This window comes from Tiliqua scincoides, chromosome 14 (assembly GCF_035046505.1).
Source record: "Tiliqua scincoides isolate rTilSci1 chromosome 14, rTilSci1.hap2, whole genome shotgun sequence".
Lineage (NCBI taxonomy): Eukaryota > Metazoa > Chordata > Lepidosauria > Squamata > Scincidae > Tiliqua > Tiliqua scincoides.
This window is the reverse complement of record NC_089834.1, coordinates 13,693,182-13,754,129: the sequence shown is the minus strand read 5'-3', so window position 1 is coordinate 13,754,129 and position 60,948 is coordinate 13,693,182. Positions and strand designations below refer to the sequence as shown.

The window sequence follows — 60,948 nt, the reverse complement described above, 5'->3', positions numbered from 1 at the left end:
TCACTATAGCCTGGATTTAAAAAAAGACTTCCGCTTTGACCCGGAAGTGCCCCATTGGAACTCCAGTGGGTGACTCTGGCGTTTTCTTACGTCTTGCGCGCTCAGAGCTCTGGCGCTCGCTTGGCCAGACTCCCGTCGTGCTCTGCGCCGTCTCCTTGGTGACGGGCCGCTGGCTTCTACGGTTGCCAGGGCCGCGCGGCCTAGTCGAGAGCCTGGATGCCGCCGCGGCGGCCCTACACGCACCTCCTGCTGCTCCTGCTCCTGCCGGCCTCTCCGTCCGAACCCGAGCCCCCCGCTCCGTCCGTGGCTGGGGATGGGACCGCCGGCCCGGGGCCCGCGGCGAGCCCCTCCGCCGAGCCCCCCCCGGGCCCCAGCAGCCCCCCGGGGCCCACCGCGGCCGGCCCCAGCAGCCCCCCGGGGCCCACCGCGGCCGGCCCCAGCAGCCCAGCGGCCACCCGCAGCCCCGCGGAGCCGGAGCTGCCCGAAGCCGCTCCCCGGGCCGGTCCCTGGCCTGAGCCCGTGAGGGACGGTGAGTCCCGCCCTTGAGGGCCCGGGGGAGCAGGCTGAGGGCCGAGCAGTGGTGGGGTGGAGCCTCCATGCGCAGGAGCAGCCTACCCCAGTGCTGATCAATCCTTTTAGCACCAGGACCTCTCTTTAGAATGACCATCTGTCTGGGACTCACCGGAAGTGATGTCATCAACTTAGAAGTGATGTCATCAACTTAGTGATGGAACTCACCGGAAGTGATGTCATCAACAAGTTAGAAGTGATGTCATCAACTTAGCCATGGTGTTCTAACTTAGAAGTGATGTCATCAACTTCGATGTGATGTCAGAAGTGATGTCATCAACTTAGACATGATGCTCTAACTTAGAAGTTGTGTCATCAACTTAGACGCGATGTCAAAACTTAGAAGTGATGTCATCAACTTAGACGTGATGCCAAAACTTAGAAGTGATGCCATCAACTGAGGCGTGATGTCAAAACTTAGAAGTGATGTCATCAACTGAGATGTGATGTCACAACTTAGAAGTGATGCTATCAACTTAGACGTGATGTTCTAACTTAGAAGTAATGCCATCAACATAGACATGGTGCCATCAACATAGAAGTGATGTCATCAACTTAAAAGTGGTGTCATCAACTTAGACCAGCCATTTTCAACCACTGTGCCATGGCACACTGGTGTGCCACAGATGGTCTGCAGGTGTGCCGTGGGATTTTTTTGGGGGGGGAAGGTCACTTGCTAGTAGGGCCACAGGGGCCTACTGTCAGCGTGGTGTGCTTGTCAATCGTCAAAAAACTGATGGTGTGCCTTGACAATTTTAGAGACTTGTCAGTATGCCATGAGATGAAAAAGGTTGAAAATTGCTGACAGACATTGGCAGGGGCGGTGGGAAAAGCTGCCTTTGAACACAAGGGACGGAGGGGCAGATGAAGGTGAGGCTTTCATATCGTGCTTGGGACGCTGTCCAGGGCTCCTGGCTTTGGATGCTCATTGGATCCAAGAAAGCACATCTTTTTACAATCTTAACGTGTAGGGATTGCTAGTTCTGCATATGCAAGGGTTAATTTTTTTTTAATGGTGCACTATTTAAAATCAAGCCCTAAATTTGTTGTGTTTCTCTCTCTCTCTGTCTCCAGTTGCTAAACTGTGTGCCTGTGACCTGCTGGTGGACCAGTGCGATGCCAACTGTTGCTGTGACCCCACCTGCACTGCTGCTGATTTCAGCCTTTTCACAATGTGCTCGGTCCCAGTTGTCACGTAAGTGTTTGTGTGTGTGTGTATCATGGCTTTGAAGACTTAAATGTTTAATGGTCATAAGAAGTGAGGTGTTTTCTAGAGGATGTTAGCAGGTCTGTGCTAAAAAGGAAATCCAAGTTGTGTAGCCCAAATTTTGGTCTAAGTAGAGCCAAATTCTGTAACGTGAACACTCAAGACAGGTATAGAGGGGCCAGAGCTTGTTGACAGAGGTGTGCATGCAGAATGTCCCAAGTTCAGTCCCCGGCAGCATCTCTGGCTGAAAGGATCTCAGACAGCAGGTGGCAGGAAAGACCCTCTGCTTTGGGTCCTGAGCAGCCACCGCCCATCGAGTAGACGGTACTGGCTAAACGGACTAAGGGCTTGCTCAGTATAAGGGAGTTTCCTCTGCAAGCAGAGTTGCTCATACAGCATTGCCAAACTTTAGCTAGCCAGGAAGGAGAAGAGTGACGTAGAGACCATGTGACTTCTGCCAAATTCCCCGTTTGTCATCAGCTGTTGCAGCCACAAGCCTTGCAGCTGTTGAGAACTAGTGTTGCTTTTTAAGAAAAGACCAAATGTAAGCACTTTTCTTGGGACTGTGCTGTATTCTGCATTTGCGTGATGTGACAGGGGAAGCATACAGTTCCTAAATACACAATTCAACCTCACTAACTTAAAATCATTGGAAGAGCCTTCTTTCTATATCTCAGTATGAAAAGGGCAATCCTCTATCCACTGAGGTTTTCCGGGAGTGTGGTTTTGTATACAGCACACACCATTAACATCCCACACGTGTTCCAGTCCCCATCCTGTTTCTGAATGCACCACATGCCATGTGTGCAGAGCTTCCCTCTCTTTTTCCTTGGGATTAAGCAATCCAGCTGCTTTTCTTTTCAACAGCTGTTTATGCCTCTGGTGTGTTTGTGCCTTTTGAATCTGACAACCAAGTAAAGCACATTCTCGCTGCCAGTATTCCTTTTGAGCATAAATATCCCAGCATGTTTTCTTCAGGTCTTAAAACACGTAGCTTGCTTGCTTGCTTGCTTTTTTTTTTTTTTTTCCAAAAAGACTCTTAATGGCCCAGTATGAGTTCCTGGGACAAAAGGCTATGCAGCATCAGTCCAATCTGAGCGCGGAGGCTTATTCTTAGCTCCTTGGAAAGTGAATCACTTTGTCAAAGCCAAGTTTGATGCTCACCATTGATCTGGCCTACTTTGCTAGTTGCCACCCACATTCAGGTACTTTGGGAGCTATTAGAGATGTTGAAAGCAAAAGCTTCCTGAATTTGAGAGGAATGATCTCCCATTATGAGGAACGTGGCCTTGCAGGAAAGGGGTGTGTGTGTTTCGTGCTGTTTCTCCTGAAAGTGCAGCTGAAAAGTCAGGCATCGTAAGTGTGCGTGGCCTTGCTTTTGCAGTCTTAACAACAATCATGCATTTATTGATCTAGAATATTTACAGACTGTGCTTCTGCTTGGCAACAGGCCTGCACAGCAGCAGCCAATAAGAGAGAATCCAAAGCGTCATAAGATTTAAATAACCACAGTAGGCAGTAGTGACTGGTGAAGGCACTGGAGAGCAAAGATGTAACGGTCCTCTCCCCAGTTCTCTTGGACTCTTCAGCAACCTACCTGCCTTCTCCTTGGTTGTCACAATAACCCGGCATAGCAGGTTAAGGCCCCAACCCTAACCAATTTTCCAGTGCTGATGCAGTGGGGTGTGCGCTGCATCCTGTGGTGGAGGGGCAGTCCCCGGGGCCTTCTCAAGGTATGGAAACAAGTGTTTCCTTACCACCGGGCTGCATTGTGGCTACACCGGAGCTGGAAAGTTGGATAGGATTGGGCCCAGTGTGCTGCTATCTTGCACAGCTGCTTTGGTAGACCAGGCCTTTGCTAGTGCCATCCCCGTGTCATTCAGTGGTGCTCATTCAATTTCCGACAGGAGTTGCTAGACAGCCCCTTGCAAGGGGGAAAATCTCTTTCCAGTTTCAACTGTGGCTGGCAAGTAAACCTGGATTATAAGCAGCAGTGAGATCCCTTTTCTTGATTTCTTGCACCCTCTCTGTTTCCTGCCTTGTTTTTAAAGCCTCCCACTCTGGGTTCTCACTTCTGGCTGCTGCAGTTCCATGGCAGATTTCAGCAGTGTTCCTTCTGGACCCCTTGGGTCCCATGCCACGTTATCAGGTCCATTAGAAAGATTTTCTGTGTATAAATAGAATGACATTTTTTGTTATTTTTTTTTTCTCCTTTGCAGAGGTGATAGCCAGCTCTGCAGGCAGAAGGAAGCTCTCTATTCAATCGACCCGGCAGCACACCCTCCACAGATGAGATTTCAGTTAGCTGACAAGGTCAACCCCAATGTTTTCTGCATTCAGACTGCCAACTGTAAGTTGAGCCAAGTCAGGTGTAAAAATCTGGCCAGGATGATTCTTCAGAAGCCTTGTGAGTGGCTGGGCTAAGGAAGGGGCGTGCGTTTCTGTGGGTGAGAGAGACAGACATGCAGTGGACTGTTGCGCTATCCCTTGACCTGCAGCTGTCTAGCAGTTTGAGCCAAGGACAGGCCAGTCAAATACAGTTGCAGGATAGGAAGGCGGTCTTTAGCAGAATTTAACAGCCCAATCCTATGCATGTCTATTCAGAAGTAAGTCCCATTACAGTTATTGGGGCTTACTCCCAGGAAAGTGTGGACAGGATTGGGCTGTAAGCTGTCAAAACTTGCTTTTTGTAGCAGTCCCAGACCAGTATCATGGGATGAAGCCTGAGTCCTCAGTATGGTGTGTTTTAAACTGTTAACTTGGATTTTTGCTTGCCCCATTCTGGCTTAAAGCAGGGAACAAAAGCAAAAATCACTCCAATGGAATAAATCTTGAAAAATTTTGGTGTTGGTTTCTACCCTTGTATGTACCCTTTCTCAGCCGCTACTGCTCCTATTCTATGGGGAACATAAAACAGAATTTCTTTACCTAGGTGGGCATCGCTTATTCTCCAGGGCAAATGTTGTGGTTGTACACAATTGCTCTGAATACAAGCTATACCCTATTTCTGACTGCCTTGTGTGATCTCCAACCAAGGAAGAGCTTTTGTAACATCCCTGCACCTCTCCCAGCAGGCTGGTTCATATGTGAATGAGCTATTGGGAGTCACTGCAGATCCGTTCTGGCTCCAGAATGCCATTGTTCTAGCAAGTAAATGTGGCATATCAAACTGGTTTTGTTTGTTCTTTCCCAGACAAGTCTGCACTGTCCTTTCAGTCTCCTGAAATACCCACGTCACACAATTTTGATAGGTTAGTTCAAGAATTTGGCGGGACTGCCTTTGGTACTGAAACAGATCTCACATCGACTCTTGAAGCGGAGACCCAGCCTGCTCTTGATGCAAACGAAATCAGCAGATACCAGGTAAAGAAGAAAATACTTGCATGCTATCTTGTAGCTGTAACTGTCATAAAAATTTCGATATTCAGTTTCATAGGAATTTAGAAAGTTTGCCTAAAGCATGTCAATGAGGAGAGGTTGATATATCTCTTGTGTCTGCCATGCATAAAATTGAAACCGCGTGTTTTTCTTTCGGCAGTACAGAGACCCTATAGAGACGTTGGATGGGTTTCTAAAGCTCCCAGCTCCTCTCTTTGGCTCCCAGTGTGCCGACAATAATCCTTCAGGTCAGAGAGCAAAGGCTGTGCATTTTGCTTCCTTTTACAATAGTGCACTTGGGGGAGGGGGGAGTGTCTGAATTATGGTAAATGTTCCTTTTTGGGGGGGGAGATCCCATTGCAATTGACAAAGGGGCCTGTAGCCCACAGAAGACCATATTGCTATATCTGGTCATCTTGAAGGTACCACAGGGCTCCTGGTAGTTTTTATCGAAACAGACCAACAAGTTGGCTGCCCATGTGTAGCAATTTTGTGTTATTTATGTAATCGTGCAGAGAATGTGTTAGACCCTTTGCTTTGCGTATAGAAGGTCCCAGATTTCATTGTATTTACTACAAGACTTAATACCTTGATTTTTCCTTTGGGGGGAAATGCTCAAGGTGGCTTGCAGTTATGAAACTTTAAAACAAAGTCAAATAAATTTTAAAAAAACCATTAGCATGAGCAAAAATACAGACCCTGTCAGGCAAGCCCAGAGGCCAGTCCAAGCATTCAAGCCTTAGCCATGCACCAGAAAGCTAGTGGTGTGATGTGGAGAAACAGATTTATTTGGGAAGGTTCTCTGTTAACTGAGTCAAGAAGCACTTGATAGATGGAGCAGTGGTCTGACTTGGTATAAAGCAAATTCATGTATCATGATGGATGGATGCATTCTAGTAGGCCTCTGCAACTGAAATCAAATAGTATGCCTCCATGTTTTTTTGTTGGCTCCTGTTGCATTTTATGGGCACCTGCTTGCTAATTTAAGAGCGATTTAAAGCAAGTGGCTTGCGCTTTGTGGTTCCCTCAGGGTTTCTCATAAGCCAGGCTGTGAAGTGCAGCAGAATGATCACACCAGAAGAATGCACCACTGTCGAAGCTCTTGGCGTGCAGTTCTATATCGGTTCCAGCATTTTGGCTGTAAGTTTTTATTTTATTCATTTATGCCTGAAGTCTGAGATTTTGTATTTGGTAAATGGGGGTGGGGTGGAGCAGAAAGACATTTTCTCAGCACTTGCAGCTATAGGTAATTGTAGGATCTTGGTTCTCTGACTTGGAAGCTGCTTTATTAGTGGGGGTTTTGGGGATGGAGGCCTAGCCCCCTCATGTTTTTTTTTTTTTTATAGAAATGAGTAAAGCTGTGTTTGATGTGCCACTTCCTTTTCTTTTTAATTCCCATCAGGTACCAAAATCAAGTCAAACGGTAGGTGCCAGTCTCATTTATTTCCTAAATTTAGAGACTTGCTGTTTACATTTGTGAGGACAGTGACCTTGGATGATAAAGTTTCCTGCAATTCTGATTAAGTAGTAACTGGGTGCTTGCTTCTGATCTGGTTTTTCCAAGTGAAATCTCTCTCTACACGTTCAGCAAAACATATTAAAGCCTAAAACTGGTGGGAGCACCTCTTACTAAGCAAAAAGCAACCACGGGGGTCTTAATCAAGACTGCCGAGAGGGGTGGATTAATTCCTTCCCCTTCTGCTTTTTTCTGCTGAAATCACTCCCCTGAACTGACTGACAGCCTCTGAAGTAGCTATTTTCTGGGAAGAGCCAGTGGGCAGAGTGGTGGTGGTTGTGGAGGCAGTTCCCCAGTGCCTCCAGAGGAAGAGTGGTGGCAGTGGGGCCGGTTGTCCCTTCAGGGAAGCCTACCTGCCATCACTGATCTTTGTACCAAATAACTCTTGGTGAGTTTTATTTCCTGGAATTCAGTTTGCAAACTGCGGCTGTAGGCAGACAACCAGAGACCAAGCATATTTGGACAACGATCTCTTAAGAAGCATCTCTCTGTGCCTGAGGAAGCTGGGCTCTCTCTTTCAGGTCAACATCACCATCCAGTCCATAACTGTGCAGATGCCAGGGGGACTGCGCACACGTCTGCAAAGCACAGGTGCTCCACTCCCCCCTACGTTGCAGAATCAATCATGCAGCAATGCCGTTCTTGGGGCAAGTATTCCATTTTCTTGTCCTCTCTCCTGTCTTCTAAAACATGGGGGGGGGCGGGCTTGTACTTAACCAGGTGGCTTGTGGTTCCCAAGGTGAGGCAGGTGAAACTGCCTCCTCTAGTGATTGATCCTCTGAAGGAGAGAGATCTTTATTTAAAAAAAAAATTATTGAAAGAACTGCTTATCTTTTTCTGGGACTGCCCCCGCAGGCATGAAAACATTAGGAGCACTGCCAGCAGTTGCAGCTTCTGGTGCAGCACTTTCATCTTAAAGGAGCAGAACCAAACCGCTTTCCCTTGTGGCCAGAACTCCTCCCTCAAACACCTCCCTGAAGCCTGCAAGGCCCACTGCAGACCACACCTCTTCCACGAAGCCTTTGCCTTAGCCCCTCACCCACAGCTGAAACCACACCTAAGCATGAGCAGTTACTCGCTGTTTGTCAGTTGCAAACTCCTCAGGGCAAGGGTCTATGTTTTGCTTATGTTACCTGGTAAAGCAAAATGTGTGCGGAGGACACTGTATAAATAACATTGCCCACTGTAAAAAAAATTTTATTCTAGTGCTTTGGAAGTCTTGGGTATATTTGGGGCACTGATTCATAAAATGATATTGGTTTGGCCTTATCAGCTCCAGTACTACACTCATAAAACTCATTTCTGCACATCAGCATCTAAGGTGGGCATGCCATATCTCCAAAACTAGAGCCAACTGGGCAAAATGGATGCCATTTTTTGAATCAGCACCCCAAATATATCCATGACTAGGTCTAACTTTGAAGGCACCAAAATGTGTGTTGGATGGTGTAATGAACAGCTTTTTTTTTTTTTTTTTAAATTCTAGGTATTACAGATTTGATTACCTTTCTGCTAATTTAATCTGCAAAATGTTATTTGTTTTTCAGGCAAGTTATCTCATTACCTTCACAGAGGCAGGCAAAATCACCAACGCAGCTGTGTCTCTTGTCCTGGGGACAGTTAACACAAGAGTTTTCATGCAGCAAAGCTTTGCAGTCCGTTTTGTTCAGGTAATTTCACAAGTTGTGCCAAATGGCTCCCTGGAAAGCTGAATTTAAAAGAGACTGGATCTCTGGAAGAGAGACTCAGCCTTTTGAAAAGAGGAACAGTTTCACTCTCGTGTTTTAGACTATTCAGCAGCTCTGGTTTCCTCCCATTTGTGTCTTTTCTGCATGCAGTTAAAGCAACCATTTAATAATATGAAATCAGTGATTCAAATGGTTCTGTGCTTATTAAACGATGATTAGTACATATTCGGGCTGATAGGCTGAGGTCGAATAAAGCTGTTCACAGTATGGTCCGTACATTTATGTAATCCTATGGGATCATTTTTGTGTTACCTGCTTTGCATTCAGAATTAACAGCTAATGAAAAATAAGTCATATTGACCTTTTCTTAACAAGCAAGGTACTGCGTCCGTTCCTCTCAGTGGAAACCCTGGCTATGTCATCGGACTACCAATAAAAGCAGGATTTTGTTCAACTGGATATCTTTTTCACTTTGAGTGTCGCTTGTAACATCTTGACAAAATCCTACCTGCCCAAAAAAGCAAATCCTGATCATTTATAGGAACTGTTTCTTCTGCCTTCAATTCAAGGTGTAGGCTTTAACCTGTTAAACCTTGTGCAGCCTGGGAGCCTTCTATCTTAAGGACTGCTGCTCCCCAAATGAGCCCACTTGCCAGTTGAAGTCTAGTCAACGAGCGCTGTCTTCCTGTTCATCTGCAGTGCAGGTTAGGATGGGAGCCAAGAACCAGGCTGTGGCTTCTTGGCTGTGACTCAAAAACCAGGGAACCAGATACAGGGGAGTACAGGATGCAGACATCTTGTTGTCTTGAAGGCAGCTGGTGGGCCATTGTGAGATACAGGAAGCTGGACGAGAGGGCTTTGGCTTGATCCAGCAGGGCTCTTCTTATGGTCTTATGAACCTTCTCCCTAAATGGGAGAGAGGACCTTGCTGGAGAGGGGAGCAACTGCCTGCATCTTTTTAGTTAAGGCTTTGACTTAAGCATTTAGTTTTCCTTAACCCTTTACATTCACCTCTGGAGTAGTTCAGAGCATGAACGAAAACGGTCAGCTCACCATGATGAAAAGCTCACCTGCTCAGGACTGTTTGGCAGTGGATGGAGTCAGGACCCCAGTGCTGTTTGGGAACAACATGATGTCTGGATGCCAACTACGGTAAGAGCAAAGACCACCCATTCTGGACTAGGCTGAGGTTTCCAACCTTATTTTGCTGTTTGGGTTTTGCCACAAGGTCAGGATGTGAGGGAAATACTAGTGTCTTCCTGAGGCCAGAGGTTTATGCCTATTGGGGCCACTTTGAATTTTGGCCCAACAAATGTAGTCCAGGCTAGTGACCTCTCACCTTTGTGCCACTTCTTCCAGCTACCAAAAGCCTCGTGATTTTTGAAGAGAGAGAGACTAGCAATCAAGGGAGAGAAAGAGGGAGAATGTCCCATGCACATTTCTCTTGAACAGTTCTGGACAGTGACAGTGGGTGGAAATGGAAAGCCGGACTTGATGGCAGGCCACTGGGCAAGGCTTCTTGCTACCTTCCCAGAGTACCCTTCTGGGAAAACTAGTAGCCAACCAACATCTTATCTGCTGTTTGGCTAATTGCTTGTTTTCAGACCACAGACTCCTGGTGAGAGTTTCTGCTAACTTGTTTGAAATAAATATAATTTACCTGGTAATAACTCAGAGGAATGAGAACTGTATGTAACTTACTGAATTCCCCCACCCTACACAACCCAACCCAAAACAAAACTGATCCGAAGGTGGTTTGGGCTGGTTTGCCTTGTAGAGACTGTCCTCTAGGGAGGGGGAGGCAACAGATGAACACCTAGCATGTTGACGTGGCAATTTCTTTTGTGAAAGAATCACCCAGGATGCCAACTGTGAGCTCTTGGCCCCAGCCCTACTGAACGTACTGAAGGGACAAAACTTCCCAGACTGCGTGGCCCCTTTTGGAAATTCTCTGCCTCAGAATGACTCGAGCTGGGTGCAAATTTATAACAACGTCACTAAGCTGGTAAGAGTTGTGTTTTTTTTTGGAAGCAGCAGCAAACAAAGGCCTAACCTACAATTGGGCATTCTTCACTCCAAAAATTATCCTGTAAAAACATGCACTCGGGCACCCAACTCTGGGGCTAGCCTGAGATATTCTTATTATGGAATGTGCTAGGAACTGCCCTTTCTTGCACTGACAGAGGAGTTAAGCAGAGGGCATCTGAGCCTTTGTGTGGATGCCAAGTTGGGCACATCCCTTCTTTGTGGCTGTGTGGGACCTGAACTCTGTTCTCCCGCATCTCCAACAGTTTATCTATCACACTGCCTGGTTTAACCAGTACAAAGAGGGTCAAGCTAGATGTTGCACTCAACATAGGCACAAAGGGGCAGCTTTTGGAGGGGAATCTGGATTAAGAAATCTGGGTCATGATAGAGGCAGGGGTGTAGAGGGTTAATCTCCTCCTTGTGCCATTTAATGGACACATCAAACCAAACCCTGGCACATACACGTACAGCACCTGCTCTAAGGGGAACAGTTCATTTGGTCCTGCATTCCCTCCTAATGGAAAGAACTCAACCGCCATAATCCAGCAGCCTTAAGAGCGAGCATGGGTGGAGATGGATACGTGATATGCAGGTGGACCTGAATGGCGTCTTTGGGTAACCAACACAACCTCTGCCTCTTTCCTTTCCAGAGCACCTGTGAAATCCCGGTGTCATTCGAGATGGAGGTGAAATGGACTAAATATGGCTCACTGGTTAACCCTCAGGCTAAAATCGTGAGTCTCACAGCAACAGTGCTGACAGCCGCCTTGCCCCAGGTGGGTGGCAGTCTCTTGCAACAGCAGGAAACAGCAAAGCTTCTGCGATGGTTTTAACTTTGCTGGGTTGTTTCAAGCCAGTGAGGCGCAGGAGACAGATGTTTGGCTAATGGAAACCGGTTTTTCCCCACTCAGGGAAAATCTTGCTGCACTCTAGAGAGCGCATCAAGGACGTTTTTCACGCTTCATCGGAAAGGGTGGCATTGAACGGGCTGCCACAAGAAGGCTGTGAGCGAAGCCTTATGGGAACCTGCTAAGTAGCTTTCCTCCTAAGCTGGAGGCAGTCACTGTGAAACTCTGAAGGGGGGAGAGAGCACAGCCAAAGTCCCACACATGGCAGTGGCAGTTTTGCATTATGTTCCTCCTTCCCCATTTCTTAAGGTGTTGTAGCTGTCACCTTGTGTCACCTGGTGTCATTTTAGAAAGCTGCCCCATACAGTCAGCCTATTGGTTTGCTTAGTCCTCTACACCAGTATTCCCTCTGCTGCCTACCAGTGGCTCTGAAGCATGTTTTTTCCAACCCTGCCCAGAGATCTGGGGGAACTGAACCCAGAGCTTTCTGCATGCGTGGCCTGCCCCTGAGCTAGGCCCATTCCCATTATGTTGAGCGTTTCCTCTTTCCCGCACCAAAATGCAAACCTTTTTTCTCTAAACTATGTAGGCAAAGTAGCTTTGCATAGTTAATCCTGTTCCACTAGTCATGGGAACTCATAGAGTGGGAGGCAGGCCACCCTGAAACCATCTAAACGAAACTAATTTCCCTCCAGCTTTGTGGCTTTCAGCAGGCTTAAGTCTGAAAGGGTAGGGCAACTGCTGTAGTCATAGGGACTAGAATCGTCAACATTTTGAGAAAGTGGAAGGTGTTTGGTTCTGCACTTGCTGAGAACCCCACCCAGACCTGGCTTTATTTGCTCTCTGTCTTGTGTTCCACCACATAGCCTGTCTCATAGAGAGGATATCTTATTTTGGCTCTCACGTGTTGACCTGTTCTGCTTGGTTTGTTCTGTGAACTTAAAAACTCTTTGGTTTGGTGTGAGTATAACCAGGGTGCAGAACTCATTTGCATGTCTCTGGCAGGTCGATCCAGCAAGTGAGAGAACTCTCCAGATTCTCACTTCCGTTACTTTTGTGGACGTCTCTGCACCTGCTGAGCCAGGCTACAGAGCTCGACCAACCATCGAGGCCAAGCTGCCGTTTGACTTTTTCTTTCCATTTGTTTAAAGTAAGCATTGAGTCACTGCCTGACCTCTTATTATTTTGTTTAAAAGTTCAGGGGAGTAATTTTTCAGGCTAGTGTTGCAGTGGGGTTGATAATGAGATTGCAAAAGTGGGGTGGGCTGATCCCAGGATGATTGCCCCATGCACCGCTACTTCTGTTACCAGAGCCAGGCTAAAGGCGATGACAGGGCTGGATTAAGAGACAAGAGCTGTGTCCACCAGCCATCACTGAACAAATGCAGAAAGACAGAGCTGTGGAAAACCTGCATGTAACACTCCACTTTTCAAGCAGGCCAACACCCTTTGACCGAGAAGCAGGGTAGAAATATTTTAATAAATTCCCCAGTCCTGCTCCTCAGAGTGTTTGACCATTAAAGCTATGTAACAGGCACGACCACCAGACATAAGCATTGCCAAGAAAACAGGCTTTTCCCTGTTGCAGTGATGACTTTTTCCATTTCTCTCCTTGCATTTTTTCCTAACCGGTACAGCTTCCCCCAGAAGACTGAAGTGCCTTGAACACCTACAGCACAGGGGTCCAGTAGACCGAGCCTCAAAGGAAAAGGAGAAATCGTAGAGCATGGAACAGGCCTGCTTGCCACACGTTTTCTGGAGGTGGTTCTGAGGTGGAGGAGCTTTCGGACCAAGCAGAGGTGCCTCAAGCATGTCAGAGCAGGCGTACCTGAATTGGTTCTCATGCCGCTTCTGAAAACAGAGCCAGGTCTTGAGGGACCGACAGCCATGCCCTCTTCCTTCTGCTCCCGATTAACCAGGCTAGAATGGCCACCAGTGCCTGGTACTGAACTAAGCAGCCTCCAAGGCTTCCAGAAATCAAGTACTGGACAGAGTGGGGGGGCGGTTTGGAGGTGGTCACTGTCCTTCTGACACGATTGCAGCTACCTCTTTCATGCACTATGGACTTCTTGTTGGTATCCCAACCACCATCGCCTTGACACTAAGGAAGTCCATTCTGTTCTACAGATTTGACTTTATTGGTTTTGTCATTTCTCTTTGTAAACTGTACAGCTATACAATTAAAGATTTGGATGATTGTTTCTCCCGCTGAGAACCGGCTCACAGATCCCCAGAGGGAACTCACACTTTACATTACCGATTGAGTCACAGCAATTAACGGGGCCAAAAATGGCTATAGACAATGCAGAATATGTACAAGACGACAGTTTTCAGTTTCTCACAGTATGGAAACACCTTGGCTGCCCAGCACGGGGGATTTACTTCATGGAATGGCCCGGACCCCCCCCCCCCCCACGGTGGCTGTCAGGCATCTATCGGGACTGGCTGATAAGTCCATGTTGCTGCAATAGCTTGTTAAGCCTCTCGATTTCTAGCTCCTGTTGGAGAAGGAACAATCAAAAGTCAGTTTCTGGCACCACTTGGCTGGTAGGTGGGTGGCTGGCTCAGAAAGGCAAAGCTGAATGTCTGAATGGCATCAGGTTGACTTTAATGGCCTCTGCTGAAACCGACCTTTCCAATAAGTTTACACAAAATAGAGTCAGGATTTGCTAGTAAATCAAACACAAGTGAAAATGTTGGAGTACCTTATAAAATAAAATTCTATGCCAGGAGTGCACCCGAGGCAGTGTGCCAAATGTCTGCCCCCCCACCCCACCCCTTGCCCCACAGCTCTGCCACTCTTTTTGAATCTAAGTGATAGCGATGACTGGACAAAAATGGATGTTCACTGCCTCCACCAGTCTGATGCGCAAACCAGCCTAGTTCAGAGCGTGTTGGCTCCCCTGAGAACTTGCAGGTTGGCCCCAATTAGTTCATCATAACCTCACTCCACTGAGCCCAGGCTGCCAAAAGGGGTGGGGCCCTACCTTCTCTGCACAGCTGCTTTCCAGCTGTTGGACCTTTACGGTGAGTTGGAGGTTGGCTTGTTTCAGCTTGGACACCTGCTGCTCAGAGCGTGTCTTCACCGAGAGGATTATGCCTGTGGATGGATTCAGAGGGCAGAGTGTTAATGAGGCCTATGAGCCGAGCCCCAACAATCAGTCCTGTACTTCCTTCAAAAGAACTTGTCAGAGGTTAAGGTTACCCATTTTACAGACTGATTACAACTTGGCCAAGATGGAAGATTCCCAAAGTCTAAACCCACCACTGACCCTCCAACATTCAAGTACCCTTGTTAATGCCCGAAGTGGCAGTCAGGTGGTTGGCCAACGAGTTACCCTAAAAGAGCACTCGTGTCTGCAATGTGTCTTGATAGACACAGGAAGGATGAAGTTGGGGCTGAAGATAAGACAGCCAGAGAGCTAAGGGTCAGCAGCAGCCACATGCTCTGGTGGAGAGGCACAGATAATAGGTGCTTAGAAGGCAGAGCATGCTGGATGGAGTTCAGGAGACTGCAAAGAATCATAATTGGTTTCTGGCAGTGGGTCTTTTGGTCAAAGAAGTTTTAGGTCCGACTTGGACCTCAAATGTCTTTTCTGTGGAGCAACTCCTGGATACTTGGCTGCAGTTCAGCCCAGAGCTCTGCCCCCCCCCCGGAGAACTCCACTTCCAAGCTTACCATTTATAATCCTGGCCACTCTCCACAGTCGAAGGAGAATGAGCAGTCCGAGGGCCTCAAACTCGTGCTCCCGGAACAAGAGGACAATGTCAAGGACGAACGACACGACGACGACAATGGCATCCAGGACTTCAAACTTGTGATGGAAGAATTCCCGGCGGTAGACAAAGAGTTTAAAGGAAACTTCCACCAGAAAGAGGGTTAGAATGGAGAGGCTCAGGTAGTGAAAGACCTGGCAGGAAGACAAGACGAGCATTCATGTCGCTGTGCCTCAAACCACACACTGAGGCAGGGCCTTTCTCTAGCAAAACTTGGGACCTGTCATTCCTTGCACAGAAAGCAACAGGACTGGGCACGAGGAGTTCTGCAGCCAGCACTCAAGTTCAGCTGCAAGAGGGGCATGCTGTGGCCTGCAAAGGATGTGCAGATTTGCCTGCGTGGTCTTTGTTTGCGCAATTCTGACTTTGCTGGACCAGCCCAGCTGCTGAAAATCATATTCAGCCACCTCTATGAGATTTCAGCAGGCAGGGCCAAAATCTTTAGTGTTTTAGCATTATCAAGCATATGGATGTGCACATTAGGACTAAAAACTTCTTTGAAAAAAATGGAGATTCTTGGGAAGAGGGACCCTGCACCTACCATCATACTCCGCAGAACTCCAGTGTCTACACAGACAACAGTCCTGTCCACAAACACAGAGATCCCCCTCCTTCCACCGCTCCCCTTTACCTTTGGAGCAATCTCATCCTTGTCTGGGTGGATGATTTTCAAATCCAAAAGCAGTTCTCCAAGGACCAAAACAGCATCCAAGATGACCAGGCAGACAATCAAGATCTAGGACAAAATTGGGGGGAGGCAAGACCAAAAACGTTTGCTGAACAGCAGGATACAACGACTTGCCAATCCACTAGTCGGAGGTGGCACCTCCTCCGCTGAGGAAGAGCAGCCTGGCCCAGTCATTGGCCAGAGAAGGAGCAGCTGCCAGGAGATCGCTAGACGGACAAAAGTTCTGCCGTATAGAGTGACTTCACTGATCGACCTGTTTTAGCTTCAGCACGGCTCCTACATCACACGTCTCCAAGCCCCAAAATGCCACTGACCTGACACCACTAGGGGTCTTGGGCAAGAGAGAGAAGCAAGTGACAGTTCTGGAGAGCAGCCTCCTGTACCTGAAATTTGTGCGACTGAAACAGCTTCCTCATCACCTCCCGGAACGTTGGGGGTCTGGGAGGAGCCTCGACTTTAATAGCCTGTTCGGGTTTCTTCCCTTCCCCTTCCTCCTCCATCTCTTCTTCTTTCCACTTCTTGTAGTCATTATTCCACTGCGCAGGGTCATCGCCCACCACCGTGAAATGCTTCAGGTACATCGACATGATTGCGGCTTAACTGCGCATCACTCTGTAAGAACAAGCTGTGGAAGCGATTGAAAAAAGTCAGTGTCCATGAAAACACCCCTTTGTCTTCCCAAAATCCCTGCTAGGTAGTGTAGGCTGAGAGAGGGCGACGCTCGCAACATCACTCAGCCAGTCCCACTGCTGAGCGATTTGAAGCCAGGACCTAAAGCTGCACCTCTCCAGTTCTAACCCAACATGATGCACCACAAAGCACCTGCCAGTTAGCAACTCCACCTGCTAACGTAGCATTACTCCCTGCACAGCTAGCTACACAAGGACCTCTCACCTTTCCTGGTTCCCTCTCTCCTTTGTTTACAGCAGGGTCTTTGCTCCCTTCAGCATTTAACAGCAGCAGTGGGAACAAAAGAAGAAATAAAGATTCAGACAGACAGAGCAGGGGAACAAAAGCATTCGGGACAAATCTGATGTCCTTCCAGTGATCAGTTTGCAAGAAAAAGCAAAGAGAACACAAGTTTCCCGTCTCATTTATATTGTGCAAAAATATTTCCTATCGCACTGCCAAAAGATGCAGAGCTCCTTCCTGCCGGCCTCTTTGGCTGGCTCCGGCTGTGTACAGGTGCGTGCTGGGAGGATGAAAGCCCTCTGTTCTTTAATTACAGACAACAAGCTGTTAAAACCACAAGGTGTTTGTTATCGGTACAAGTCTCACCAGGCAAACTGCACTCGCTTTCTCCTTGCTGAAGGGCCGCAGCAGACTGCAGGTTACCAGAGCGCATAGAATGGAATCATCTGCCTGGAGCAGTTGCTCTCTTCAAGCGGGGCCGACCTGGCCAGCCGAGTTTATGAATGGAAGGGGCGGGCTTGGGGACTCACTAAAGCCAGCACAGGGTGCCACTGATCGGTTGCAGCCCAGCGCAAGCGGTCCATTGTTGACATTACTCAGAGGAGAACTGCTTGGCACGCACAGCCAAGATTGCTCGTAAATCACTACCAAGTGCTTACCAATGCTTGGACAATTAAAAGTTTAGTTTGAGAGACAACAGCTCTGACGCCATTCACCCTCAGGGGGCGCTGATGACCTCATCCACAGCCCTCCACCGTCTGGGGTTGGCTCCCCGGCAGCCACACCCCTCAAATTTAGTTTTGGGCAACCCCCCACATGGGCTTCATCTCAGATTTCAGCAGAGGGACACCCAAATTTTAGCAGGAATGGGGGGAATGATTCAGGAAGGCCCAAAAGTCTATTTTTGGACACATTCAAGTTTATATTGCAAAAGTACAATCTACGTGTTATTTTACTGAGCCACTTATCACTGTTATGACTCCTATATTAACATTGACTCAAGACAGCTCCGGTGAGTGGTCTGGGAACATCTGATGCTACAACATTACTGGAGTTTGCAGAAGGGCAAAGTTTTTCCAGCCTCCTGGTCCACATCCATCCAACCCTAATCCCCACCTCCAGAATAGTACATACTGCCAGGAGCTCAAGCAGGTCCGTTCCATCCTGCTCTATTTTGGTCATACTCCCATATCACAGGTGGTAGAACTGAGGCAGAGAGAGAACAGAGACTCGTTCAAGGGCACCGCAGGAGTTTGTGGCCCTCGTGCAGTGTCCAACTCACACCAGTGAGGCCATCGTGCTCCATGTTAATGAGTGAGTGTTGTGGAAGAAGAGAAAGAGACTTTGGATTTTCAGCCTCAGGACCAACCATTTCTGCAACAATATCTTTGGACTCTGGCCAAAAATCAAGGATTTTTTTTGCTTGTTGGGAAATTGGCTCACAGACCACTTTTCAGTGTTTTGCTGCACAGGCTGAGGGTTGAACATCCCCAGTTAAACATTCATATATATATATGATAAACAAAACTGAATTCTTTCTGAAGACTACAGAAATGGTTTTGTCTGGTTAAACATTCTTCACTTGGAATGCTGACTGAATTCGAAATGCATCTTTGAAGGGTTGTCACAAGTGAGACCTCATACTTAACCTTAGATGTTTATGCAGTCAGAGGACCAATCATCCCATTTGTGGCCAGTGTGAATGCTGTTGGCTACTTGGATTCCCATCATGCCTCAGCACAGTACAAGCTTCCCATAATCCCCTCCCTAACCAGGCAACCTTCATGCATATGACTTCACCTGCCTGCAAGCAACAAAGCAGAAGGTCTGGCCCCACAATGAGGTAAAGCGGGACAACTGCCTCAGGCAGCTCCTTTGGAAAGTCAGTGTGATGTGTTGGTTAGAGTTCAGGGCCAATACCAGGTAAACCCCTTACTCTGAGCTAAATCTCCACTCAGCTATCAAGCTTATTAGCAGATCCTAAAGATCACACACTCTCTTGGCAAGAACCACACTGGAAATGGGATAGAAACATGTATGCCAACCTCAGCTCCTGGGAGGAATAAAACATTGCAATCTAATGACAACTTTCTTCCAAGGGCAAATATCATCTTGCCGTTCAGCTTCCTTTCCTCATTCTTTTGGAAGTTCCTTCTTCTATAATTTAATGTCACTGCCTTGGACTTTACAGGGTCTTTCCCAACTCGATTACATGATGGTCAGGCTAAAACAATGAGGTCAGTATAAGTTTTTGTGAACTTCGTCAGGGGGGGCAGGCTTGTGTCTGAACAGCTTCTTCTGAATTAAGTTGATCAGTCTTTAAGGCACTTCAAGACTATGTGGTTTTATTACAAAGGTTTTATGCCCCTAGTACTATGCTTGCTTTCTGACTTTGCTTTTACTAACCATCTCCTTCTAGACAGTCAAAATCTGTTCCATAATGAAACTTTTCCAGACAGCACCTGTCCTTGCCCACGTCTGTGCAGTTTCCAGCTGAGTTAATCAGGTTCTCTTGATCCCTTGCATCTCCAGGTAGGATCACAAGATTCCTATCTGAATCCTGGGCAGCTGCTGCCAAGTCTGTGTTGACAATACAGAGAAAGCTGGAAGGCAGCTTTCTGTGTTCTTTATACTGGGGGTGGTGGCAGGAGAGGGATGGAGACAAAGGGTCAAGAGAAAACACTGTACATTTCTCCCTTTGTCCCACAATAGCAGAAGTACACCCCAATCTAAATGTCACAATCCTGGAAATTACCATCATCTTGACAGGAGCCACACCTTAACTCCAACCTCTAACATCCAGTCACGCTAGATTTGAACTGAACAAAGTATGCACAATACTCGGCTGTTACAATTGTCAATATTGTGACAATATTGTGACAAATGTCTTTTTCAGCCACTACAGCATTTTAGAGCCCCTTTTTCCTCTCGGCCAGAAAAATCCATGATCAGGCCCTTCAAGGTGTAGATCCAGGGCCAACAGAAGGTAGATCGAGACCTACAGGCAAGTCTCAAGGTGATTTGCAGCAGATCCACCAAACTTTTTTTTTTTTGTCTCCCCCCTTTCCAAATTAGGCTGTTGAAACAAAGAAAGCTCGAGAGGAAACCAGGAGTGGATTTCAGTACAAATGGACCAGGTGCCCAGGGAATCCTAAAGCATTAAATGCTAATCAATAACATTATTTACATTTGAGGCTGCTCAATCCTGGAAAAAGATGCTGGGCCCGAAAAGCCGTTTGCCTGCTCCAGCTTTGCTTTTCCAAGACAAACAGAACTTCCAAATGAATGGTGTTCCCAAGAATATTTGTCACGCAATTGTCCATTTTGGCATCTAAATGCTACCATCCAGGGTTGGACTTCCTCATGCTGCATTGTAGGGTTCTGTTTGTGGGGACAGACTAAAAACCTAATGTTATGGACCTGGAAGAAAAATTGGTTTCAAATACTTTGAATTCAGGGAAATGAAAAGGAGGGGGAACAAAGGATGTCTGAAAAGTTGATAAGGAGGGAGATTTTAAATCACATCATGGGTTAATCCACCCAGATGGTGATGTTACCCCAAAGAGTCACCCTTCAGAGTTCTGGCCTCTTATATTTGTCAGGGAGACAGCAACTTTCACCCCAGCACGGCATATTTCCCAGTGGCTGTTGCTGGTGTCTCTTCTGAATTTTTTTTTAACTGCGATTTCCTTTCGGGGACAGGAAACTATTTATTGATTTCTAAGAAAACCGCTTTGCAAACTACTCTGTTGCAAAGAAGTATATTTAATATCCTTAATAAAATACAATGTTCCTGAAAACAGACTGGAAAGAACTGAAGTTAATTCTTAGTTCAGGAAGCGGAGGCTGTACTTATTGTGAATTAATTAATACATTGGATTAGGGTTGGGTCTTGTGAACATGACCCACAGCGGAGTTGCTGACAGTACACCTTGGTCATTGTGGTTTGCTGAAAGACTAGCAGAATGCCCCAGGAGCAGCCTTCCTGCTCGGCCTGCCTTATCAGACATTGCAATCTTTGTTCAACATGGGCAAAATAAGCACATCTTCCCATCTCAAAGTCGCCGAACAGGAACTCACTCTTCACCCAATCCAACTTCCTTATATTATACCCCAAGTGCCCTTGAGAAACAGACACCTGACCCCAGTGTTTTGGAAACTTCCTGCCTTCAGGGAATCTCCTTCCACAGCCGCTGGTTAGCACTGCAAAAGATACTGCTGGGCACAGCTTGCATGTCACAAGGCACTGGTGGATCCTGTTAAGCCCACGCAAACAGATAACGCAACTAACTACCAACGCAGCCCTCCCGTGTGACTCTGGCTCACCATGATGAAAGGGAGTGCTGGGCAAATGGTCTTCCAGGGAGGCTTAGAGCCCAATTCTACCCAACTTTCTAGCACTGATAAAGCTGTGCCAATGGGGCATGCACTGCATCCTGCATGGGCAGTTACAGAAGCCTCCTCAAAGAAAGAGAACATTTGTTTCCTTACCCTGAGATTGCATTAAGGCTGCACCAGTGCTGGAAAGTTGGACAGGCTTTGGACCTGAGTTACTTTTAACAATATTTATGCTCTGCCTTTAGCCCCAAACAGCAGCTTAAGACAATCAACAGACACCAGTTATTAACAATAACAGCAGCAGTTGTCTCACGCTTTCTGTGCAAGGAAAGCATGTCAGATGGGTTATCTTGATAGCAATCCTCATAACAGCGCTGTCTGGTGAATATCATTACCCCCCACACTGCAGATGGAAAAGAATGAGGCAGAGGAGAAGTGGCTTGCCAAAGGCCACCTAGTTAGTTTGCAGCAGAGTTGGGATTTGAACTGGGGGGGGGGGGGAATCCTGACTGCAGCTCATTCTCATTCATAACCACAACACCACAAAGCCTAACCATCAAAACAGAGAGTCAGCAACATGGCATCGCAACAGGGAAGAAATCAAACTAACCCCCAAAGAACAGAAGAACAAAAAGGCCTCGCAAAAGCTGGGGTGCAGGCAAAGAGGGGACTAAGCAGGCCTCCCGGGATGAGGAGTGCCACAGCCTGGGCACCACAACCAGAAAGCCATACCTGTCTTCCATCCCCACTTAATGCACTTACGATCAGAGTGAGTAATTGAGGATGGACTCCATTGCAGATCTCAGTAAACAGGCAGGATCATGCAAGAGACAGAGCTTTCAAACCTTCCTGGGCCTTGGAGGCAGTCATCCGCATCTTGCATTGTGTTGGAAAACAATGAGAGGCAAAGACGCAACATTCGACTCTGTTCTCCTGGTTGCAGCAGCTTGCACTGGCCGCAGCTTCCACACACTTTTGAGACACAGGCCCACGCACAGCATGTTGCGTTAAGTGAATGTGGGTGGGACTGAGGCAGGCATGATGATGAATAGACAGATCCATCTTTCTCCAGGAAAGGGTCCAGGTGCAACACTTCCAGAGCAGATTCCAACCAGCCCCAGATCTGTTTGTCTGCCAGTACTAATATTCTCAGTGAGTGTCCAGCATACTCCAGCGCTCCCTGGAAGACTATGGGGCACTGAAACACCTCCACTGAAGAAGATTCTTATATCTGCTCAAACCCTTTTTAAAAAGTTCAGTAGTTTCTCCTAGATCTAGCTGTTTTCAGTTTGCAATCATGTGGGGAGCCTGGTGTCAGAGGCATAGCTGGAGGGGGTGCAAAGCACTAAGTTTTGCACGGAGCCTCATTGCCCAATGGCTCCAAAGGGGGGGAGGGGCTGCTTGCACACTGTGGTGAGGCTTCCCGCAAAACTTAATGCTTTGCACCCCCTCTAGTTATGCCACTGCTGGGTGTTCTACATACCAGTGAGAGAAAGGCATGCATGTTAACATAAGAACAACCCCACTGGATCAGGCCATAGGCCCATCTAGTCCAGCTTCCTGTATCTCACAGCAGCCCACCAAATGCCCCAGGGAGCACACCAGATAACAAGAAGACCTGCAAGGCTTCCTGGGAATTGTAGTTAAGAACATAAGAACAGCCCCACTGGATCAGGCCATAGGCCCATCTAGTCCAGCTTCCTGTATCTCACAGCGGCCCACCAAATGCCCCAGGGAGCACACCAGATAACAAGAGACCTCATCCTGGTGCCCTCCCTTGCATCTGGCATTCTGACATAACCTCAACAGCAAGGTTTCTCCCTGAAAACAGACCACCCCCCATTTCTGCACTGACTCCACTAATGGAAACCCCAAAGTCAACTTCACGTGCTTGAAGGCTGGCAGTGCTGGAAGCCTCTGGATGACACAGGACTCCTCCTCGTGGGTTGTGTTGCAGCACACCCAGAACTGCAAGGATTAAGAACAATCCCCCTCCCCCAAGTTTACTAGTAGTCCACTCACACCTCCAAGGAAACGACCCCCCCCCCACCTGTTCTCCATCCAAACACCTTTGGGTTTAGGGAAGCCTCAGTTCTGACTTGCACACCGCAGGGGCCATTCCTCACCTCCAGCTTGATCAGAGTTTTAGTTACACAACTTGCAGCAAAAGGAGGGCCTCCAGACCAAGTGGCCAGGATCTGGGGGAGGAAGGAAGTGGCCGAGCTGACCCTGCAAGCTGCTGTTAACCCCTCAAGTGCCAGGACGTGTGCAGGGCGGGGAAGCAGCCAGATGAGCTCAAGGAACACCCACCCTTTGCTAGTGCTGCCTCTCCCTTAAGGCCCAGCTCTCATCACACATAGGGAGGGAGGGGTCCAAAATGTTGCCCCACTTTCTAAAAGCTCTAGAATTCTTGGGAGAGGAAAAGGGGAGGCAGACCCATAAATCAGCAACCCTGGCGGGCAGGAGGGGAGGGGAAGGCAGGCAGACAGACACCCCCCCCCTCTCGCTTGCGGGAGATCCCACCCACCTACCCCGTCTCCTTCACGAGCTCTTCTCCTCCCTGATGAAGAGCCCCCACTCACCCCAATGCTGCATCCTCCCCCTGCCGAGGTGGGGTCAAGGATGGAAGGGGCCCCTCCCGGACCCCTGACGCAGGCACTGGAGGGGCCCCTGGGATCTGCCGGGGGTGGAGCGCCTGGGACCCCCCATCACCCGCCCATCCAAGGCAGCTGAAGGCTCAACGGGCTGGAGACTCCTTCCCCCACCCCACGCCGGGGAGGGGGCTGCAGCCTCTGCCTCTGCGCAAAGCCCTCCCCCTCCTGTTGCTTCTCTCAGGCATTAGTGCCCCCACCCGAAGCTGGCTGAGGCACGAGGCTCTCTGCCAGCCCCCTCCCCTTCGGGGCATCATCAGTACCATCTTGGACTCCCAGGCGCAGATCCAGCCCGCTCAGGACCGCCAGCCCGATGCTCGGCTGCCGCCGCCGCCGCCTGTGCAGCCGCCCCGCCTCCGCCCTCCGCCTTCCTCCTCCTCCTCCTCCTCCCCCCTTCTCTTCATTGGCAGAGTTTGGGAGACGAAAGGAGGGCGGCGACCGGGCATCCCAACTCCCCACTGGAGGGAGCCCGTGCCTCGCCCCCAAAGGACCTGCCCTCGCCCCACTGGAGTGAACGGGGACCCTTCGGGGCCAGGGGAGGCCCCCCCGCTCCTTGTTTTGCAAGGGAAGCTCCTCCAGCCCTGGGGGGGGGGGGCTGCCCTGCAGAAGGAAAGTGGAGGCCCAGGAGAGAAAAGGGGGCACCCGGGGCAGAAGCTGAACCGAACCCCCTCCCCTCCCCTCCCCAGGCTGGCAATCCTGAGCAAGGCGCCTGCCCAGCGAAAGCAGAGCTCAGGTCTAGCACCAGCCCTCGCTTCTGGGCTCCGATGCTTGTCTTCCCTTTGCGAAGGACTTGCCTGCAGCCGGTATTTTTGGCACCTCCAAAACACAACCCTGCAAGGTAGGTCAGTATCACCCCCCTAGGAACTAGCCCCAGCCCCAGGAACAGGTTCAGTAGGCCTGTCCTCCAGCCCATTCCCGTTTGAGTCAGTCAGGGTGTGGGGCGTTCTCAGTGGTGGCCCCTTAACCAGTAGACTTCCCAGTCTCTCCATTCTGATGCCAGCTATGACTTTGGGCTGCTGTGTTGAGTCTCTGTGCTGAGTGCGAAGCAGCTGAGATGCCTGGTTGGGATGGCTCTGCACTCCCCTGGCGGTGCTGGCGGAAAAGCAGGCCAAAAGGAACCCCAGTCACTGTTCTTTCCCCCTTGTTGCAGGTGAGAATCAGAGCTGGCCCGCATGCTGTCTAGTCTCACGTGTGATCAGTGAGAAACAGTCGTGCAGAGCTGTGTGGACACCCCCCAGGCGCAGCCCAGGGTCCAGATGCCCAGGCCTTCTCATTTCACATGCCACATCAGTTTTCACACATCGTTTAGAAACTAAACTGGTGTGCACAAGTGTCAGTTTTTATTTCTACACTGCTTAGGATCTGTGGTCATGCAAGAAACGTTAGCCCCGTTTTCCTTCTTCATTTCAGCAGGCCAATTAGAAGAGCTCAGCTGTCTTTCTCCTCAACTCTCAAGATGCAGCCAGTTAAGAGTTGACTACCACAACTAACCTTCCCAACTGTTCCTCTGAAGTGATGCAAATGTTCAGTGCTTACTCTCACCCCCCCCCCCATCCAAATTTACTTTGTACAGGGTAGCGTCAAACTGCATTTTGACAGCTCTCTGAAGAGCCGGGCTGGCTGACTAGTGCTGCCAAGGTCCTGGGACTGAGGCTCAGGTGAGCAAAGCCATTGCACCCTCAAACTCTGGCTGTGGTGCCTGAGTAGGGAGGGGCATATGCATGCTGGCCTCCACACTGGGCTAGCTGCATCCTTGAAACCATAGAGTTCTAATAAAGGCCCCGGACAAGCACCCTCTGCCCCTAGGCTTGGCTGTCTGCCTCAGCCCTGGCTGATATTTAAACACTGCCATCTTCCACACCTGCCCATATGGCCCTCTTCATCCTGTCCACCTCCACAGTACCCAGATGTAGCTGGCTGCAACAGGGTAAGGGTCATGGCCAGAGCAGACTACCCAGGTTTCAGAGAAGCTCTGCATGCAAGCCAAACTAGCTACATCTTTTAACGTAATTTAATAGTTTTGCGTGATCCATTGGAGTCTGATCTCCCTTACCATTCTAATCAATTTATATTTTAGTACTGTACTGTTTTAATCTTCAATTTTATGCTGTATTTTTATGTTGTATGTCACCTTGGGTGCCCCCAACATGCGGGAGAAAGGTGGGATGTGAATTCTTTACACACATACAGCCAGGTACTCTTTTCTGATAAAGTAGGAGCCTTTCATTCTCAAAGGATTCCCTCTTGCTCTCTGCCTTGCTGCCTGGAACTCCTTCTCAAATTGCCTGCATGTTCTCTCCCCAAGACCTACTTTTTCTGTGAATACCACCTCTTAGTTTTAAGTTTCTTAGTATTTAGCTTCCTCTTAGTATTTTAGTTTATGCTACAAATAAGCTTAAGTACATGTATTCAAAGTGCATATTCTTCAGATTTACCATAGTTCCACTCCCCTTCCCCTTCTCTATTTCTGAAATGGGTATTCTCTGGCCCAAAAACCTGTTCAACTATAACACACCCTGTACACTCATTCATCGCTGCTTCCTTAAATTGGGACAGTCCTAACAGCATTCAGCTGTTTCACTCTGCTGTACATCTTAGATTGGGATAGGAGAGCCTGTGGGGTTCAGATTTGCCAATTCAAGGGCAGCACAACCTTCCAGGCAAGCACCACTAATCCATACAGAAGTTTGGAGGATGCCATCTCATGCTCACCCCACAAATTTAGCAGACTGCAGCCAAAAGAGTGCTGGCCAAATCATGCAACCGCCCCCACAGAGTAGATCCATCCAACTTCTCTCCTCTAGTGCTGGGTGGGCGCCACATGAACTGCTCCTGAATGCAGGCCTGGACCATTATCAATTACAAGGGATTTTGATGCATTGGGGACAAGGTGACATCAGTAAGTTACTCCTCCTGTTCTCTCTCTCTCTCTCCCCGTCTGGGTTCTGCCTTGCAAATCAACCTGGAGATTTTACACAAAGCCAGCAGGATTAGGACCCAGCTATAAGCCAGGGAGGATGGGTCAGAACACACCACCTGCAATTAAGAGCCAGTGCCCTCACAGCATTCATCAATATTTCAACATAGGAAGAGAAGGAACACAAAGCATCTGGCAGCAGGAACACCATCTAGACAAGCTCCCTTTCTTGCACTACACAATCCTTTCAGCGCTTTGACCTCTTGCACTGGGTACCTACTCGTCAGTAAGACTGCAGAGTAGGGCCAAGAATGTAACATGCAACTTGTCCTGCTTGAGAGCTGGTGGGGCCTGCTCTGCAGACACTTCCTGCTGCTTCTGCCCCATGCATCATCCCACAGATGGACATGTGCTTCTGATGGGGGGGTGTAGATGGCCCTGCCATGCAGAAGAGGGCGAGTCTCCACTGCCCCTTCCACTTGTCTGAAATGAATGGGCAAGCTTGGCCAGGGCAATGTTCAATCAGTTTTGTTCCTGTGCATCTGTTCAGCTTTTTGAAGCCATTCTATGTTTGCTCCCAGACACCTGAGGCCTGCAGAGCTTCACCCTTGCACCAGCCAAGCTGCATATTCTCTTACCACATTGCTCCGGTAGCCAAACTTGTCTTCCTTTCCTAACCTGCCCTGCTGTCATGCCAGAAGGCCAGACCAATGCCCAGCTCAGAACCCGTCTTGGGTTTCGTTCCTTCCAACAAGGGAGTGCCAGGCTTCCCAGTCAAACACAGAAGGAGACTCCTGGCCTGTGGCAGGGCCCCCATCCACCTGGTTCGCTCTCTTTCCATTCTAGCTTCTTACCAAAAACCAGCACCACACCTGCACTGCCCACACCAGCTGTTGAAAGGTATTCTGTCACCTTTCCAAAGTTGCATCCACACTGCAAGCATGAAGAGCTCAGAGAACTGACACTGCGAAGATTTAACAAGTTCTTCGTTTAATAAGCATTTTTTTACCACATTGTATTGTACACTGTCATCTGTTCAAAAAAGAATACAGTTTTATTTAAAAAAACCAAGGTCCTGTGTGAGACTAATAGAAACAGGAGGTGAACTGAGTGTTCACTGTTGTTGCTGGTTTCTATGCTTTTGTGGAGCAAGTCTTCAGTCACTAAGACCCCCCCTCAGTGAATTTCTGCTCAGGCAAGTCTGATCCACCCACCATGTTAGAGCTTTTGGAGCCGGCTGAAGGACCACAGTAGCCCGCTTTGACACTCAACAGGGGGAGTGTCAAACTGCTTTAATCCTGCACCTCAGTTGATATACGTTATGCAGCATTACTCTTTGCTGGGTCAAGTCATCCGTCCATCTGCAAGGGTAAAAATCTGACTGAAACACCACCAATGCATCTTGATGGGCTGCGCTCGCACATTTCCCCGACACACTTTGGTTTCACAAAGAGACAAACACCTTTAAAATAATGGCTTTAATTGTCTTTTTTTTTTTTAGACGGGAGGTAAGTGTGCTTGAATTAAAATATACATCATACCAGAGAAGCTGGCAAAGGTGGTTTCAAAACGCTGACAGCAACATAACTCGTGTACATGACAAGAAAAAAGCAATCCCTTTGAAACAACAAAAATTTTAAAATTAAAAACATTCACAGTGGTTTGTAGAAACAGTATGTAATTGGACAGTAACAAGTTTCCTAGTTTGGTGGCACACGTGGTGCCTCCCTGGGTCCTAAAAGAGAAAGCAGGCATCGCACACCACCTGGTCTGTACAGGGTCAAGGAGTCAGTCGTACAGTTACCCGGAATGACAGGATAAGTTGCTGTGAAGTTACAGCTGGAACACCAATAAGGAAAGGGGTTGTTGTCTCTCTCCAAGGAATACAGAATTCTTTAAAACTCTTCTTGAGAAGGGAGAAAGTCTCACTTGCTGTTACAACCAGCAAGTGCCATCCATCAAAACAAAAAGGGGGGAACCCACAAACACGCTAATCTAGTCTTAGCAAGCTGACCGATACACGTTACCGTTTTTTAAAAATGGAGGTTATATACTATAGTACAAGTCCCAACTAGGCAGCGCCAAGAGCAATTATTTCTTTGCTTGTTTTGTGATCATACCCCTCGGAGGCGTTATGGGTCGACTGGCATTGGGCTTCTTCTTCTCTGCAGGCTTCAAGATCTGAAATGACAATTCTCTGGTTTAGCAGGGTAATTCTGAGACTGCACAACTCAGAGTACAAGGAAGGCAGACAGAGGAGGACTAGAAGTAGCCATCCAAAAATTGTCTGTGACCCTGTAGTTTATTCCACTCATCCCAGCAGCAAGCATGCACAGTAGCTTACAGTCTTAAGACCATTCATCTAGAACCATGCTACAGAAAAAAAAAACCACAGAACTGTTAAATTGTGTTGACAAGGTCAACACCAGAACCAGGAGTTTAGGAGTCACTCTACCTTCCTTCCCACACTGCTAACATTCAATGCCTCCTCTCAGCACCCGCATAAAGGAAGCAGGAACAGCCATAGCTCTTTGGGCAATCCAATTCAAGGTGAACAGATTAAGGCTGTCCTGTTTAATGGCAGGCACACTGGTGCTTCAGACAGATTAAGGAAATGGAAGGCATTTTCAAACAGCTGGACCTCAGGGTTCTGAAGGGTTAACAGAAAGACGACCAGTGCTGAGTGCAAATAGCAGCATTTAATGAGGCAAGCAAGGCACCCAAAGCCTTAGAGGTACCACACCTGGAAGGAACACATTAGAGTCTCGTCCACGCTCATCATGGCACCTGCGTTGTCAAACTCTCCACAGTAATTTGGGGCTGAAAACAGGGTTACCAGTTGTCTTTTCGCAAAGAACTCGTATCCATCTTCAACCACCTTTCAAGCAAAAGAGTCTGATTAGCTTCCAGGGGAGGTGGGGGGGAGAGAGGAATCAATCATTTCTACTGCTCCAAAGTGCTATATAATCCTCCATCCACTCAGCCCCAATTCTCTACAGAACAGGCATTTTCATTTCATAGCTTAAAGAAGTATGAATTGTGAGATCTCAGAGCTCACAACAGCTGTCTTCTCATTAACACAAGCAAAGACAGTCACTCACAATCAGTCCTTCCCCACAAATCTGCTTTGCATTAGTCCGCCATGCAGTCTTGTCATAAAGTTTGAGACGTTGTATCTGAAGCTCTGAACACCAAGTATTTTGCAGAAGGGGACTTGAGAAACATTGTCTTCCTAGCCCTTGCAGCACATTCTATGGCCGAAGAGGATTTGAATCTAAGCCTCTTGGAACCACCCTATCTACCAATCCTCATGAACTTTCTAAGGCACCCACATTAGGCTCATCTCTAATTCAAGGAGACAAAGCAAGACGGCAAGGCCAGCAATTACTAATTACAAATAATCAGACAAGCAAATGTTCTCTCCCCAGGTTACTCAGAAAAACCACTCCCTATACTGCAAATCCAGAAGATTCTGTCAGGAACCAGACGTAGGTGGCTCCTTCTATAGGGCCAGTACTTAATAAACAGACTTTACCTGATGAGCTCTGCATATAAGATCCAAATCATGTTTATGAAGGAACTTTGCAACCACTTCAGCACCAAACGTGAAGGAGACTCCTCTGTCATTTTCACCCCATCCCAGGACATCCTTGTCAGGGTCAGACCACAGCAGATCGCAAAGAAGGCCTTGGTCAGGCACATCAGTGGGGCGCATAATTCGTCGAATTTGTTCCATTGATTGGAGGTCTGGCGATAAGCCTGTTGGGAATCAAGATGCAGCCAGTTTGCATTTTACTCTTGCTATTTATACTGGTCACACACTGCACATTATTTTGCAGCAAGGTGTGAAAGGTAAGACCTTTGGTTCTACTGGTAAATTTCAGTGCTTATTTTGCAGAGGAAAGAGCAGCAGCTATCCACACTTTTATCCCAAGTTCTACTGAAGAACAGCTGTCAGGTTCAATGACCTGGTGTTCTGCTTGAGCAAGGCACAGCCTCGGAGTTGCACAGGACTCTTGTAGGCACCTGCAGCCAAGGAGGGCTTTTCTGAGCTCGTAAAAAGCACATGCTAGAGCTCTGCTTGCCTCCTGTGGTGTACTGGGTCTTGCTGCTGGACGGCAGGGGCCTGAGGATCCAACAAGTACCACCAGACACCACCCTGAGTACCACCAATGGCTACTGTCCTAGAAACCAACCAGAAAATGCGCAAGGAGCAAAATCCTTCACAGAATCACTGCAGGTGAAAATACAGGCACCAGAAGTAACAGTTCTGAGGATGTACCGTTTCCCCTCCAAGGATGACCATGAGATGGAGAAAAGTTAAGGGGCGGTTAAGGGAAGCAGCATTACAATAATGAACAAGTGAAAAACTTACACTGATGGAAAGGCTACAATCAAGTTGCACCAAAGACAATGTATCAAAATGTAAACTATTATGCCTTGCAACAGTTAGTGTCAAGAACCTGGTGCAAGATGCAAATGTTGAAGAGCTCGGGAACTTTGACTGCATTTCTAAAAACCACCCAGAAAGTCTACTATTGCCATAATCATTCAAGAGGGGGAAGTCTCTCAGAAGCAAAGGGAAGAAAGTCATTTCTTTCCAAAATTCCTAGAGGCTATTTAAGACCCCAAATAATAAAGGTACAGATACAACCTGCATCATACTTAGGAAAGATACAAACTAGTCCAGGAGGATTCCAAAATGGCTACTGAGCAGCACAAAAAGTCCAGAAGGAGTCCTTTAAAAGCTACACCAGTGTTCTTCGACCTTTGTCCTGAGATGTACCACTTCTCATGGTCTAATTATCTTAAGTACTACTGGAAGTAACTGGCTATGACTTCATCACTTCCAGGCTGGGAGGACTGACACCACCAACAGCAGTAAGAGGCTAAGGGCGAGCAGGTGGGGCTTTTACAAGCAAACAAAAACTACGTGCTGAGGCTCTGCCCACTGAGCCAAGCCTCCCACTGCTGTCTGTAGCATCAGGCTGCAGATTCACGGTTGGGTGGTGGGTGTCCCCTGGAAGCCATGCTTAGCAACACCTCAAGTACCACTGGTTGAAAACACGAGATCAGTGGTTCTCACACATTTAGTGCCGAGACCCACTTTTTAGAGCGAGAATCTCAGGACCCACCAGAAGTGATGTCATGACTGGAAGTGACATCATCAAGCAGGAAAATTTTAGCAATCCTAGGCTGCAATCCTACCCACACTTACCCAGGAATCAGTACCATTTACTATCATTGTTAAAAGAATATACATAGTAGCTTGTTTAAAGTACAGGTCTGTAACATTTCCCCAGATGCAGTCACATACCATGGCAGCATCTTCTAATATATTAAAAATAAAATACTAAAGTGAGTGGTGACCCACCTGAAATTGGCTCACGACCCACCTAGTGGGTCCCGACCCACAGTTTGAGAAACACTGCAGTAGATGCACTGAACAAATAAAAAAAATTAAAAGCAGGAACTTAGAAAACAAATCTGAGTTGACATGAAAAAAGAGGGTGTTTGGGTCAGGTCAAAGATAGGCAACAAGAAATGAAGCTCTAAAGTTAACAAATTCAGATTATACCAGGTAACCATGTCTGCTCAGCATATGCCCAATGGTTCTTTAAAAAATGCAAAAACTCAAAATGTAAAATTGTTGTTCTGACAAAAATACGCAGTTTGTCACTAAAATTGGCTCTCTTACTAGAGAACTGGAAAGGAGCCAATGTAACGCCTATTTTTTAAAAAGGGATCTGGGGCAAGAGCCAGGAAATTGCAGACCTGTTAGTCTAGAGCAGGGGTGCTCACACTTTTTTGGCTCAAGAGCTACTTTGAAACCCAGCAAGGCCCGGAGATCTACCAGAGTTTTTTTTACAATGTTCGCGCCATCATAACATATAACATTTATGTGTACAATGTATGTTGGTGTACCTTGAGCCCCACTGAGTATAACAGGACTTACTCCTGAGTAGACATGCCTAGGATTAGGCTGTGAGGCTGCAATCCTAGCCACACTTACCTGGGAGTAAGCCCCATTGCTGCCACCGCACACTGGGTCGACACTTTCATCAACCTGTCCACCACCACCCCAAGATCTCTCTCCTGATCTGTCACAGACAGCTCAGAACCCATCAGCCTATATGTGAAGTTTTGATTTTTTGCCCTAATGTGCATGATCTTACACTTACTGACATTGAAACGCATCTGCCATTTTGCTGCCCATTCTGTCAGTCTGGAGAATGGCAGAATTAAACAAAGGATCACAAGGTTCCTCCAAAGAGAAATCCAGCCCCATCAGTCTTTCAGAACTCTTCAAGAGGGTCAAATAATACATGCAGATATATAAGGTATTCTATATTTGGACTTTAGAGAAAGTATCTCACAAAAGGACCCTGAGAAAACTCAGTTGTCATGAGATGAGAACACGAGTCCCCTTGCAGATCAAGCAAACAGTTAAAAGAACAGGAAGCTGAGAATAGGAATACAAAAAAAGAATAAGTACTGGGTCATAGTCCTCCAAGGTCATAGACTGGAATTGGTGCAATAGACTATGTTCATAAATAATTTAGACTCGCTAAAGTGAGCAGCAAAGCAGTCAAGTGTAGTAGTGACAACAAACAGTAATTCAGATTGGTGAAAACCTGAAAATCCAGCAGTCCACAAATGGGGAACAAAATGGCAAATGAGGTTCAAAGTGAGGTGTTCTGGGGAAAATAACCCCAACTAGACATACACTCAGACAGATGGGGTCTGAATTGGCCATGACTGTGCAGGAATGATGTTGTGGTCATAGTAAATAGCTCACAGAAAAGGCAATTTTGTGTATGACAGACAGACAGACTCAATGCTACGAATTATTTGGAGAGGGAGTAAAAAAAAGAGGACAACATCCCAATAACTTCATAGACCAATGCATCTGAAACATTATGATCAGTTCTGGTTGCCCAACTTCAAATCGAGTTGGAAAAGATGTAGAGAAGGACAACCAAAATGATCAGGAATTTGTTTTTCAGACCCCTGTGCCACAAATGATCATCATATGGATACATGGTCAGATGTGGTGGTAAGAATCCAGACTCATTTACAAGATGGATTCAAAAAAGTTCAGGTTCCATGGGGGTTGGCTAGTGAGTCACACGTTCTACAAAGTGCAGCTCAAATTGCTCCTTGCTTTTGCCTCTTTTCCAGTACCTCTGTAGGCTGGGATGGAAGGAATTAACCCCCTCCCTTGAAGAAGAATCTCCAGAAGAAGCTGCTCATCATCAAGTCTGTAACAAAAACAATCTAAGCTGCTCAGAAACAGGACATTGTTGGCTTAAGGCAGCTGCCTTGAATTAAAAGTGGGGTGACCTTTCTGCAAGGCCATCATATTTTGTTCTCCTATCTGCTCAGCTGTAGCCTCCCACTCAATATGTCCACCACTTCAAGCCTCATCCTCATGGCTTTTGCCTGTGTAAACACACTGCAGTTGCTTAGATTACAGATCAGGAATTGGAAGTCTAAATGTTTAAATTAAAAACAAGCCAGGAGATGCTAGGTTAGTATAACACACATTTATATAACATGGAACTGGGAACTGTCTAGATAACCTATAATTACCTAGAAGCTGATATACAGATAACCAAGATTTATAGCATCACATTTCAGTGGAATAGTTCAGACAGCTACCAAATTAGGCCATTTCTGTAAAGGCCTTGTCCTAACTAAGGTGGGTTAATTTGTATCAGGGTTGTACCATGGCAGATTGTAGGTTGGGGGAGCAAGGAGAACCACTGAATGCTCATCCATCCTAAAACATCTCCCTACAGAGAGAACAAGATGACAGGGGAAAGAATTCTAGTTTAGCCTTGTCCCCAAAGATTTTTGTATTGAGGTGCATTTCATTATGAGTCTACCTGTAGTTTGAGGTGGTATAGCCCAAATACTGAGAAAAATAGCTTCATAGTGTGCCAACATCTAAACAAAATATATCTGTTATTGCAAGGAAGAGCCCAGGCCTCAGAAGGGCTCACTAAGAATATTTAACCTTTGCCTGAAAACTGCTTCCTTCTCCTTGTGGAACAAACTTGTCACCACAGCTGCATGGGGATACAGTACAAATACTGGGGGCATAAATGCAAACACCCTAATCCTCAGGGTGGTTGGCTCATGCAATTTCTCTTCCCTCCAACACATAAGGGAGAAAAGTCACAGTATGGCATCTCAAGGATTGGGTGCTCCATACATCACACTTCATCCCTCTTGTGATAATTAAAAATCCATCTATGCAGAGTGGCTAAGTTTATGAACTGGGGCACTGAACAACTCCATTCTAATAGCAGGTTCACTTTCCACATTACCGTATTTAGTCTTGTAATTCCTTGACTGGTCACAACACAGGAAGAACCAAGGCCTGCTTGGACATGCTCCTTCTCATGTCATATTGGGTCTACATACACCAAACCTGATGGGGTTCTATGAAATCAGGGTCTGAACCCTGAGCTACCTCCTTGAAAACATTTTCTCAATTCCTCCAAATTAAGACCCAATATCTGGTGAAACATTACCTCCCATTATGTAAATTACCTATGACCTGGAATGAGATTTTGAACTGTGTGTTCAACCTATATTGGAGAACTTTAAACCTCTTCCTGCAATATAGAGAAGACTCAATGAAATGTGAGTTTACTCAACATGATCAGTGCTAAGGCATAAATGACCATCCCTTCATAAACATATCTGCTTACCTCCATGGCAGCAAAATATTTTCTCATCCACAATGGCTGCTATCGGCAAACAATTAAAGCAGTCTGTAAAGGTTTTCCACAGCTTAATGTTATATCTTCTTTTACCTAGCAAGAAATTGAACTACATTAACTCACTTAAATCGACAGAATAGAATCAAAGAAATGATGAGGGAAAGGGGGGAAGATCATATGTAGATCCTTGCATACATACTTTGGTCATTCTAGGCCTGGTCTATATTTAAGACAGAAACACCCATTTGATCTACTACCAAGCTTTGCAACTCCAGGAATAATTTAGCAATAATTTTCACTACACAAAGGCATTTGAAAGGGGAAGCATTTGGCATTTTTTTTTGGGTCGAGCAGCCACTTCTTAAAGCACATATACTACAGACAGCACAGGGTTACAGCTTCTTGTAATCTCTAACCAGGAACGAGGACAAGCAAAGAATGTTCCATTCCATTTTGAAGCAGTACTATTTCATTTGGAGACCATATGGCAGTTCACCGACCATGTTTTGTTCCATTTCCTTTGACAGTATGATTAACAGTATTATTATTAGTAGTATTTATATACTGTTTTTCAACAGAAAGTTCACAGTATAGTTTCCTAGTCCGTGTCAGACAAGGGTAAGTTTCTCTGCACCTGTTTTTATAACCCAAGTGCTAAGCTGGCTGCACTTCATGAGAAGACATTCTCTCTAGAGACCAGATATTAGTACTCAGAGTCTCCAAGCACAGTTACTTTGCAAGAGAGTCAGGACAGATAAAAGGAGGTACTGTTTCAAAGACTGTATGTCATGGGATGTGATTACGGTCATTATCTCACTACTTTATTTAAAGGAGGGAATTAGACAAATTCCTAGGTAGTATGCCTTATCAATGGTAGCAATAGTTTTTGCTCAGGGCAGTCTGCCTCTGAATATCAGGTGCTGGGATCAACAGGAAAGGGCTTTTGCCTTTGCATCCTATTGGGGGTGGGGGGCTTTCCAGAGATATCTGTCTGGTCACTACTGGGAACAAGTTACTGAACTAGATCAACATTTGGTCCAATCAAGCAGGGCTCTGAGCTCAGAACAGCACTCCTTTCTCAGATGCAGAAGACAAGCAGTCACGCAAGTGATTGCTACTAGAGTTTAGTGTCCAAGGTCAGAAAAAAAGCAGCTACTCACTTGCTAATGATCCCTAATTCTCCCCTGCGCCTCCACTGCAGATGACAGCCAGTCCTGACCTGCTGTTTATGATTCAGTATGCTGGATCTGCTTCAGAACTGCCCTTGATTTACTGAAGCACATGTTGTCTAGCATAGCATCATATGGTGATGACATCAAGAGCTAAGGAATAAATCTTCTTAACACACAGGACAGTTTTTTTTAATTTGTCGACTTGCAACTGTGAGCAGCTGTCAATACATTTATGTTGCGCTCACTAGAAACTTGTCTGTGCAAAGTTGACTGAATGCACAAGGGGTGGAAAGATGAGAAAATAAAAACAGGATGGGTACTTGGGATCTTGAAAAGGCTTTTTGCCCCCAAGATATGAAAGATCTTAAGTGCTACCTTCACAGGCTGAACAACAGAAGAATTACAGTTCAGGCTCAAGAGTTCTGACCATTCAGGAATGACAAGGCGGAAATGAACTGCAAGGCTCGGCTTTCCCCTAAAGAAAAAGGATGCAGCCTGGTGATGCTCTGTGTGAATCGGGGCTCATGCTGGATCCCTAGCATGACCACTTGAGTATGAGGGTTCTGTTAGCAATTATTCCACTGAGACCTAAGAAAGCAAAGATCACATTATCTGCTAAAACCTGTTGTGATCTGATGCAAGACCATTCTCTCTACTCCAAGTCCTTGTTTATATCAATTGGAATAAAAATGTTACGTATCATTTTCCAGTTCAACACTCTGCCACAAGTACATTCAAAAGAGGTTCCAATGCCATAATGAACAGCAATGTTGACCTAACCTCTGAGTTAGCTTGTGACAGGTTGCAAAATATGGTAGACTTAACTGCACTCTTCGCTAAAGATGAGCAAGCAAAAGAAGTTGCAAAAAAAAAAGCAGACTTCCTGATTCATCTAGCCTTCCCAAAGACTTGCAACCAAGTTAATATATTCTGAAACTCTGTATTCCTATCCAAAAATGATACACTTCAGGAACTGAACTATTATGAGCCAGTTCAAGCAAGCACAACAACAGGAAGAAGGGAAATTACACATTGTGTAACAGATTTGAGCACTATATTATAGTCGACTGCCATACAAAAAGGGGGCTCAGCTTGGACTTGTAACCACATGATACCAAAGAGAGATATTTCCTTAAGTGAAGAGTAACGACCAGGTGTGGACTGCACCAGTAAGTCACAACATCTGCACTATTTTGAAAACAGCACAGAAGGAACAATGAGGCTACACTTCACCTCCCAAGATGAGCTGAGAAGTCTGTTAATTATATAGGTCAGAATGGCTACTCAGGGTACAGCTCATTCCAAAGCCAGAGACAATTTTGTTGTAAAAAAAGAGGGCAAATTCTGTCATTCGTTCCCAGGACCAAAGAGGGACCCCCATGAATTACTTACATTCATCATAGAAGCCATAAATCCTGTTAATGCTGGCACATTCATGGTTGCCCCTAAGGAGGAAAAAATTCTCTGGATATTTTATCTTGTAGGCCAGTAGGAGACAAATTGTTTCTAAAGACTGCTTCCCTCTATCAACATAGTCACCAAGGAATAGATAGTTGCTCTCTGGTGGAAAACCTCCATATTCAAAGAGTCGAAGTAAGTCATAGTATTGTCCATGGATGTCACCTTAAACAAATAAAAGGGGATTTTATATGGTTTGACAGTTTGGTACAGTACAGCAAACCTAGATGCAGCACTATTTTGTGGAAAAATCCATGATTGTATACTTGATTTGTTGACTAAAAGGAACTGTTACACCACCATTAAGAAAATTTAGCCTATCGATATAAGATTCACTCATTTGCAAATCCTATTCCATTCAGTGGAGTTGTTGTAAAGGTTTTCTGGGGGATTGGGCCATACATTTCTTCAAGACACCAACATTCAGAAGAGTATGTTTGGCCTGTCAAGTTTGCAACATCACAAATGAAATCCTAAAAACAAAATTGGCTCCAAGTGGCTATTTCACTTGCCATTTCAGTTAAGATTTTGATCAGGACCTGTTCACTCTCAGAACCTGAGTGTGAAAGATTTAATACAATGTGCTTCAAATATCTCTGACAAAGGAAAACTACTGCCTTCTAACTGATAAAGATTTTGCAAGATATAAGAAATACAAAATAAAAGCATTTTGTAATTACAAAGGATCATGGGAATGACCAATACTGGAACTCTTAGATTTTCATATCTAGAGCAATCAACCAGAAAAATTTTATTAAGTCAGAAACATGGACTGACTTCTTCACTTGATTTCTTCACTTGGCCCATCCCTTGAACATACAATTTTCAAACTAATGCCAGGTCTACTTCTGCAATATGATTTGCATAGGCTAGCAGTGTCTGGTAACAATATTTTAATGGGTTTATCATCTTCACAAAAGAAACACACACATATAAGTTCAGCCAAGCCATCAGCAGCTCACTAAAAGGCACATTTACAGCCAGTCAGTCTCAATGCTTACCACAGATTTTAAGCGGTGCTTCAAGTTCTAACAAAATGGGCTGGCTGAGAAAGATCTCTCGAGATTTCAAGCACAATCCTCTTATTTCATTCTCTTGAAGTTGGACATTTTTACCCGGCTTTGACCCTCTCACTGTGAAAGAGAAAAGGACAGTTACTTGTAGCAACCGAGAGCCACCCAAGTTCCACATCAATAATATTACATACATAACCACAAGCAGCCACAGCACTTAAGCACAATGACTTCAATCAGAAAGCTATCTTAGCACTGGAGTACTAACGCCACAGGTTTCAACTCCAAACTATTTCAACAAGTGATTAACAAAGGTGAATACTGTGATTTTTTTGAAACTGACTTTAATATCCATATAAAATTTACAGACAAACTCAAAAGACAAATCAGCAGTTTCCAAACTGTTAGAGGCACACAAAATGGATAGTCACACTATGAAACACTGCACTGTTGCTTATTGCCTGAATTTGGGCTGTGCCACAAAACCTACCAGAAGTAGCAAAAATGCCAAAACTCCTTCACTTTTGCCACCTATTTTAGACATTAACTGCATTCAGAGGTCAGTTTTTCAGGAATGAACTGCATGCGAAAGGGCTCCCCCCTCCCTTTGTGTGCAAGCTTAATAGAAAACTTTCTTGTTTGTCAATCCAGTTTGCCTTAATGTCTGAACTGGGACCAATTGTGGTTTGAACGACTCCTCCAAACCAAGCCTGCAAACCATGGAAAGGCAAGTCAGGAATGTCTTCTAATATTTGGAGCACACAAGGGATGAGGTAGGCTATATATAAATTACACATTTCCAATCTTCCAGATAACAGTTTACAGCAGTGTTTCTCAAACTGTGGGTCGGCACCCACTAGGTGGGTCGTGAGCCAATTTCAGGTGGGTCCTCATTCATTTCAATATTTTATTTTTAATATAGTAGAGTTGATGCTACCACAGTTTGTGACTGCATTTGGGGAAACGTTACAGATCTGTACTTTGAACAAGCTACTATGTATGTTCTTTTAACATCGTTAGTCAATGGGACCTACATCTGGGTAAGTGTGGACAGGACTGCAGCCTAGGAATGTTAAAAACTTTCCTGCTTGATGATGTCACTTCTGGTCATGACTTCACTTCTGGTGGGTCCTGACAGATTCTCATTCTAAAAAGTGGGTCCCAGTGCTAAATGTGTGAAAACCACTGGTTAGAGGATCCAAGAATGAGATGTCAACCTGTAGCTCCTGTCCAGTCATATGCAACTCACATTCCTGTCAAGTCTCAGTACTATTGCATGCTGCCCAAAGACAGGAATGCCAAGGAACAATGTATTTCAGTTTATCTGTGGGTTTCACTCAAATCTGTCATACTCCCATAAAGACCATTTAGAATAGTTACATACTGTGATAATTACAGCTTATTGAACACCAAACCTAAAAATACCATAGCACCTAAAATATGATAAAGCAGAGTGCCACAGAAACAAAAACCTGAACAGAATATTGAATCAGAACATTGGAAACATTTCTTAGAAACCTTTTATGAGACATCTGTCCCCTATCTTTTATATCTTTCTTTTCCCCAAGTGCATTTGTTGGGTGTGGAAGGAAGCCTTGAACTTCAAGGCAATTCTCCACCACAGCTGGAAACCTATTGGACCTGGAATAAATTATAAGACTCGACTTGGTGAGCTTTCTCAGGAAAAAAACTTGTCTGCCTCCTTCTGACGCACAGCCTCAGAAGGTGGTGCATGCCTCTTGCCAAATTTTTGTCTTGGAATTATAGTTATTGTGTATAATAGTCTCAAAACAGCCAAATAGATTTATCAGGGATTAAAGATACTGCTCTTTCTGATAGGTTGGCAAGGTAGAAATTGCCCTCCTCAAAGAGGATGATAGGTTTTTAACAGCAGTATCCAGGTACTAGTTCATTCTGAGCTAAACCTATACATAATTTCCAAGCTGCAGTCAGCTACCACATTGCCTATGGTTCTAAGAAGTAAACAGCAATCTCTAACCTCAGTTGCCTGAAGTTGTGTGATTAGGTAGTTCAACTGCAGGAAGCTACAGCAGCTTCAGACCTATAAAACCCAAAGAACCCTTGAAGTTTCAGGTATACAGGCAACACACAAGGGTAGGGTTATCTTAACCTCTTGGATGTGCAGTTACAGCTTAGCCCTGTGGAGAGAATGCTCCACTCACATTGGCTAGGCCTACCACTTAATGCTAACTAGGCAGGAACAAACCAAGCTTCCTTAGTTATCCTGGACGCACATTTTTGGAGCAATGTATGCTATTTGCCTGTTTCAGTCTGGCTACCACCTGTATTTTGCTGCCACATGGAAAGCAGAACAAGCACTTTAAAGTACTTGTGCTGGCAGTACTTTGAAAAGCTCAACGGTTATATTTTTAAGAAGATTTACTCTGAAGTTCAGTATCAGAAACCTGCTGACAATTACCAGATTAACTACAGGGCAAAGGTAGTGACCTGAGCAACAGACGTTTCAATTATTCTCCCCCATCAGTAATGTTCACGTTCATTGGTGGCATTATCCAACTAGATAGCAAGGGTTCAATTAAAATGCTTGGCACAAATAATGACGCATAAACCTGAAAATTTTCCCTGCTGCTGCAGTGCAATGTGCATGAAACTCAGTCACAGAATAATGTCCCCAAATTCACCTCCAGAACTATCAGAGAACAACATGAAATGTCAAGTGTCTAGCCGCAACACAGGAGAATACAGAAACCGATCCAATTGCATTATAAAAGCCAATAGCACAAAATTAAAATGGCTTAACCTTTGCTTTTAAACAATTAAATGAAGCATGCTGACATGTTTACAGCTTCTAGATAGGAACCAGATTAAGTCTTTTACCAGTTATTAGACACAATATGCTAAAGTAATATTTCTAAGAGACAATTAAAAGCTTGGTGGAAGGACTTTATTTAGCAGCAACCATAAAGCAAAGGCATCAGTACTGCCTCAGCTCACACTGTCGTTGTTCCCAATAAGCAGTCATTATAGCTACAGCGCCATTCCCAATAAGCTGGGTGGACAGGGCTGAGAAGAATGCTCTTGGGAAAAGTTTAGTCACTGTGTGATATGAGAGCCAGGATCTACACACAAAATGTACCCCAAAGTAGTGAACCATCTGTTTCAGGCACCAAAGTTTCAAAGGTATTGCAGTTATTGAGTCTAGAACCCTGATGGATGCTGTGCTGAGACAGAACTGCAGTACTAAAGCACACCTGAAGAGGGTGAACTCAAAGAAGTTACAACAGAGATGAAATGCATCAACCGTGCTGATTGGCAGGGAGCTGCGGAGCTATGAGATTCTTGATTTTCCCATAATTAAGTAACACCACTTATCCCTGGACTACTTCAGACCATAAGTGGCCATGGAGAGGGGTGGGATTTGCACATCAAGGAGAAGTCTAGACTGAATCACTCTCCTCCTGGTTTTTTACACATAGAGATTATTAGAATGAGCTTATTTTTTAATTAAGAGCATTCTAATGTGCAACACCCTTATCCCTGCAACCTCATGTGGCAAAGCACAGAAGGATCTAGCACCTGATCCTGCTGAATGCATGAAGCGGCCCTGCCTCTCTTCGGACTTTGCGTAACCTTCACAGGATTCCCAGAACCCATCATTTTACGCAGACACAGATAACTAGATACTGTAATGATAAACATCAACGGTTTTTAGTAGAATTCAACTGTGCTGGTCTAAAAGAAACACAGTTGGATTCTACTAAACACCAGTGATGTTTATCATTACAGTATCTAGATTAAATGTAGTCAGCTCTCTCACACACGATGGCACAGGCATAATGCTGCTATCTTTAGCAACACTGTATGCACCTGCAATGCACAACTGAACACCAGGCTAAGAGGTTATTTTCACATTTGACATTGAGAAGTACCTGTCAAAAGTGTCAAGTCAGAACAGAATCTGGAAGATTTCATTCAGGCATATCCAGTCAGTGGCTTGTAAACTTACATTCCTTCAACATTAACACACAAGTTTTGTTTTGGGCCCAACCACAGAGCTAAATCTTCCTGTCAGCTATGCTTAAGGCCCTGTGTAAATAAGCCTCAGATACAGAATATCCTGTAGCCAGAAAGTACCAGCAAGTTATCTGTTTTATAAATAGTGAAACATAACAGAAGCATATACTAACTAGCAATCAACTATTTACATCCTCCTACAACACACATACCTCATCCTAAATGCCTGCATCAGATAATTCTCAATTATATTTTCTCTTAACACAATCACAGCAAAGCAACCAATAAGATACAGCAGTATGGATAAAAACTATACTCTGTAAATAATCTATGAACTTCAGAAATGCTATTCCTGCTGGCAAAAATTGTAGAGGCAGGCTTCCTCCAGGCTACCATAACGGAAAATGCCCTGTTTACATCCCTGTTTCTTTTCCCCTTCCCTTCCCATTTCTTTTGTATAAGTACCGGGCAGTTTTATAGTGCAAATCCACCTTGAGTTTATTAACAGAAAGGTGATATATAATTACTTAATTATGCACAGATGTCAAAAACCAGGAGGTATACATAGGACTAGGCTGTCCCTAATGTGTAACTACCACCACATAGTTGATTTTTGTTTACTCCAGTTTTGTACCTGCCAGTGCTCAGTCCAGTTTATTTCCTACATATGTGTCATGTAGGAAACCGTATGCACCTGGTATAAACGCTGTTACATGCAACTGATACACACATCTACTTTGTACATACATGAAGCTAAATACAACATAAGCACCTGAACAAGCACTGTAGGAGATGTGACCAAGCACTATGTGGAAATGATATCCATGTAGAAATAAATCTCAAGACACATTAACACCCATTATTCCAAACAATATAAGTAGCAGTTAGAGGAAAGAAACAGTGCAGGGGATACCACTCATCCTTCTGCATTTAGAAAATCACAACAGTCTCTTGCATAGATACATCTTGCATAGAATTAACATCCTAAAAACAAAACAATCCTGAAACCCACCAAGTACTACAGAGATAAAACAAGAGTGCCAAATTTCTTTAGCACCAGCTAAATCTGAGTAAAGATATTTTTGTACATGCCATTGTGAAGTGAGCTTGAGATTGTGTGTTGTACAGACCAGTCCAAATGGATGTTGTCATCTTTGTTGGCAGAAGAAAAGTTAGCCAACAGTTAATGATCTTGGGCTTAATAAGCATTAATAAGTAGGACTTTCCAACCACACAGAATAGCTACTGGAGGCCCAGTTAACCAAGCATATAAATGCAGATTGTAACAGAATGTTTGACTTCAATTCCAGAGGCTTCACAGATTGACTCCCCAAGTCAATCACAAAAAACACTAATGCTATTGGTCAGGTTTAATTCCATCCATAAAATGGGAATTTGGGGTGGATGAGCAGGAGAAAAGGCACCATAAGACACATTATACACTGATGGACCAATCCTATCCATCTTTCTAGTGCCAATGCAACCGCCATGAAGCCCTGAGGTAAGGAAACAAAAGGCCCCTTATCCAACTCAAAGTTTACACAGCATGGAATTTAACATTAAAAGCCACTGAAAATCAAACTACACAGAATTCATGTTATTGGCACATGAAATCTAAGCTAATTAAAGCAACAGAAACAACCAACAAGACATCCATGTCACCTATGTCTACTAATAGGTGAGAAAATTCCCAGTACCAGAACACTGGAAGCAGTCTTTACTTCTCCTTTAGCCAATCTGAAACAGCTTTAATCCATGGTCCCTGCCCCATTTGCATCTGTACCCTTCTTCTTGCCCTTTTTAACAACCAAAAGAGGCTATTAAAAAGTATCTTACAAAAATTGGAAGGGGAATGAGGTGGGAGAATAGAGCAGACATATTCCCTGTACTGTATATTACTCAGACTACACTGAGGTGGATTACTTTGCAGCAAATGATAAAAGTTAATTCCATGATTGAACTCTTCAAGTGTAAGTCCTGGATGGACTCAGACAAAGCTAGATTAGTGCAACCTCCTTCCCTAGATAATTGCAATTTTGCTTGCTGCTGCAAGGCGAATTTGTCATCAGTTATTTCAGAACACTTCACCCCAGCCAAGATTAATAACCTCTTTTACCCAAGGCCAGCCTCCTGAAACAAAAACTGGAATAAAAAGGAAACAAGCACTACCCAATATTTAGGGTTCATGGCATACTGGACACAATACTACCATCAAATTACTTGGTTTGGAAAGACAAAAATGTTCAAGTAAGGGGACATCCATTCAGCCCACCAACACCATTTCAGCGACAAAGCGTCACACTGATGGCATAATACTGGGATTCAATTGACAATTTGTTTGCAAGCAGAATTTTCACCCCAGCCTTAAGAACAAGTCTATTTTTAAGATAATAGCCATAATGGACAAGCACAGGAGGGTGAATAACATTTTCACATCCTCATGATCCCTCAGGTCAGCAATCAAGTAGTACCAGGAGGAAAGCTAACCAGCAATCTTTTTTTTTTTCCACCACAGTAAGACTCCACCTTTGTCAAGGAGGGCAAAACAACTGAAGAGGACCAACCTGGGCTTAGCATACAGCCTATACTTATGCTGAGAAAAACAGCAGAATCAAAGTACTGCATGAACATCGAAGCATCCCTTCACCCCATCACCCAGAAAGAACATTTATACAATGTACAAAAACACAGGAGGAGACCTTGTTGTAATTGGGAAGAAGGTGATAACTCTGAGGCACAAACAAAGCACCTCCAGACCCTCCATCTTGAATGCAGACCCCTTAGGCAGGCAGGCAGGCTTACTGGTTGTCCTGCCTGGCCCCCCCTCCCCACCAGCACTCACTAAAGAAAAACAGTCCAAAGACAAAGGGGGCAACAGGCCAGGCAGTTATTAGAACCAAAAAGATTTTGGATACTGACAGGGTTGCTTGCTGTGGGAAGGGTCCTTACCACCAACACCCTCCAACTTCTTTGCTTTTTCTTCCTTAGGCAGCACTCTAACTGAAGGTGCCTTGAACTCATTAACCCCCCCCCATCCAGAAAAAAGCATTTTCGGAAGGAGCCAGCTGCAATCAGATTCGGTTCAGTCGCTTCCACTCTCCACACTCCTCTCATCACTAGATTCCCCCCCCAAACTGGATACCAATTAAACTACCCCCTCCTTACGAGGACACTTTTTCCCCTGCTAGCAGGCAGTCTTCAAATTCTATTCCAAATAAAGTGCCATCGTCTTGCTGCCCAGCAGCCTGACGCTCCTTCTCCCGCATTCTGGAAACAGCAAGCCAGCAGATGAATCTCCAGATTCCACTTTTTTCCTCAGTTTCTCCTGAGGAAACTGGAATCCAGAGCACAGCCCATTAGCCAGTTTGCATCTTAATGCCCACACAATATCACATACTAGAAAAGCTGAGCTGAGAGCCTCCACACAACCTTGGCTTTTAGGGTCAAATGACACTCTAACCACGTACAACTCCCCAGTTTTGTTTTTCCAAACCCACACATACATTTAAGGCTCCCTTTCTACTATTTAACCTGCCCAAGATTTTAAGGTTGCAGTCAAGATCCCCTCAAATAACCTACCATACAGCCCTCTTAAAAATGACTTCTTCTGCACACCACTTCTGCAAATTCCCCCTTCCACTATTAAACTACAGATACACTCCCTAAGACACCCCACCCCCACCATTCACAGACCACCCTGGAAATGCCATTCTCATTATGCTATTAACATTTTTTTGTTTAAACTGAAAGGGTGCACCAAAAACCCTTGTCCTGAGGAAGGCCACATCCTACAATTGTGACACCAGAAATAACTACCAGCCTTTATCCCAATATTTTTTTTGGGTGAGGAGAGATTCCAAGCAGAGCCCCCCTCACAAGTAACCTACCACATACTCATTACAAGGAGGGGGGCACCCTTCCTATAACACTGTGCATATTAAAATCACCTAAAACTTTTATTTCCTAAAACTTTTCCTAAAACTGCCTCCCCACATCTGACCAGCCTTTAGGCAATATGAAGTGAGTGCTCCATCCCAAAATAACTCATAACGCCTTCCTTCCTCTCTATACCAGCCATTTTCAACCACTATGCCTTGGCACACTGGTGTGCCTCGAGTAGTCTGCAGCTGTGCCACGGGCACTTGGGGGAGGGTCATTTATAGTAGAGCCATTGGGGGATGTGAGCCCCCCTCCAACAGTAAGGTGTGCCTTGTCAATTGTCAAAAAATTGATGGTGTGCCCTGACAACTGCAGTACCTTGTAAGTGTGCTGTGAGATTAAAAAGGTTTAAAATCACTGCTCTATACACTACCTTTGCCCTAATACTTTTGAGCCTCCTAAGTAACCCTCCCCCCCACATTATAGCCCCCAGAAACACTTCAGAACACACATCCTTTGGGGAGTGGGGGTGTGCCACTCAAGGAGAAATATCTGTGAAGCGAAAGATGAATGGGGGAAGGGTGTGGGGGGCATGAGAACCCCTTCCATGGGGGGAATAAGCCCCCCTCTCTCCTGCCCAGAGCTGCCCCCCCAGGCATGACCTCATGAGGAGGCCCCCTCACCCCTCCAAGTCTTGGGGGGGAACAAGCCCCCTCTTTCAGTCCCCAGGCATGACCTCATGAGAACCCCCTCCATGGGGGGAATAAGCCCCACTCTCTCTAGTCAAGAGCTGCCCCCCAGGCATGACCTCATGAGGAGGCCCCCCTCCATGGGGGGGGTAGAAAACAAGCTACCCCCTTTCCAGCCCAGAGCTGCCCCCCAGAATGACCTCATGAGGAGATGCCCCTTCCATGGGGGGGGGGAGAACCAGGGGAACAAGCCCCACGTTCCAGCCCAGAGCTGCCCCCCCAGGCACGAGGCCCCCACCCCCTCCACGGGGCACGAGGCCCCCCAGCCCAGAGCTGCCCCCACCCCCTCCATGGGGGCACGAGCCCCCCAGCCCAGAACTGCCCCCCCACGGGGCACGAGCCCCCCCCGCCCAGAGGCCCCTCACCCTCCAGCAGTCGTTGGATGATGCTGTCGATGTTGAGCTTGTCTATGTCCGCCATGGCCTCCCGGGGGGCCGCGCGACCCGCCGCCGCTGCGACTCTGCGGGGGAGCCTCGTCCCTCCTCGGGGCTGCGCCTCCCGGCCCCCAGGCGCGCTCCCGCCTCCCTTCCCGCGCTCCTCGCCGCTCCCTCAGCACCGCACCGGCAACCGGCGGCGGCGGCGACGGACAAAATGGCCGCCTTTTCCCTCCCCTCGCTGGAGTTACCTCCTTCGGCCGCGCAGGGATACGCGTCCAGGCGCCCGCCGGGACTACTTTCTGAGGCCGAGAGCGGGAAGGTTGAGAACGCCGCGAGCCGCACGGGGCCAGTGCGCATGCGCCGGGGGCTCCTTCGGCCGTGCTTAGGCGCTCGCGGTGTCTGGGGGCTCGCGCACGCTGGATCACTCCGCGTATCTGAGGCAGAAAAGAAGTCCCTGCTGGGTTCCCTGAGGGAGGAAGGGCGCTTCTGAGGGGTGGCAAAGAAACCCCCCTCCCCCGAGAGACAGGGAATGAGGGGCTCCTGAGCACGAGGTGGGCTTCCTTTCACTTGCAGAGCTGCTCAGCCATTCAAAAAGTGAAGTGGAAGTCAAGACAAGAGGGCACTTGAGCATGTGCAGAGTTCAGGGCTGAGTCACCACACAAGACAAGAGGGCACTTGAGGTTGAGTCACCACACAAGGCAAAAGAGCATGTGCAGAGTTCAGAGTGGGGTCAGCACACAAGACATGAGGACACTTGAGGTCCACACAAGGCAAAAGAGCACTTGAGCATGTGCAGAGTTCAGAGTGGAGTCACCACACAGGATGGCACTTGAGGTTGAGTCACCACACAAGGCGAAAGAGCATGTGCAGAGTTCAGGGTGGAATCACCACACAAACACACACCTTGGAGGAAAACTTTGGAATGAAATAAAGGGAGATTTTAAACAAGCATGAATAACTTTACTCAGAAGTAAGTTCCACTGGATATAGTGAGGCTTACTCCCAGGAAACCTCGCATTGGATTTAATTAATTTGTTCATTAATTCCTGAATTAATTTGTAGCAAAATTCAGGAATGATCTTTATCAGATGATGTATGGTTTCTTGGCTTTTTACTAGATCTGAGAAATAGTAATTATCCAATTATCCAAGACTGTAATTATCCAATTTTTTTAGATGTAATATAACAACTTCCAAATAACTTTAAAAAAAACTTCCTAAAATCAAGAATGTGCTGCCCATACATGTCTGAGTGACTGTTACCATATACCTCCCTTACAGGGTTGTTGTAAGAATGCTCTAGCAGTGTTTCTCAACCAGTGGAATGGGTACCACTAGTGGTACTTGAATTGGTTTCTGGTGGTAACCGGTCCTTGTTACCAGTAATCTTGTGGGACCACCGGTCATCTGCCACCCAGCAGCAAGATCAGCTGGGCTTGGCTCAGTGGGCAGAGCTCCAAAGCATGCTTTTCATGTGCTCTAAAAAGCCCTACCTGTCCACCTTGAGCCTCTTACTTCGTTGCATCTGACCTCTCAGTCCAGAAGTAACTGGTGACGACTTCATCACCAGTTACTTCCAGTGGTACTTCCAATCGGTGGACCATGCAAAGTGGTACAGCGGGAGAGAGACACTGAGAAATGCTGGGAGTCTAGCCCACCGCTCTTCTTTTTTCACTTCCTTTTCTGCTCTTTTCCCCACTTCCTTTTTTTTGAATATAGGAAGGAGGAGGAAGCGGTTTGGTGGCAGCAACTGGTGGTCCCCTATACCCAATGAACTGGGTATGGGGAACCACCATTGAGCACATTGCCTCAGGTGGTTTTGGGCCAGCCAAAGGTAAAATTAGGGGCAGTGGTCTACCCACGACCAGAAAGCAGGGACAATCACTGGTAGATAGGGATAGCGGACAATATGGGACATTGGTTAGATATAATATACAATATGTTATAGGAAGCTTCATGAGTTACAACTGTACACTTTCAAAAAGGAAAATTTGAAGAAATTAAAATCAGCAGAGTGGTCGATTGTGTGTGTGTGTAAATAAATATTTCATTGGCAGAGAAGAAGAATGTGCATAGTCTTAACTGCTTTTGTTTTTAATGTTGTTTAATTAGCATTTTTATTACCACTTTAATTTGTAGGATACATTTTCCTTTCATTTTTCTTTTTTCTTTCTTCTTTTTAACATGCTGCCTCTTTTTCTCCTCCAGGGCAAATGCCTTCATTCTTACACTATAGATATACACGCTGGATTCTTTGCGCTGGCAGTTATATAATAACTATAGCCGTGATGTCTCATTATCACTGGTGGAGCTAGCAAGCGAGAGATCAGGCTGGTGTTGCAGGGATGATGAGATGGTGGGAAAACTGCAAAGTCAGCTCACCTTGAAGCAAATCAAGAAGGGAGAGTCAAAAACAGGGAAGATGTAGGTCAACTGTAGCTTAGGCAACGGCCAGACGGAGACAATTTACAGAGGATGCCTGTTTCAAGGCTTAGAAAAGTCCAAAGGAAACTGGTCTACAAAGGCTCCAACAAAGCCAAACAAGGTCAAACTTAGATGATGAAAAACTGGGCCGGAAGGATGATGCCACATACCACTTTTTCACTCCAAGACCCACTGCTAGTGGCTGCTGGGACCAGAACATGAACGCGTGGCTCTCTGCAAAGTGTCTCACGTGGCCTACCACTATGCAATGTAGAGCCTGTTAGACATGCTAAGCATTCCAAGGCTTTTAGGCTTCATCTGCCTGGTCTGACCATTGGGACATGGCAAGGCCCATAAAGAGGCTGATGACTGTTTCAGTGGGAGAGGGCTTGTCAGAACTGTGGCACAGCAGAAAAAGGGTAAGTGCCTCTCCACTCCCAGTCCTCTGGTCCCCACCCTGACTGACCTTTCTGCATTGCTACTTCATTTTGAAAAACAAACCAACACCAAACATACTGGGCCCGAACTAGATGTCCAACGTAACACGTAGTTATCCCTATTCTTTAGTTAAAGTCCCCTAACAGAGCAATGCTAGGCACACTTACCTGGAAGTAAGCTTCATTGAATGAAATGGGACTTACATCTGAGTAAATATGCATCAGATTGCTAGCGGGGAAAGCTAGCATGTGAACAGCTGGTTTTCACTGTTGTGTTATAATTTGGCTGGCTCGTTTGAACATTTTACTTTTTTTAACTATGTGCCACCCTGGGAGTTGATGATGAAGAAGGCAGGAGGTCTGGTCTAGAGGGTAGAGCCTCTGTTAGCCTGAAGATAACATCGGAAGGTCGCCAGTTTGAGGCCACCGGCAGTTCCCTGAACGGGGAGACCTTGAAGCAGCTGACAAGCCCAGTTGAGTGATTCCACCTGCTCTTGGTGTGAGCAAGAAGCGTCTTGGCTGCCCTCCATGTGAGAGATGGAGCTGCTTGTCAGCCTGCCTGGGAGAACTGGAGGCCAGAAGTGAGACCAAACCAGGAAGATCCATCTGAAATGTTGTTGGTTCTTGAAAGAGAGAACCTTCTATGATTGTAAAAATCCCCTCGAGGGATTTAGAAACGCCTGCCTATGTAAACCATCTTGAATAAATTCAGAGGAGTAATGCAATGACCAGGAAGGCGGTATATAAATACCTAGTTAGTTATTATTTATTATGAAGAATGGCTCATAAATTCTTTAAAAACAAATAAAACACACCAGACAGATCAGATAAGTAAATATGGATGCCCTTTAATTGTTTTTATAGAGTGTCTTCAATAACCTTGCAGATTAAGAAAACTCCAACAGCAGAGTCCAACCTTTTTTGTTAGAACAAGGATGTGATGCTAGAGAGTAAATCCTGGACAACCTACTCTCCATTTGCTGTACTAGGCAAAATTAAGCTCACCCACCCACCCACAGTAGTTTTCCTTCCCTCTTGACATTTTCCAAGGTTTGCAATGTTATGTAAGGTTAAATGTTATTTATCTCCATCCCTAGACTTTCAAGCTCTTGCTTAACCGCCTCCTGCCCCTCTAACATTTCCACAAATAAACCTTCAGTTTAGAAAAGCCCTTTGCCTGCCTGTATAATTTTCCTTTCATATTTTATTCTGCCTCCTCCACGGATACTGTTTCTACTCTTATGGGGTTGCCAAAGACCTACATTGTTGGCACTTTTGTTTCTTGTTTTTTGTTTTGTTAAAAGCTGTTATTTGCTGTGAATGAGCTTGATTGTAATAGATGGTGAAGGCCCACAATTTTTGTGGACATCTACCCACATATGATTACCTATGTCAACTGACTGTAAGCCTACATGCATGCATGTTTTAAAGGAAAGGTTATATCACTTTTTCAAAGACATTTGGGCTTGCCAAGGATCCTCTTCTGATTATTGAAAGAGAAGATGGCACCAGAGGTTCTGGTAGAGGGACCCTGACACCTTACTCTCTGTAGCACTATGTAAAGTTGCAAGAGAGGGGAGCCGCTTGTTTTGACTTTGTTGAACTTCAGCACCACCACCATGGGTGGCCAAAGGGTGGCCAAAATGGCATTGCACCTGGCAGCTCAGCAGAGGTCAGGTGACATGATGAACCAATATACTTCCCCCACTTCTGACAAAGATGCTGACTTACAGCCCAATCCTATCCACACTTTCCTGGGAGTAAGCCCCATTGACTCAAATGGACTTATTTCTGAGTAGACATGCATAGGATTGGGCTGTTAGGGCCCAATCCTATCCAATTTTCCAGTGCAGGTACAACTGTGCTAATGGGGCATGCACTGCATCTTGTAGTGGGGCAGCAGTCACAGAGGCCTCCTTAAGGTATGGGAACATTTGTTCCCTTACTATGGGGCTGCATTGTAGTTGCAGCTGGAACTGCAACTGGGGCTGGAAAACTGGATAGGATTGGGCCCTTAGGCTGCAATCCTATGCATGCATTTCTGAGGGACATCCCCATTGAACGCAATGGAATTTACTTCTAAGTAGACACGCATAGGATTGGGCACTCCTCCCCTTGAGCTACCTGCCAAGTCAGGGTGCAATACTATACATACTTTCCTGGGAGTAAACCTCACTGAACTCAATTGGACTTACTTCTGAGTAGTTATAAACAGAAATTTTGTATTGGCAACCTTCAGTCTCGAAAGACTATGGTATCGCGCTCTGAAAGGTGGTTCTGGCACAGCGTCTAGTGTGGCTGAAAAGGCCAATCCGGGAGTGACAATCCCTTCCACACCGGGAGCAAGTGCAGTCTGTCCCTGGTCTGTCTCCCTGGCTATGGGCCTTCCTTCTTTGCCTCTTAGCCTCAGACTGTTGGCAAAGTGTCTCTTCAAACTGGGAAAGGCCATGCTGCACAGCCTGCCTCCAAGCGGGCCGCTCAGAGGCCAGGGTTTCCCACTTGTTGAGGTCCATCCCTAAGGCCTTCCCTCTTGCAGATGTCCTTGTATCGCAGCTGTGGTCTACCTGTAGGGCGCTTTCCTTGCACGAGTTCTCCATAGAGGAGATCCTTTGGGATCCGGCCATCATCCATTCTCACGACATGACCAAGCCAACGCAGGCGTCTCTGTTTCAGCAGTGAATACATGCTAGGGATTCCAGCACGTTCCAGGACTGTGTTGTTTGGAACTTTGTCCTGCCAGGTGATGCCGAGGATGCGTCGGAGGCAGCGCATGTGGAAAGCGCTCAGTTTCCTCTCCTGTTGTGAGCGAGGAGTCCATGACTCGCTGCAGTACAGAAGTGTACTCAGGACGCAAGCTCTGTAGACCTGGATCTTGGTATGTTCCGTCAGCTTCTTGTTGGACCAGACTCTCTTTGTGAGTCTGGAAAACGTGGTAGCTGCTTTACCGATGCGCTTGTTTAGCTCGCTATCGAGAGAATGAGTGTCGGAGATCGTTGAGCCAAGGTACACAAAGTCATGGACAACCTCCAGTTCATGCTCAGAGATTGTAATGCAGGGAGGTGAGTCCACATCTTGAACCATGACCTGTGTTTTCTTCAGGCTGATTGTCAGTCCAAAATCTTGGCAGGCCTTGCTAAAACGATCCATGAGCTAAAACGATCCTTGCTAAAACGATCCATAAACAGAAATATATACATATAAAGATGCCCAAATATGTAGTTATGACTAAAGAATATACAGCATGATCATACCATGATTGTTCTGGGAGGGTATTCAAAAAAGGACTGGATGTCTTTGGACAATAAGAGCAGCCAGCTCTTCAGAGTTACAACAGCTAATGTTACTCCTTTGGAAAGGACAGGAAAAATGCCTCTCTCTGTCATTTCTCTCTGACAATGAGGGACCATCCAAGATGTGATAGTACCTTCATGCGCTGTTGGTCTGGTGGTGCTTTAGCACACAATTCAGAGGACCAGAAGTGATATGGGAGAAGAATAATCCCTTTCTCAGGAAGCAAGGCCAGTGGTCAGTTATTTCCTCCACCAACTTTCTGAGCTTAGGCTACCTGTGTTACCAGTGGAAACAATAATTTGTTTAAATAATAATTAAACAAAATAGTACCTTCCCATAGTAAGGGAAGGAGGGTAGGCTATACTGCAAGTGCTGGTAAGCACTGCATTGGAATATACTGTCTTGGGACAGGTGTCCAAGATCTGTTTCCATCTTACTGTCCAAAGCTACAACACTTCCAGGGTAAGCCCAAGACCTCCCCATCACCTGAGGCAATTGTCTCAGTTACGGCGCAATTCCAGCACTGGCATAGTGGTGCCAATGGGACACGTGCTGCATCCTGCAGTTGGGTGTCAACCACGGAGGCCTCCTCAAAGTAAGGGAATGTTTGTTCCTTACCTTGGAGCTGCATTGCCCTTATGTCAGTGCTGGAAACCACTGACATAAGGGGTTAGGACTGTGCCCTTAGCCTCATGGATGACCTGACCCCAGGCACTTCTGTTTCCCCAGGAAACTACCACGAACTTCCAGTACAACAGAGAGGACAGGAAGGTGACCAGACATGTAGATATTTGCCTTTCAATCTACCCCTGCCTGTGTGTATTTGTTTTCATTCTCACTTTCTCCTATTAGCTGTTCTATTAGAATAAGCTGGCAAGTGTTCAGCCTGCATGTTGCTGCTCTTATGTAATTCTTTTTTATCCAAGGGGTGAATGAATAAACAGATGCCTGAAGTATCTATGAGTGAAGCCATAGTGGAATCTCTCCTCAAAGACAACTCTGAGTTCACTCCTGGTTCTCTGACATGTTGTTGCCTGCTTAGGTCTTGTCCCTCCTTGCAAAATTTGCATTCAAGCCTTTCCTGAATCCAGAAACAGAATGAGGAAAACATCCATCTCAGCTGCTATGTGGAAATATCAAGCGCTTAACTAGTTCCTTCTGAATTACGTATTCAGCGAAACCAGTCCAGTTGGTACCAGAAGAGGAAGAATAGATTTAGAGTCTATTGAAAAGGTTTTTTTTTTCTCCTGCAGTCTGTTCCCATCATTATTAACAGTATTTATGCCTTTCCCCCTTACCTCAATGCATCCAGCCAGGCCCAGTCTGTTTGCTGGCTCCTTGCTTGTATGCCCCAGATTTTTCTGGTCCCAATTCTGCACAAACTCCCCTCTCAGCCCCCCCCCCCCGGTCCATTCAGGCATTGTCAACTATCAGTGATACCGTTAACTAAAAAGTTTTGGAACAAGCACTCATTCTGGCAGACATGTCACCTTGGGCTGTGTTCTTGTCAGCTCCCATCCATTAACTGGATCTTTCTTTGGAGACGGAGGCCCCTCTAGGGAAAACCCCAGATGATTCAGTGTGCTGCAGTCTCCACTTTTTTTTGAGTCAGCATCCAAGTCGCTCGTCAAAGCCGAATTAAGATTCTGGGCTGCTCAATAGTTGGTGACCTTTCTACTGGCAGTCACTTTTCACAGGAATTAGCACTACTCAAAGTGCTAGGAATTAGTGTCCTACTAGAAGGACGTTTTGGATTTCAGCAAAGGTTTAGATACTGCAGTTTCCAAACCGGCTTCTTAGGCTGCCCCATGTAGTGTACATTACGAAAATCCAGTCTTGGTGTCACCAGTGAGCGAATAGGCATAGCCAGGTCTGACTGATCCAAGGAAGGGCACAGCTGGCACCCAGCCCAAGCTGGATACTGGCACTCTGGGCCATAGCCATCACCTGGGCATCCATCTTGGAAGCTAAGCAGGGTCAGGCCTGGTTAGTACTTGGATGGGAGACCGCCTGGGAATACCGGGTGCTGTGGGCTTATACCATAGTCTTTCCAGACTGAAGGTTGCCAACCGTCTCCCTATACTGAACACTATCTCCTGATCTTGTCTGATTTCGGAAGCTAAGCAGGGTCAGGCCTGGTTAGTACTTGAATGAGAGACCGCCTGGGAATACCAGGTGCTGTGGGCTTATACCATAGTCTTTCCAGACTGAAGGTTGCCAACCATTTATGTAGGCACCTCCAAGGTGCTTACATAAATCAGTTATTTTCTGGAAGCTGCTGATGTAACAGCTCCCTGGAACAGCTCCTTGCTTTGTCTGTCTCCCAGAAAGCTCCCCTGCTGCTCAACTCATGGTCCTCTGACTTCACATTCCCCTTGGTGACACTGCCGGCAAGCTCCTCTGCCTTGCCTGGAAGGCTAGAAACAGGACCTGTAGACCAAAGATGCATTTAAGCTTGGTGTTTTGGAGAACTTTACAAGCTGGGCAAGGTGGTACTGCTGTTTTTGCAAAAGTTTGTTTCTAAACCTCCCTTTAATGCTCACAGTTAAGGATGGCAGGAATGGGCCAGTCGTACAAGGAATGCTCGTCAGCAAGGCAAGACAGGATCAGTTACAACACTGTTGAATACCCAGTGGGAAACTGGGTGTGCCTCTCTGTTGTCTGAAAGTGGCTCCTAGCACTGCAGTTGCAGTTGTATGGCAAACAACAGGGGGATGGCATCTTGCAAAAGATGATTGCTTCTCTAATCTTGTTCAGTAAACTGACTTTGGCCTTCACAGCTCAGCACTGACTGTTTTTAATTTGTGAGTCTTCAGCCAAGTATTTCTTGAGATAAAATAGGAATCATTTAAGCTAAAGTTCAGTGGCATGTCCAAAGGATGATAAAGATTAAACACGCCTGGTATTTTTGACAACAGGAGTAAACACTAAAAAAACACAGATGCTTTAAAAACAAAGAGGGATGAGATTGTAGGGGAAACATTCTTCACAAAGTCATTCCAGGAAGTCACAAAAAGAAGGAAGGAAAAGAAGCTGTTACAAGGAGGATTAATTCCTCTCTTTCCCCACTTTTCTGAGGTTACTGCTTGAGTTACATAAGGGTTTCTATAGTAGTGACCCACATTCTTAACAGATGATTAAGGGAACCAAATGGAGCAAGGAGTACACCTACAAAGGATGTATAGACCATTTATTTATACTGTTTTATACCTCTTTTATACTGTTCCACAGCCTTCCCTGGGGCAGGTGCTTGTTTCAAGCCACAATAGATAAAATTACAGTATTATTATTTATCTATATTGCATCTTCAGTGTGCTCTACAAAGCAGTATAGGATAGGTTCCTGACCCAAAGAACTTACAATCTAACATTCACCACAAGAAGGCAACAGATGAATTTGTTTTTTTTCTCCAGGAGATGAAAAAAAAAGTGCCAAACACATTGTGCCTGCCTGCCTGCCAGCAACTAGAAGCTGAGTCATGGACCTCACTGGAAGAGGGAGGGAATTCCCTTGCAGACCCCGGATGAGGCTGAAACCAGTACTGTGCTCCCCAGTGGGGACCATGGGGCACTTGCTATGAAGGACACTCGACTCCTGCGCTCCACTGAATTAGGGATTTAGACTCATTGCCAAATACCTGGGCTTCCCATGACTCACCCCCCGCCCCGATCTCATACTAATCCCCCTTGAGAACAAAGGTAGACCTGAATCCAGACAGATGGCACTGTCAGACAGTGGAACACTTGCGAAGGGACATAAGAGATCCTCCCCTTCACTAAGCTCTGCTCCTGACAGTGAGATCTGACTTGTGCTTTCAGGATCAGGTCCTTCACTGTTGTCTCAGGTAGGGTGAGAAGGAAAAAGCTGCTTGGCTGAGGCTGGTGCAACTCCCACCGCAGCCTGCTTCCTGTTCTGTGTCCTGGCTCCCTTGCGGACAGCTCCCCTACAGCTTCTACAGTTCTGTCCAAGACCTTGGCTCCAGGGCTAGCATAGCCTTTGGGTTCAGCTGGACAGCTCCTGCTTCTCATTTGCAAGCTAGTTCCTGCGTCCTGTGCCTCCGTTCCTCTTCAAAACGCATATGCTTGCGTCTTCAAAAGACTGAACGCAAGGTTCTCTAGAGAGAGACACACCTACAAGAGTTAACACAGGGGTCCCTACCTCTTTCTGTTGCACCTCCCTCCTGCCATGCTTCATTTTATGAAAGGGGGATTCCAGTATGGCCACCCACAGCCTTGGAAGCCATTCTTGTCCGCAATCAAGACAGCAGCCTTGTTCGGGAGTACTTTCCCTTCTTCACAGCTGCCAGTTTGTTATCACTGCTCTGTTGCAGCTGTCCATTGGCAAAGCAGCATGACAATGAATGGCACTAGGCAATGGGAAGGAAAAGGCACAGAGTCTTCTCAGCAGTGACATCCAGATTGAGGGACTTATTGCCCAGGGAAACAGACATTGCCCCTTTTGTGTTTGTTTTTGGGTCAACAGTTGCACAGGTGTTTTTGTAGCCAGGTATTTAGTTCGTCCTACTCTTTAGTTTGTGGTTGACTTTACAAGAGTCGACAAGAGTCACAAAACAAGATGTGTTGGTTTTGGGGCAGAGAGAGAAATTGTCTTGTGGGTTTGTTTCTTATTCTCTGGCTGCTGGGTTGTTTCATATGGGGCTATAGCTTAGTTGCAGTGCACTGATTTGCACACAGAAGCTCCCAGGTTCTATCCCTTGCAACACACCCAGGTAAGGCTGGGAAAGATGCTTCTCTACCTGAAACCCTGGAGAGACGTTGTTGGCCATTGTTGATGATACTGAGCTAGATGGGGCTCCATATAGTTCAGCAGAAAGCAACTTCCTGCGTTCGTACAGTGCTCTGAGATGCTTTATTGGCTTCTTGCTTTTGTTGTGATTGTCATTATATTTCTGCATTATTGTTTTTAACAGTTGTGAGCTGCCCTTGAGAGATGGAGAGATAGGATATGCAGCTATGAAACAAACAGATACAGAAATAATAAGTAAATGCACCTTTGCTTATCCCAACACCAGCCAATATGGAGGACCAGCCCTATGTAATTCTCACCCACCCCCACCTCACTTTATGTCACTGTTGTGTCAGTTTTCTCTCCTCAGAAGCATGTAGGTCACCAGGCAGCTGTAGGGACCCACCAGCTGACATGCATCCTTAATTTTTTGTATCTGTTTATGCATTGTGCTGACTTGGGGCGATGGGAACGCAGTTGAGAGCAAAGCTGGGCGGCTGCTTCTTGTGTGACTGCAATTAAAATGTCTTTTCCAGGACGCTGCTGATGCTGCCAGCTTCATTACACAAAGAAATGTAACTGAATTTTTTTTTTTTTTTTAAAGATTAGCAAGGCCCCATTTACCCTTCTTGCTGCTTCAGCTGGCTTCTGATGGGCTTATGGCTTCTAGTGGAATAGTAAGTTTTGTTTGAAGGTGAATCTCCTATACTTTGCTCGATGGCAGACGAATCATGGTTAATGGTTGACACTCATAATCATATCCTAACAATAATAATGACTATATACTTGGAAACTCATTGATGGCTCAGCAGAATTTCTTGCTCGGTGTCCTTGCACAAAGTGGGGTGGCAACACCCAGCTGAGTGGTGACTACTATTAGCAGGCCAAAGAAGGGTTAAGGGTAACACGTACTCCTGTCCTAACAGAATCCCTTGCTACTCCTGGCACATGGAAGGCATCCTAACCCATCTGTGCGAGCAATGCTGTTTTAAACACAGCAAGAACTGATAGTATGGAGGAGAGGTTATTTTCAGAGAGCTGCGAGATACTAAGAGTCAATTATGAATTTACATGAGAAAGGTGATAACAGGGAGTGGGGATAAGAGAGATCAAAGGCAAAATTATGGAGTAAATCATTAGCCTGTACAAGAATTATCCCCATTCTAAACTTGGAGCAAAACCAGAGGCCTATTTCAGGACTGGCCCAAGACCTCTCAGCCACTGAGGGAAATGACATCTCCCTTTAGCTGCCACCATTTCTCCTTACATAAGAACATAACATAAGAACATAAGAACAGCCCCACTGGATCAGGCCATAGGCCCATCTAGTCCAGCTTCCTGTATCTCACAGCGGCCCACCAAATGCCCCAGGGAGCACACCAGATAACAAGAGACCTCATCCTGGTGCTCTCCCCTACATCTGGCATTCTGACCTAACCCATTCCTAAAATCAGGAGGTTGCGCATACACATCATGGCTTGTACCCCATAATGGATTTTTCCTCCAGAAACTCGTCCAATCCCCTTTTAAAGGCATCTAGGCTAGACGCCAGCACCACATCCTGTGGCAAGGAGTTCCACAGACCGACCACGCGCTGAGTAAAGAAATATTTTCTTTTGTCTGTCCTAACCCGCCCAACACTCAATTTTAGTGGATGTCCCCTGGTTCTGGTATTATGTGAGAGTGTAAAGAGCATCTCCCTATCCACTCTGTCCATCCCCTGCATAATTTTGTATGTCTCAATCATGTCCCCCCTCAAGCGTCTCTTTTCTAGGCTGAAGAGGCCCAAACGCCGTAGCCTTTCCTCATAAGGAAGGTGCCCCAGCCCCGTAATCATCTTAGTCGCTCTCTTTTGCACCTTTTCCATTTCCACTATGTCTTTTTTGAGATGCGGCGACCAGAACTGGACACAATACTCCAGGTGTGGCCTTACAATAGATTTGTACAACGGCATTATAATACTAACCGTTTTGTTCTCAATACCCTTCCTAATGATCCCAAGCATAGAATTGGCCTTCTTCACTGCCGCCGCACATTGGGTCGACACTTTCATCGACCTGTCCACCACCACCCCAAGATCTCTCTCCTGATCTGTCACAGACAGCTCAGAACCCATCAGCCTATATCTAAAGTTTTGATTTTTTGCCCCAATGTGCA

The 60,948-nt window shown here is 46.1% G+C and overlaps 3 protein-coding genes across 7 annotated transcripts; 1 reads left to right on the top strand and 2 right to left on the bottom strand.

Annotated features, from left to right (window-relative positions):
- Nucleotides 1-216: 216 nt before the first annotated feature.
- Nucleotides 217-13,444, top strand: TCTN1 (tectonic family member 1). Its single transcript, XM_066609995.1, has 15 exons — nt 217-529; nt 1,645-1,765; nt 3,997-4,127; nt 4,971-5,140; nt 5,316-5,403; nt 6,186-6,295; nt 6,558-6,578; nt 7,193-7,318; nt 8,219-8,341; nt 8,735-8,817; nt 9,371-9,511; nt 10,211-10,364; nt 11,038-11,163; nt 12,241-12,385; nt 12,873-13,444. Exons 1-14 carry the CDS (start codon nt 217-219, stop codon nt 12,382-12,384), a joined length of 1,851 nt encoding a protein of 616 aa, XP_066466092.1. The 3' UTR covers nt 12,385; nt 12,873-13,444.
- HVCN1 (hydrogen voltage gated channel 1) lies at nt 13,359-23,954 on the bottom strand. Of its 5 annotated transcripts, none has more exons than XM_066609888.1 (6): nt 23,865-23,954; nt 16,084-16,325; nt 15,644-15,748; nt 14,915-15,146; nt 14,223-14,335; nt 13,359-13,733 (listed from the first exon to the last, which is right to left on the bottom strand). In XM_066609888.1, exons 2-6 carry the CDS (start codon nt 16,285-16,287, stop codon nt 13,668-13,670), a joined length of 720 nt encoding a protein of 239 aa, XP_066465985.1. In that variant the 5' UTR covers nt 16,288-16,325; nt 23,865-23,954; the 3' UTR covers nt 13,359-13,667. The 5 variants fall into 5 exon arrangements, with proteins under 5 accessions (XP_066465985.1, XP_066465989.1, XP_066465988.1 ...); XM_066609892.1 differs by lacking the exon at nt 23,865-23,954 and adding an exon at nt 23,533-23,583; XM_066609891.1 differs by lacking the exon at nt 23,865-23,954 and adding an exon at nt 23,077-23,130.
- A 3,537-nt stretch (nt 23,955-27,491) lies between these two features.
- PPP1CC (protein phosphatase 1 catalytic subunit gamma) lies at nt 27,492-48,122 on the bottom strand. Its single transcript, XM_066609766.1, has 7 exons — nt 47,883-48,122; nt 38,882-39,013; nt 37,815-38,045; nt 35,239-35,343; nt 30,054-30,277; nt 29,262-29,396; nt 27,492-28,699 (listed from the first exon to the last, which is right to left on the bottom strand). The coding sequence occupies exons 1-7, from the start codon at nt 47,935-47,937 to the stop codon at nt 28,610-28,612; spliced, it is 972 nt and encodes a 323-aa protein (XP_066465863.1). The 5' UTR covers nt 47,938-48,122; the 3' UTR covers nt 27,492-28,609.
- Nucleotides 48,123-60,948: the final 12,826 nt, after the last annotated feature.

Coding starts and splice junctions, on each gene's coding strand:
- TCTN1 (XM_066609995.1), top strand. CDS start 217: ATGCCGCCGCGGCGGCCCTACACGCACCTCCTGCTGCTCCTGCTCCTG. Junction 1,766..3,996: donor TGCTCGGTCCCAGTTGTCAC/GTAAGTGTTTGT, acceptor TCTCCTTTGCAG/AGGTGATAGCCAGCTCTGCA. Junction 11,164..12,240: donor TGACAGCCGCCTTGCCCCAG/GTGGGTGGCAGT, acceptor TGTCTCTGGCAG/GTCGATCCAGCAAGTGAGAG.
- HVCN1 (XM_066609888.1), bottom strand. CDS start 16,287: ATGTCGATGTACCTGAAGCATTTCACGGTGGTGGGCGATGACCCTGCG. Junction 15,147..15,643: donor AGGATGAGATTGCTCCAAAG/GTAAAGGGGAGC, acceptor TCTTCCTGCCAG/GTCTTTCACTACCTGAGCCT. Junction 14,336..14,914: donor AGTGGCCAGGATTATAAATG/GTAAGCTTGGAA, acceptor ATCCATCCACAG/GCATAATCCTCTCGGTGAAG.
- PPP1CC (XM_066609766.1), bottom strand. CDS start 47,937: ATGGCGGACATAGACAAGCTCAACATCGACAGCATCATCCAACGACTG. Junction 29,397..30,053: donor TTATATGCAGAGCTCATCAG/GTAAAGTCTGTT, acceptor TTTGCTTGAAAG/GTGGTTGAAGATGGATACGA. Junction 28,700..29,261: donor CTCTAATGTGTTCCTTCCAG/GTGTGGTACCTC, acceptor TTGTCATTTCAG/ATCTTGAAGCCTGCAGAGAA.